The 63020-nt window shown below is 35.5% G+C and overlaps 2 protein-coding genes and 1 pseudogene across 4 annotated transcripts; 1 reads left to right on the forward strand and 2 right to left on the reverse strand.

Annotated features, from left to right (window-relative positions):
• Nucleotides 1-2697: 2697 nt before the first annotated feature.
• MMUT (methylmalonyl-CoA mutase) lies at nt 2698-38929 on the reverse strand. Its single transcript, XM_043591623.1, has 13 exons — nt 38758-38929; nt 34816-35240; nt 32684-33051; nt 28992-29149; nt 27063-27234; nt 25598-25846; nt 22481-22592; nt 21298-21413; nt 17725-17840; nt 14092-14223; nt 12770-12917; nt 8580-8747; nt 2698-2961 (listed from the first exon to the last, which is right to left on the reverse strand). Exons 2-13 carry the CDS (start codon nt 35198-35200, stop codon nt 2833-2835), a joined length of 2253 nt encoding a protein of 750 aa, XP_043447558.1. The 5' UTR covers nt 35201-35240; nt 38758-38929; the 3' UTR covers nt 2698-2832.
• Nucleotides 38910-55683, forward strand: CENPQ (centromere protein Q). 3 transcript variants are annotated; one of them, XM_043591626.1, is made up of 10 exons: nt 38910-39102; nt 42848-42875; nt 43871-44008; nt 44747-44795; nt 45845-45971; nt 46539-46607; nt 48185-48314; nt 53241-53360; nt 53496-53570; nt 54774-55683. In XM_043591626.1, exons 3-10 carry the CDS (start codon nt 43907-43909, stop codon nt 54903-54905), a joined length of 804 nt encoding a protein of 267 aa, XP_043447561.1. In that variant the 5' UTR covers nt 38910-39102; nt 42848-42875; nt 43871-43906; the 3' UTR covers nt 54906-55683. The 3 variants fall into 3 exon arrangements, with proteins under 3 accessions (XP_043447561.1, XP_043447559.1, XP_043447562.1); XM_043591624.1 differs by lacking the exon at nt 42848-42875 and having other exon boundaries at nt 43875-44008; XM_043591627.1 differs by lacking the exons at nt 42848-42875; nt 53241-53360 and having other exon boundaries at nt 43875-44008.
• Nucleotides 55684-58327: 2644 nt separating this feature from the next.
• Nucleotides 58328-58782, reverse strand: LOC122490618 (annotated as a pseudogene).
• Between the last annotated feature and the right edge of the window lie 4238 nt (nt 58783-63020).

Genomic DNA, 63020 nt, shown 5'->3' on the forward strand with positions numbered 1-63020 from the left:
CCAGTCTCGAAATCACTGCACATCAAAAATGGTCCACAAAAGAACCACCATAATAGGTGAGGGGATACAGCAGATTCCACACAGTGAATACCCAATGATCAAGAACCTTTTTTTTTTTTAAGATAGAAGACAGATTCTGTCAATTCAGTCTTCTAAAATAAGATCTTATCCTCTCCATGTTTGTCGTCTCCGAGCAGCACCTGAGCAGATAAGTTTAGATACCAAGAATATCTCTATTACATTATTCTAACAGTCTTCTCTCAACTCCAGTCTTGTCCCCATTAAAAGGCATCTTCCACACAGCTGTTGTGCTAAACACAAACCTCGTCAGATTAGTTCCTTAGTAAAAACCCTTATAGGATTCTGTGTCTTCAAGATAAAGTTCAAATCCCTTAACTTGCCTCTGTACACAATCTGGCTTCTGCCTACCTTCCCAGCTTCATGCCTTACCATTCTTTTTAACAATAGTAATACTACAATAACAATATTAATACCATTTATAAAATATGTAGCATATGGAAAGACTGTCCTAAATACTTTTATTGTGGTAGAATATACATAAAATTTACCTTCTTCACCATTTTTAAATGTACTGTGGCTTTAAGTTCACTCACATTGCTGTACAACCACTGCCACCATCCATCTCTAGAACTTTTCATCTTCCCCAACTAAAACTCTATAACCTTTCAATTCCCTAATGCCCCATTCCCTCTCCCCAGGCCCTAGAAACCACCATTCTACTTTCTGCCTGTGTGAGTTTGACTATTCTAGAAATCTCATATAAACAAAATCATTTGTCTTTTGTGACTGGCTGATTTCATTTAGCATAATGTCTTCAAGCTTTTTCTATGTTGTGGCATGTGTCAGGATTTCTTTCTTTCTTAAGGCTGACTAGTATTCTAAGTATACACTACATTTTGTTATCCACTTCTCTCTCAAGGACACTTGGGTTGCTTCCACCTCTGGGCTATTGTGAATAAAGCTGCTATGAACATGGGTACACAAGTATCTATTCAAGACCTCACTTTCAGTTCTTTTGCATATATACCTAGCAGTGGAATTGCTGGACTGTTTGGTAACTGTTCAGTGTTTTTGAGGAATTGTATCATTTTCTCCAGTAGCGACAACATTGTACACTCCCACCAGCAATGTACAAGGGCTCCGTGATAATTTTAGGTAATAGGTACTTACAACAGGTAATCAATTTGACTGGCCATGGGGTGCCCTGATTACATATTATTTCTGGGAGTGTCTGTTAGGGTGGTTCTGGATGAGATTAGCATTTGAATCAGTGGATTTAATAAAGTAGGTTGCCCTCCCTAATGTGTGCGAGCATCTTCCAATCTGTTGCGGACCCGAATAGAACAAAAGGGGCACCTGGGTAGCTCAGGTCAAGATCTTGTGATTTGGGAGTTCAAGTCCTACATCAGGTGAGCAAGACCTCTGCTTCAGGTAAAACACAAGACTTGGGTGTCTTGAACTTGGGACACTTGAACTTGGGAGTTCAAGTCCTACATCAGGTAAAGCAAGAGCTCTGCTTCAGGTAAAACACCCTGCTTTGGGTGAGTGCCACTTCTCTCTCTCTCTCTCTCTCTCTCCCTCTTTCTCTAAAAAAAAAAAGAAAGAAAGAAAGAAAGAAAGAAAGAAAGAAAGAAAGAAAGAAAGAAAGAAAGAAAGAAAGAAAGAAAGAAAAAGAAAACAGGTAAAAGGCAGAGGAGGGAGGAATTCACCCCTTTTATTTCCTGCCTCACTAACTGATTTGGGACACTTCATATCAGCTTCTCTTGCCCTTAGGCTGTGCTTTACACCATACACTCCCTTGGTTATCAAGTCTTAAGCCTTGGAATGTACCATTAGCTTCTATACTCCCAGCTTACAACATCATGCTGGAGAAAGTCATATATTAACAACCTAAGCACATTCATCTTAGGAAATATTTATAAGCATCCATTCTCCTGGTCTTGAGCCAAGCCCAGCAATAACAGAGTCACATGTTCACGCCCAAGAAGAAAGTAAAGTCAGATTTGAAGCAATATTCTGCCATTTCTCCCCTGTTCCAACTTTTGGGTCTAACTTAATATTCTTATTGAAATAATTCTGGTAGAGTTTGGTTGAGGACACAACCACAATATGTTTCTCTACATAAATATGCTTATTTTTTCCAAGATAGGTGTAATTATTTTATTCATATATCAATTTTATCATGCTCAAGTCAATATAATGCTAAACTGAAGAATGAGACTAATCAGAAACTTGGGGGAGGGTAAAGTTTAATTTTTTTTAAATAGGAAAATAGTTTTGTAAGAAATACTTCAGGGGCGCCTGGGTGGCGCAGTCGGTTAAGCGTCCGACTTCAGCCAGGTCACCATCTCGCGGTCCAGTGAGTTCGAGCCCCGCGTCAGGCTCTGGGCTGATGGCTCGGAGCCTGGAGCCTGTTTCTGATTCTGTGTCTCCCTCTCTCTCTGCCCCTCCCCCGTTCATGCTCTGTCTCTCTCTGTCCCAAAAATAAATAAACATTGAAAAAAAAATCTTTAAAAAAAAAAAAAAAAAGAAATACTTCAAATAAATATCATGACTTTCTGAAATAATACCACTGTCTAGAGTTTCTGATGAAGTACTGAGCATGTATTATAGAGTTTTTAAGTATATTTAATTTTTAAAGTGAAACTGTACATACACGCTTAAAACATCACAAAATTCTTAAGTCAGGTATTTTAATGTAGTTTTAAGAAAGTACGTATCAGGGGTTGAATTAAATTGAAGACACAGTTTTACTCTTTGACCATCATTGAAAGACTATTCTAGAAAAAAAGCTAACTCAAAAAGAGGATGTTACACAGATTTCTGCTTCTTTTCCAAACACTTCTCAATATCACCAAGCACTTGAACGGCAGCCTTTGGAATTCGAGTCCCAGGACCAAATACACTGGAAACTCCGACTTCAAACAGAAATTCATAATCCTGTTGAAAGAATTTGTTTAATTAATAAAAAGAGACAATATTTAATTTCAAGGAAATGAAACAAAAGGGCAATAAATGCTGCCCTTTCTTTGTCCCTGATGCCCCCAACTGTCTCAACTGGTACACTAATGGCTTCCGGGGTTGAAAAATTCTTCCTTCACTGGGATTGCTAATAATAGCTGCCAGCACCCTTTGTACTCGAAGTCATTAAAAGAACAAAGCATACTCTGCCCCTTTTCCAAATACCCCAGTGTGTGGTATGTGGTAGGAAGTTGTATGGCCCACTCATTGAGAACTTCTGAGCCCTAAGCCGTATAATTTTTCTCACCTAAATTTTTACTACTTGTCATTATTTGTGTTCAATTCAGTATCACATTATAGGTTTGAGCTTATAAGGCTATTTATTTCCTCTAAGGTATTTTGTCTGCAACTCGTGAATGGTGATACTCTTCTTTTGGGGAGTGTTTTATTTTGTTAATTTTTTTTTTTTTTTTTTGAGTATAGTTGACACACAATGTTATATTAGTTTCAGGTGTAAAAAAGTGGTGATTCACGTTTATACACTATGCTATGCTCACCACAAATGTAGCTATCATCTGTCCTATCACTATTATCATATTATTGACTATATTCCTTATGCTGTCTGTGTCTTTCATTACCTTGACTTATTCATTCCATAACTGGAAACCTGCATTTCCCATTCCTTTCACCCATTTAACCCAACCCCTACTCCCTCCCCTCTGGCAACCACCAGTTTGTTCTCTGTATTTATAGGTCTCATTCTGCTTTTTATTCACTCACATATTTTTTTTAGATTTCATATATAAGTGAAATCATATGGTATTTGCCCTTCTCAGTCTGACTTATTCCACTTAGCATAACACCCTCTAAGTCCATCTATGTTGTCATAAATGGCACAATCTTATCCTTTTTATGGCTGTGTAATATTCCATGTTTTTAACATACACATACATACACGCACACATATTCAATACAATTTGAATCTTTTTCAGTGAGACTACAGCCATATATTTGTATATAAAAATATTTAGGTGTCATAATGATTTCTTTTGAAAATGAAACCCTTCACACCCCACTGCTTCCATATCTTAGCTACTGCAAATAATACTTCAATAAACATAGCAGTGCATATATCTTTTCTAATTAGTCTTTTTGTTTTCTTTGGGTGAATGATGCTGCTTTGAATTTGGCTTTGTGAAGAAATCAGATTTTCTGTAAACAAAGATTAGCTCATTTAAAAACAAATTCTCCCATGTTGCTGTTGCTATTTGTTACTTTATTTTAAACAGTCTGAGTGAAAAGATTCCCAGGACACAAACACTGCTCCAGGCTGTAGTCTGTTTAAAAGTTGGAGTATCTGTAGCTATAATATTGAGTTTTAGGATATCCTCTAAATCCCTGATCCTTATCCACAAGGGTGATCACATATCCTAGGACATTCTGGTTTGTGCTTATTGTTGCAGTACCCTCTTTGTTTTTAGGAGTCCTTTTTCTATTGAGGTGTAATTGACATTTAATGTATTAGCTCTAGGTGTACCACATAATGATTCAGTATTTGTGTATATACTGAAAAACGATCAGCACAGTAAGTCCAGTTAACATCCATCACCACACATAGCTACAAAACTGTGCACGTGTATGTGTGTTGAGAACTTTTAAGATTTACTCTTAGTAAGTTTCAAACATGCCCTACAGCATTATTAACTATAGTCATCACGGTGTATGTTACATCCCTATCACTTATTTATTTTCATAACTAGAAATGTGTAGCTGTTGACTACCTCCACTCACTTTGCCCATCCCCTTTCCCCTTGCCTCTGGTAACCACCAATCTGTTCTTTGTATGTAAGAGCTTCGGTTTTTGCATTTTTTAAAGATTTGCATATAAATGAGATCATATGGTATTTATCTTTGTCTAACTTATCTCACTTAGCATAATGCCCTCTAGTTCCACCCATGTTTTCACAAGTGACAAGATCTCATTCTTTTTTTATGGCCAAATAATATTCCATGGTGTGTATATACCACTTCTTTATCCATTCATCTGTGGATGGACACTTAAGTTGTTTCCATATCTTGGCTATTGTAAATAATGCAGGAAAAACAGAGGGTACATATATCTCTTTGGGTGTTTTCTTTCTTTTTTTTTTAAATTTTTTTAATGTTTATTTATTTTTGTGAGAGAGAGAGAGAGAGAGAGAGAGAACGAGTCGGGGGAGGGGCAGAGAGAGAGGGAGACACAGAATCTGAAGCAGACTCCAGGCTCTGAGCTGTCAGCACAGAGCCTGACATGGGGCTCGAACTCACAAACTGAGAGATCATGACCTGAGTTGAAGTCTGATGCTTATCCGACTGAGACAGCCAGGTGCCCCAAGCTAGTGTTTTCATATTCTTTGGATAAATACCCAGAAGTAGAATTGGTGGATCCCATGGCAGTTCTATTTTTAATTTAAAGAATCTCTGTACTGATTTCCACAATGGCTGCATCAGTTTTGATCCACACCAACAACTCACAAAGGTATCCTTTTCCCACATCTTACCAACATTTGTTATTTCTTTCCTTCTAGAAAGAAGAATAGCCATTCTAACAGGTATGAGGTGATAACTCATTGTAGTTTTGATTTGCATTTCCCTGATGCATCTTTTCATGTACCTGGCTGGCTACCTGTATGTCTTCTTTGGAAAATGTCTATTTAGATCCTCTGCTCATTTTTTAATTAGACTGTTTTTACAGCACCCTTTTTAATAGCACCCATGTTTGTTCTCAAAAGTGGTCACATTTAGATGATAAATTAAATGGTCATGCTAATTATCCCCAATGACTTTTTTGCTGTTTCTTTTATTTCCTTGTAATACTCTTACAATATTATAATTCTTCAATGATACTTAACACATCTTATTTAACTTTTCTTCTTCTAAGTCTGAACTTCTAAGGGCAGAGAACATTTCTAATCATTCTTATAACCTCAACATTTGACACATTAAAGATACCTCAAACACATCATTATTCTTGGGCAGGCGCTATAGATTTAAGATTTCATAAAAAAACTTGACGAAACAATAACAATGATCTCCAAATTGGGGACGGCCAAATGGATAAGTTATTTCATTCTATCTTTCCTAGTAATGCTATGAACCATTTATTCTCTCACCTGACTTGTGGACTTGGAAGGTGAGCTCACCTGGAAGAGGACCGTGAAATATTGCAAATGGAGAAAGGCTTCTTGACTTACCTAAGCCTTAACACAGCCTTATAAAATATACTTTAGTGAGGGGATAAAATGTAAGAAACAAGTAGATCTGAGTAAAGGGTATACAGGTGTCCTTTGTACTATTTTTATTATCTATTAGTTTGGAATTATTTTCAAATAAAAAGTTGTTATTTTAGGGGCATCTGGGTAGTTCAGTCAGTTAAGTGTTGGACTTCGGCTCAGGTCATGATCTTATGGTTTGTGGGTTTGAGCGCCGTGTTGGGCCCTGTGCTAACATCTCAGAGCCTCAAGCCCGCTTTGGATTCTATCTCCCTCTCTCTCTGTCCCTCCCCTTGCTCACGCTCTGTCTCTGTCTCTGTCTCTCTCTCTCAAAAATGAATAAACATTTAAAAAAAAAAAAAAGTTGGTATTTTAAAACATCCTCCACTGAACTGGCCGGGAGTATCGTATTGCCTCCTTCATGAAAGAAGTAGGCATCACGAGGCTGCTAACCTTGCTGAAAATACTTGGAAGCCACTGCTTTTAAGAAGGTTAGAAAATCCAGACTATAGTAACACATACTGGTGAGGACAGACCATATTTATTTAATCAGGCTGCAGAAATGGTGAGCTCCACAGTGGCAGTGGCTAAGTCGGCTTGATTAGCTACTATATATTAGTGCTTCCTAATTTAAAATCTAAATGACTTTCAACTGAGTAAGTACATTACTTTATATATTTACTGAAAATAGTGAAAAAAATGTGTAAATGTTGATTGCTACAATTATATTATAAAGGATACTCATATTAACACACAAGTATGTCATTACAGAAAATAATCTTTAGTCTTTAAACTCATAGGGAAAAAAAAGTGTGTAAAATACCTACAAATGTTCTGAGTAATTCAAATATCCAGAGGGTTAACACAACTTGTGTGAAATATATTTCTTGAAAATGTCAGCTCACTTAGATAACAGGTTTCTGTTTTTTCTCAACTCATATTTCAATTTCAATATTTTGTGCAGCTTAACTATTTTGGTTCTTAAGTTTTAATATCATGTCTAAGAGCTTAGATATTATAGACTCTAAAACTGCAATACAGATATAAGTTTCCATACACAGACAATAAAGAATAAAAGTCCTTTATATTCCCAAATAGTCAACTATATTTGTGAAAATAATAGGCAATTAACAAAGTTTTGTGTTGACTATATCACTTTAGTATAGTGTTGTTAGAAAGAATAAATAACATAGCTTGCTTGCTAGTCCTATGTTATTATCAGTGTCACAACTTCATACATATATTTTCTGATTTCATAAGTAGTATATAAGTAACTATTGTATATTCTGAGTGGTATGGAGGAAAAAAAATAGTAGACCTCGACATAAGATCATATTTCACCAAGAATTTCTGCTACTGTCTTTGTAGCATCTATCAATTATTTACTTAGAGCAATCACATATATCTTCTACCTCTGTATGTTTTCTGTTCTCAATAAAAAAAGAAAACTTGACATAATGAAAAACTGGATTGGAAACAGACCAATTTAGATCTTAACTAATTATTTTAACTGATAGATAAGGTAATATGTGGAAAGTATCCCCCTACCCCATTAATAAATTAATTGGCATCATTGATTGTTACCTAGCATTCATTTCTCCTTTTCTAATAGGATCCACATTTTTGTTCAAGAATCCACCTCTTCCCCAATCAGCCAATAATTTTCAGAACAGGCTGATTCTATTTATTTCTGAATTAGGATATTTTTGGCTCTAAGAAAACTATACCCCAATCAAATTAGCTTTAATGAAAAAGAGGTTTTATAAGACCATGTAAATGATACAGCTCTGAGTTAAGGCAGTATGTATGTATAGAAACATGAAAAAAATGAACAAGGTAGCTACTCTAAGACAACAGAAGCAAGTGCTGCTGACTGGTTAACTAAAGGACTCACTTCATTACCAGGACAAAGAGTGCTCACTCTATCTGTGGCTAGGAGTTGATATATGCACTGTGTGTTTACCATTCTTCTCTATTCTAGCTGTGAAATTTTATTACTTTTATCCTATTCCTTTTCCATCATTCTATACCAAATATGAAGGAAGTACATCTCTATCTAGGTTACTAGTTTGCAAAGAGGTAATTCTCTCATAAAGAGAAGCTCTGCATACTGTTAAGTTAAATTATACATAATGAATTACAAGATAGTTTGAACAGAAAATACATTGGGCACTTTTGGACTCTTACTACAATTTACTTAGTAAAATCACCAGGAAATAATTTAGATCAAAATCTACAACAATTTTATCTTTAGCAAAAGTATACAGTAAATTGGAACTACATATAAACTAATATTACTCAGGATTCCCATCATAGCACTAGAAAAATACAGGCGATGAAAAATACCTGTGGTGGTATCACCCCTCCACACATGACAAGAATATCTGGCCGTCCAAGGGAGTTAAGTTCTCTGATGAGCTCAGGAACTAGGGTTTTATGACCAGCAGCGAGCGTGCTGACACCCACGGCATGCACATCTGCATCCACAGCCTGCTGGGCCACTTCTCGGGGAGTCTAAACAATTAGAAAGTAAAGAGACAAATCATCAAGTTATTCCAAAAAGTATTTTAAAACTGTTACCTAGTAAATTAGCATTCCAAGGTTTTCCTCATTAAAAGTCTTGAAGTGAGTATAACCTCATATTTCACCATTCTCAAATCATAAATACCAACTCATCCAATTGATGCAATAAACAGCAGGGCTGTATCGCTTCTAGCCCTAGAATTTATCAATTAGATTTGTTACATCAAAATATAGTTCCCCCCAAAACTTTTAAGACAAAGAATATAGGCGAAATACATTATCTATTCATTACAATTTTTGAAAAATACATCTGTTGTCTTCATTATCAACATTTATTGAGTAGTGATGCAGTACAAGACAACATGTGACAGTATCTATGAAGAGGTAAAAGACCAAACATACGATTCAATGTGAAAAGTGAATCTCAGGTTTTAAAGTAGAATGGGAAACAGGTATGTTAGCAAGATGGCACACTAAGAAGCTCCAGGACCTCCGTCTCCCACAGAGACACTGAACTGACAGCAACATATGAATCGAAATAACCTAAGAACGCTAGAAACTAGTTAAGGAGCTATAATACCCAGGCAAATGCATAAGCAAGAAAAGAGATGGTGTCAAGAAGGCTGCTTTTCACGCATTAACTGGATTTAACCAGTGTGGCATACACAGTCATAAAGAATATTTTCATGTATTCAATTATGAATTGAGTTACCCAGGACCATATTCATTCCCTGCAATGAGTCTGTAACATTTGCTCTTGATAATTTACATGCATTTAAATCACTTCATATAGGGGCACCTGGGTGGTGCAGTCGGTTAAGCGTCCGACTTCAGCCAGGTCACGATCTCGCGGTCTGTGAGTTCGAGCCCCGCGTCAGGCTCTGGGCTGATGGCTCAGAGCCTGGAGCCTGTTTCTGATTCTGTGTCTCCCTCTCTCTCTGCCCCACCCCCGTTCATGCTCTGTCTCTCTCTGTCCCAAAAATAAATAAATGTTGAAAAAAAATTTTAAAAAAATTAAAAATAAAAAAATAAATCACTTCATATAAAAGACACATACAAGTTTCTCATTGTAAATATACTGTAAACTGAGAAATTGGGGAAGGAGAAGGCTATCTCAGAAACCACTTGCACAATAAGCTCAAAAAAATTACCAAAATCTGAGAATTTTCTTAGTTTGGCAATATTTTAAGCCTCATAATTTCAGTGTGAAAACAAAAGATTCTACATTCTTGGTAATGAAGCCATATTCAAGAGTATCTCTAAGAAAATCACACAGCAGATTGGTAAAACCTAGTCTGTGAGAAATATAGCCTATGAAATTAAAACCATTGAGAAAATGTGCATATTGTTGATATTGAGTTGTTAAAAGTAAGAAACCTAATTGACTTACACATGATTGATCATTCATATCATCCATGTTACCAAAACGTATTAGATTAAAATTACACTTAATTCGTTTCCATGCTTTATGCTTAGATACACTAAACTGTATTTTATGTCAATAAATAGTGAACATTTTAAAACTTTAAATCTAATTTTTTTTTTTAACGTTTATTTATTTTTGAGACAGAGAGAGACAGAGCATGAACGGGGGAGGGTCAGAGAGAGGGAGACACAAAATCTGAAACAGGCTCCAGGCTCTGAGCCGTCAGCACAGAGCCCGACGCGGGGCTCGAACTCACGGACCGCGAGATCACGACCTGAGCTGAAGTCAGACGCTTAACCGACTGAGCCACCCAGGCGACCCAACTTTAAATCTAATTTTAATGAAATCAGACACAGAACTACAGGATTCTACCTTCATCCACAGATAAGTTTTTCTTTTTTTTAAATGATATAGTATTATATTAACAAATTTGTGGTACTAAAAGGCAAATTATATTTTTATAGATGGCATGCAATAGGGAAATAAACTTTTAGCTCTTTGAAAAGTTCTTTTAAATGCCAATTAATGACCATCATTTTTAATTACTTTCATTATATATATATATATATATATATATATATATATATATATATTTCCCAAAAGCTAATTTTTAAATATTGGAAATGTATTATATTTGGTCAATATTTAAAACAAACAAAAAGCTGAAGTAAAAGGGAAGTAGCATATAAATAAAAAACTAGAATGAGAAAGTAGTCAACTTAAAGGAAGAATGAAAGCAATCTCAATATATGTATTTACTTAATTTAAAATATATTTGAGATGCTTAACAAAACCTACCTTAAATGTATTTATAAACTTACCTACGAACACAGTTCAAGGACATATCTCCATAAGTTCAGGCTAACTGAATTTCTTCTAGACACTCTAGAGTATTATTTAAAAATTCAAAAGGGAAAACTCTTATGGGAGATTCTACAAAGGGCGCGCCTCTTCAGGAAGGTTATTTCTTTACTTGTAAAAATGTAATCAATTTTTTAGTCTTCATCTTAGCTGACTCATCCACAGCATGGAATAATAGTACCTCCTTTTCCTTGAAATTCTCCTTCCTCCTTAGTGTTCATCCCACTACTCACTCCATTTCCTTTTCCTCCTTTGCTGCCTCCTTCTCTTTTTCCTTTTATTTGTTCAAGTTTTCATATTGCTACCCACACTCTTCATGAGAAGTTAAATGAGTTCTCATGGTTTCAAGTACTATTTACATACTGAGAAGTCTCAAAATCTTATTTATAATAGAGGCCTCTCTTCTATGCTCCAGACATGTATATCCAATTTACATGGCTGTCTTCATCTGAAAGTTCCATAAGCTGATTCTCTTAAGCCTACCTCCATTCCCCATAAATAACATCTTTATTAAATTTTCTTCACAATCCTGGCCAACTTCTGCTAAGACCCTGACACTGCCTGTGGGTAAGGTCTGCATTGCTTCTCACTCATTACTGAACATCTTAAGTGGACTCCTTGCATCTAGGAAGCTCCTCTCAATCTGCTTAAGAAAGTGATTTTCCTGGAAAGTGAGCTTTCTAAAGTATAAATTTGATTGTCACTCTACCTAGACACCTTTGGGATAATGTTCAAACTCCGTAGAATGGCATACAATTGTAATCTACACACCACCCCAAGCACTGTATTCTAATGTTACTGAACGTCCTACAGTTACCTGAAGGTATCATGCTTTCTCACGGTTCTGTACCTTTGCACCTCTGCTCAAGCCAACGCTTTTCCTAGCATGCCTTTCCCTGCCTTGCTCTCTATGCTTCCAAAGGCACAGCTCAAACATAAGTTCCTAGGATACTTGGGTAAGTTCCTTGTCCAAATGTTAATTACAGTAATTATTACTCTGCTGTGTTTACTGATAAGTAAATCTTTCTCTGTTAGAAGCCTGTAACCTCCCTGAAGACAAAAATCATCGTATCTTATTCAACTCAGAACCTAGCATCTGGTAGATGATCAATAAGTATGTAGTGGATAAAACTTTTACTATGGAAGTTATTACAATGTACTCAACCAAAGATATTTTGTAGAGAAGATTAAAGTTGTATCATTCTATAGAGAATTTCAGCTTCATTTACTTCTAACAAATTATTATCCTGTTGGGTCAAAGATTCTGTGACTAAATAAAATACTACTAGAGAGTAACTAAAAAGAAAACCTACCTATGAATCAAGCTCTCACTCTGATGGTTGATTTCCCTTTTAAAACATTTTTCATCAATCTGATGTGGGCTACCTTTTCCACAAATTATCAGACAAATATCAATAAATAGTACAATAAGATCTTTGAAAGTAATCTTCAGTTTTAGAAACCTAATAACAGTTTAGTTACTGACACTGATTTTTACAAAGTATGAGAAACAAGTACATTAACACAAATTCTATTTCTTTCTTATTTCTGTCATAATTAACTGGATTATATGCATTCAAAAATAAATTAAGGAATTTGTGGAATTCATTTTCTTCTTTTACACCTTGAAAAACATCATCATGGTTTATCGTCTTTTTTACTATTTTTTTCTAAATATAAGTGATTTACTACATTCTTTTTGAAGTTATCCCAACATTTTAAGTACCTGAAAAAGAGGACCTATGTCCACATCAAAACCAAGATCGGCAAATCCTGTAGCAATAACTTTTGCTCCTCTGTCATGTCCATCTTGTCCCATTTTTGCCACAAGAAGACGAGGTCTGCGACCTTCACGCTCCATGAATTTATGAACCCTAAGAACATTTTAAAATATAATAGTTATTAAAAAAATAATAAAATAAAATAAAATACAACAGTTATATGTTAATTGTCCAAAAGTAAGATATAAAATCTATAATGTATTCACAGTAAATCTTTCAAGTTTATGTAAAAATACCTTTTTACATCCATTACTCACATTTTATGAATATCTCTATTTTACATTGAGAATTCCATTAAAGCCTGGATATGCTTACCACCTTCCCTCACAGAGGAAAGTCTGAAAGATGGCCCAGCCTGTAAGCCCATAATACTTGAGAACATCACAGTGAAGACGAGAAAATGACAATTTTTTCCTTCTTAAACCAGTCCCCAGCGTATAATATGCATAAATATTTAAAAAGAAGCTTAAAAGTGCCTTTCAGAGTCATTCATACAAATGTAACTCACTGGCTGCTTTGAGCTGTCCATATTTCACCTACCCATCACAAGTGTGAACCTCTTCAAGCTGACTGCAATGTGGTGATTTCTAATGACATATAATCAAAATACCTTCTAACTTAAACCAATAAATTTACAGCCCAGATGAAAAAATACATTTGCTTTTGTTAAAAGAAAAAAAAATCCATTTTGATGACTTTCACCTTGGATGTTTTGGTATTTATCCCATCTATAAGTAGTGACATAAAAAGTGGAAAATTTGTTATAAAAGTTGAGAAAAACAATAATCAGGAAGCTACATTTACACATGGAAAGCATTATCAATTTGTATTAATTTATAGTTCCTAATCATGCTTGACAATACTATTTATTGTCCATTCAGTGAGACTGATTTTAATTTACGCATAGATGGTTACCAAATTATTTATTTTCAAACGTGAAAATTATTTTATAACTATTTGAAAATTAAACAATTCGAATAAACTTAAGAATGTAAGTATACTATAATAAGGAGACTGAAATTTAAGTATCTGGGGGATATGAAGCAGTATCAACGCTAGTTGAACAAACATTTATTTTAATTAGAAACTCTTAAAGGGAACTATAGTGAAAATTGAAAATATTATTTTAGTAAACCTACAGACTAACGGGAAAGTCCATTCAAATGTTTTCCAAATGGTATGTGAGAAAATTAAGCCCGCAACTGATTCATTGGGATTATGTTCACAGAAAAGATGGCATTCTGGTTTAAGAAATCTCATTTATTACCTCTGGATAGCAAATGATATCTCTTTACTTTCTCCAAATTCCTGCCGATAGGCTCCACTGACCATACGATCATTAGCTTTATGTTCACCAAATACCTTTTTCATAGCATCTGTGATTTCTCCAACTGTACATCTAAAATATTAAAATAATAAAATAGAGGTCCTGTTAACATCATTATTTGAGATAAAAAATATTTACTTTAATATTCAATATAATAGGACACAATTTATTACCTAAAAAGTAGGCTATCAAAAACTATGGTATATGTCTTTCTCTCACTGATTTATTTTACTTAAATAAAAATGTTTTCTACTGCACTGATGAAAGCTTCTTTCCTCAGATTACTTATGAAAAATGATTCTGGATGCCTCTATACATAGTAATCTTTCTCCCTCTCTTTTTTTTTTTTTTTTTTTTTTTGGTACAAAAAGGTGATTTTATTAAAGCATGGGGACAGGACCCATGGGCAGGAAGAGCTGTCCTGGGATAGTAAGGAGAGACTGATTATATACTTGGGAGTTGGGGAGGTAAAGTCAAGGGGGAAGTTTCCAAAGGGATTTTCATATGCTAAAGAAGAATCACAGGGGGCCTAGCCATTGTCAACCTAAGGTTGTTTTTCCCTCTAGCAAAGCATTAACATTAGGACAGTAGGGAATTTAACATTTTTGAAACAAAAAATGGCTGACTTAAAAACTATAAATAGACAAGCATGTAAAGATTACTGAATAATTCACCAATTAACAATACAACTAGGGCAGGGGGTGGGGGGTTTGGGGAGGGCTGGGTGGCTCAGCTGGTTAAGCATCCAACTTTGGCTCAGGTCATGATCCCACAGTTTGTGGGTTCAGGCCTGCATCAGGATCTGTGCTGACAGCTCAGAGCCTGGAGCCTGCTACGGATTTTGTGTCTCCCTCTCTCTCTGTCCTTCCCCCACTCTCTCTCTCTCTCTCTCTCTCTCTCTCTCTCTCTCTTAAAAGTAAACATTAAAAAAAATCTTTTTTGGGGGCGCCTGGGTGGCGCAGTCGGTTAAGCGTCCGACTTCAGCCAGGTCACGATCTCGCGGTCCGTGAGTTCGAGCCCCGCGTCAGGCTCTGGGCTGATGGCTCAGAGCCTGGAGCCTGTTTCCGATTCTGTGTCTCCCTCTCTCTCTGCCCCCTCCCCCGTTCATGCTCTGTCTCTCTCTGTCCCAAAAATAAATAAATGTTGAAAAAAAATTTTTTTTAAATACTACAGGGCAAAGAGCAAGATTCCCATTGATACTTTTTGATAAAAAGTCTTTTAGCATATTCCATTCATTTATTAATTCATTCAACATTTATTGAGTGTCTAATATAGGGCAAGCATGGTAAGTGCCAGACATATGGTGACAAACAAGACTGGGGGAGGGGGAAAAGAAACCTGCTCTCACAGAGCTTACCATCTAGTCAGAGGATACAGACAATACATATGAACTCAAATCAATTAATATGGATTTCATATGATAATAACTACTATGAACACACTAAAAAGGTGAAATCTGGTGTCTGGAAAAGCTATTCTGAAGATAATGAAGATAAAGCTTTTGAACTAAGATCTAAATAATGAAAAGGAGAAACTGAAGGGAACATAAAGGAGAATGGAAAAGTGTTTGAAAAAGAAAATACTAAGTGCAAAGGTTCTCAGAGGTAAAAAAAGAAAACAAAACAAAAAAACAAAACATGTTCTATGTTTTAAAAATAGAAAGAAGGACACTGGGGACACAGCATAATGAAGGAAGCGGAATAAGGTTGGGTCAGAGAGAGAGGCCAGAGTCACATCTCACACAATCCTGCAGGCCATCGTAAGATTAGGTTTTAATTTAAAAGCATGAGAAACCTCTGGAGGATTTTAAGCACAGAAATCACCTTATTTAAGAAGTTAAAACTGAAAAACAAAAATAAAAACAAAAACCCAACCCACATACTAGTTATCCTACCTCTTAAGTACTTAAAACAACACGCTAAAAAAAAAAAAGTTCATAAATAACAAAAGCAAAAATAATTCACCAATGACATCATGTATGGAGAGAAAATTTTTTGTGGTTCACTTGCTTTTCTGCATGTCCTATGAGGCAAAGTACTGACTGACCTTTATTTTGGGGTATCCATTCAAAGGTATCTATGAATAGCTTTGGAAGCCTTGCCTACCTCTGGACAAAGAGTAGTTTTGTGTACTGTCAAAAATAAAAATGTCTATGCTCGAAAATGCATCAAACTTCTCAACCTGCAAATGAGTGACATGGATTCACTACAACAGCTTGAAATGTCCTGAGCCAGGGGAAATACACAGGATTAATACACTCTACCCATCCTGCAAGAGGTGGTGAAGGAGGCTTAGCTGCCTCTGAAGGGCTTCAGTGGGTTTTTCTGTTATCACTTGCTGAAATTCTTGAAAGGCTGGTTCATCCTTTATCATCTATGAATACTTTTAACCCTTTCCCAAACTTTGTTAGAAAGCTTCAGTAACTGGTCACTAAACAGAAAATTAAGTACTTATGCATTAATGAACTCTAAATCAAAGTCTGTTTGATTTTTAATACACCTTTAATAGCTCCACATGCTTCCAGAATAGGCCGGCGGGACACAACTGGACCCTGGAGTATCATGAATAATGAATGCTCTATCTGCTCAAACCCTGGTGCCATCCAAGTATTGTAAATGAATAAAATGTCTTCGGTGGCCCTGCTGTTGGGCTAGCTGGCCTACCAGCTGCACTGCATCCTGCACCACATCGTGGCACGCGAGTTCCTGGGGGTGGTGAGCCCACTACCTTTCATCCCATGAAGGAAAGGAGAGGGCTTACCCATGTCTCCTGCTCAGAGAAGTTTCATGATGCCCTTGATGAAGAACATATGTGAGTTCACTTATAATTCGTTACCATCTAACTGCTGAGATGACTGACCTCAGCTTTACTCTGGAGATGAGAAATGAGCACACACACCTGAACAGTTCTCACTACCTTACTTTGCCAGTAACTGAATTTGACAAAAATCAATCACTTCTGCTCTGTTTTGTTCATCTATCTGTAGAAATGTTTAGATCTATTTAGCTAGTTACTAGTAAGATGGACTTTCTCAAAATCTGACAAATGTGTGCTTGGTATTTTTTAAGTATTAATGTTTCATTTTTTAAATTTTATTTAGAAGGATTAAAGCCTCGTAATGTTTACATGTTTAAAAAAACATATGAATGTCGCAAGTGCACAGATATTTAAGAAAAACAAAAATTAACTTCATTTGCACTTCCAATATTTTCTTTTAGGCTCACAAGGTTTATAGAAGCAACCTTTTATTTAAGTACACTTTGAAAATCTCAACTGGTAAACTTTAAAAAATTTTTTTTATTTCAGAAAAACAGACAGAGAAAGAGAGAGAGACTGAGAGGGGGGCAGAGGCAAAGACAGAGAGAGAGAGACAGAGAGAGAGAGAGAGAGAGAGAGAGAGAGAGAGAGAGAGAATCTTAAACAGGCTCCACACACGAGGGGCTCAATCCCACTACCCTGAGATCATGACCTGAGCTTAAATCAAGTCAGATGCTTAACCAAGTGATCCACCCTGGCACCCCTAAACTGGTCAACTTCTGGTATTTGGAAATCTCCGAACTTAAATATCATCACCTTGCACGAGCTGCATCCACTGCAAGAGCCAAAATATTCCCGTCTCCACTGGCAGCACATGCAGTCAATGCAGCAAGACATCGTTCAGCCAAGGTTTCATCCCTGCTGGATTTGACCTTATGGAAAAGGTCAAGAAAAGGGTCAATTTACATGAAAAAAAGAACAAAACAGAGATCAGGAGATTAGACACTGATATACGTCATATGGAAATTGTTCCATAATCTTAACCACAAAAACAAAAGAAAAAAAAAAGGAGAGAATAATATGTATCCTAGGTCTGATATTCATTCAATTTGTTCACTTACTCATTCAATAAACATTTAAAACAATACTGAATTCTGCATAGCCCTGATAAATCAGAAATACACAGGGCAATGATAAGTAACACTGAAGCCTCTCCAAAGTAGTCAGTACATGCTACTTAGGCTTTACTAATATAACAAGACATCAAAAACAAGTAGGTCTTTTATATGGAAGGCACACTAAAGAATAATAGTGACAAGGAAGAAAAAATAATAACAGATTACAACATAGAGAATATTTGTTATACATTGTTTTCCCTAGCTAACAAACAATATATTGGTAATAATACATATGTATATTGTTTTTCTTCTTCTCAAAGAGAAAGAAAGAGACAGAGATGATGAGAAATACTGCAGCGGAGACAGAAAGACCATGAAAAGCACAGTCAAAACCTTTTCCCCTCAGATCCTAGCTCTACTCTGCTCCGCCAACAATCTGCCTAAACAAAGTTACCTAAAATCCAATTTTTTACAAGTTTGCACCACCTATAAAAGAGTCTAAATATGATACTACTCAAGATGCTACTAAAATCATATAATATCTATAAGCAGAAATGGATCAAAAATCTTACACTAAAGGCAAGGAAAAACCCAACTCCATTAACATTACCGAATTTCTCTCTTGCCTGAAATAAAGTTTAACACCATTTGTGGTAAATGGAACGCCTCAAGCTGTAAGGGTGCAGAGTTAATAAAAGTGTAAAGTATAAGAGGGGAGAAAAGGGCTTTTCCAAATATAATATATGTTGAGACTTTTGTGATGACTCAAAATAAAATGATATATCCTAAGGAGGACCTTTTAAAAAAGTGATAAAAATGTGAGAGAGGAGTTATCTTCTGCTGGAGGGTGAAAATGGAAATAATGCCATTAACTGTAATAGAAAAATGGAAAATGATAGTGGTGCATGCAGTCTAACTGAACAAACTCTTATATTCTTTTCTTTTTTTTTTTTTTTTTAGAGAGAGAGCACACTGGAGTGGGGGAGAAAGGCAGAGGGAGAGAGAGAGGGAGAGAAAGAGAGAGAGAGAGAGAGAGAGAGAGAGAGAGAGATTTTCAATCTTAAGAAGTTCCACGCTCAGTGTGGAGCCCGATGCAGGGTTCAATCCCACAATCCTAGGATCATGACCTGAGCTGAAATCAAGAGTCAGATGCTCAACCGACTGAGTCACCAATGTGCCCATTATTCTTAAAGAACATCTAAACAGAAGAGAGAAAAAAGTCGTATCTTAAACTATCACAGAGAAAGTAAACACAGAAAAAGCATTAATGATAACTAAAGAACTTCAAGTTTCTTGTGGACCCCTTTCTTGTACCATACACAAAAATAAATTCAAAATGGATAAAAGACCTAAATGTGAGACAGGAAGCCATCAAAATCCTAGAGGGACACAGGCAGCAACCTTTATCATGGCCACAGCAACTTTTATAAGACATGTCTCCGGAGGCAAGGGAAACAAAAGCAAAAATGAACTATTGGGACCTCATCAAGATAAAAAACTTTCTGCACAGTGAAGGAAACAATCAACAAAACTAAAAGGCAACCTACGGAATGGGAGAAGATATTTGCAAATGACATATTGGATAAAGGGCTAGTATCCAAAATCTATAAAGAACTTATTAAACTCAATACCCAAAAAATAAGTAATTGAGTTAGGAAATGAGAAGACATGAACAGACATTTCTCCAAAGAAGACATACAAATGGCTAACAGACACATGAAAACATGCTCAGTATCACTGAACATCAGGGAAATACAAATCAAAAACCACAATGAGATACCACATCACACCTGTCAGAATAACTAAAATTAACAACTTGTGAAACAGCAGATGATGGCGAGGATGCCAAGAAAAGGGAACCCTCTTACGCTATTGGTAGGAATGCAAACTGGTGCAGCCACTCTGGAAAACAGTATGGAGGTTCCTCAAAAAGTTAAAAATAGAACTACCCTATGACCCAGCAATTGCACTACTAGGTATTTATCCAAAGGATACAAAAATGCTGATTCAAAGGGACACATGCACTCCAATGTTTATAGCAGCACTATCAGTAATAGCCAAATTATGGAAAGAGCTCAAATGTCCATCGACTGATGAATGGATAAAGAAGATGTACATATTTACACACACACACACACACACACACACACACACACACAATGGAATATTATTCAGTCATCAAACAGAATGAAATCTTGCCATTTGCGACAACATGGATGGAACTGGAGTATATGATGCTAAGCAAAATAAATTAGAGAAAGATACCACATGACTTTACTCATATGTGGAATTTAAGAAATAAAACAGATGAACACAGAGGAAGGGAAGGAAAAATAAAGTAAGATAAAAAACAGAGGGGGAGGCACAGCATAAGAGATTCTTAACTATAGAGAACAAACTGAGGGTTGCTGGAGGGGAGGTGGGTGGGGGATGGGCTAAATGGGTGATGGGCATTAAGGAGGGCACTTGTTAGGATGAGCACTGGGTGTTGTATGTAAGTGATGAATCACTAAATTCTACTCCTGAAATGAATACTACACTATATGTTAACTAACTTGAATTTAAATAAAATCTAAGAAAAAAAATTCAATTTCTTGCTTTGGAAATAACAGTAATTATAAAAGCCAGAGATTAAAAGGCCACAGTAGCTTCATACAAAATAAATATATAGATTATAACTATAAGAATGTTTTATCTATTTTAGTATTTCATATATTTTGATTCAGCTCAGTGAGAAATTGGCAATAAAGCTAAGATAATAATCTAGTTTCAATTAAAATAAATATATCTCATTTACAAATGGTATCTTACTAAAGTACTATTAAAATATATTTGAATTTAAAAAAAGAAAAAAACAGAAAGCAAACGATTCTTTCATAGTGGTATCAGGAACCATGGGCTAATGGAAACAAATCAGTGACAAGCCCTGGGTTCATATACTCTGAACTTAATTTTTAGTTTTGAGTGAGTTATATAATCATTTAAGCCTTTGTTTTAATCTGTAATTTATGTGAGGTGTTATTACAGTGAGATTTTTGATAATAACATATAAGTTTCACAGAGGCAGCTGTCTTGGTTTAAAATGAATTTGAGTCTTAGCTGTTCAATTATTTATTCTGGGCAAGTTTCTCAATCTCCCTTATCTTTAGTTTCCTTAACTTTAAAATGTTGGGAAATCCCACCTCATGTGGTTGTTGTAAGGATTAAACAGGACAATTTAAGGGTTTACACAATGCCCAGAAAGCACTCAAAATATGATAGCTATCATTACCTTCTTGAGCTTTTCAATCTGCTTGTTACGCACTGATGTATTATCAATCGCCAGAACATCCACAGATTCTTCTTTTTCCAATTGGTACTTATTTACTCCAACAATCACTTCAGAACCTATCAATTTCCCAGAGGAAAATAATATGTAGATTCTATTCATAAATACTTCCCTAATAGTAATGCTCTGATCATCACATACTTTGCTTATAAGCTTAATATTTTTAAATAGTATTCTTAAATCTTAATGAAACTTCAATATAGATCAGCAAATCACAACAAAATGGGGGTGAGAGGGGAAAGAACTGGTATATATCAGATCTCTTTAAGGGAGGATTTTTATTATTCTCTCAAACTATATACTTTCTCAGAGTTTCTGACAAATCCTCTTCTACAACTACAAAATTAAAATAATAGCAGCAAATAAAGACTTATAAGTGAGAGAATTAACATCCAATAATGTTTTCAATATATTCTTGTATTTTCTTACAGCCAATAGCTTTTAACAAAAAGTACTTTTAAAATCTGTAAGTAATAAACCAGAATTATAAAGATATTTCCTTAACATAATAAGAATATATTTTGCCTCAAACTACCAGATTATTACCATTTAAAGACATCCTGCCACCCAACTCTTCTCCTTATTTCCTTTTCAGAACTCATCACAATCTATAATTATTTTTTATGTGTTCACTTGCCCATTTTCTGTCTCTTTGTTACTAAAATGTAAACTCTAAGGGTGAAGAGATCATGTCTTTCCTGTTCACAGTTGTATCCCAGACATAATACAGTGTCCCAAATGGTAAATACTAAAAAAAAAAGTGTTCACTGACTGAATGAATAAATACTCCAATGCAGAGCACAATGACTAATAATACCATCTTCAAAACGCTGGAGATACCCACTTATACACACACACACACACACACACACACACGGGCATACCTCAACACATACTCTGTACATATGCTTGCCCATATGCATACATGCATGCAAAAATACAAACAGGAAGACAGACAGATGATAGATAGATAGATAGATAGATAGATAGATAAAGAAACATCTAAGTTTCATTTTTCTATTATTTTTGTTTTATTAACTATGTATGTTATCTTTAAACAGAAATTAATATTTCTTTTTAAATACAGTACTGGATTTCACATATAAACATTTTCATTTTATCTTACCAGAATCTATTCTTGCTTGCCTTCGGGCAGCACATTCTTCAATTCGAAGTTTAGGTATTCCTTCTGCTACAGCTTTGGCCATTCCACCCATCTCTTCAATTTCATGAATAAGCTATTAAGAAAAATAGATTAATAAAACTGGAAAAGAATATAATGATATTTTTATAAACTATACAAATTTGTTACATTACATAATTACCAATATTACTAAAATCCTAAACTATTCTAGTGGTAAGTTTACTGTTTCATAAGAAAAGAATTAAGTTAACATCAAGAGCTTTTCTATAGTTAGGAGTGCCTGGCTGGCTCAGTCAGGGGGAGCATGCAACTCTTGATCTTGGGGTGAGTTTGAGCTCCATGTTGGGTGTAGACATAACTTAAATGAATAAAATAAATTTTTTTAAAAAAAAAAAAAGGAAAAATGGGGTGCCTGAGTAGCTCAGTTGGTTAAGTGTCTGACCTCGGCTCAGGTCATGATCTCGCAAATCATGAGTTTGAGCCCCACCTCGGGCTCTGGGCTGACAGGTCATAGTCTGGAGCCTGCTTTCACTTCTGTGTCTCCCTCTTTCTCTGCCTCTCCTCTGCTTGTGCTGTCTCTATTTCTCTCTCTCTCAAAAATAAAATAAACATTAATTTTTTTTTTTAAAGAGGAAAAAAGTTCCATAGAGATAACAATATTGTACTGTATATTTGAAAGTTGCTAAGACAGTAGATGTTAAAAGTTCTTATCACAAAAAAAAAGAAATTGTATAACTGTGTGGTATGGAAAGTGACTAAACTTACTCTGGTAATCACTTTACAATTCATGCATATATCAAACCATCATGTTTTATATCTTAAATTAATACAATGTTATATGTCCGTTATATTTCAAAAAAGATAGAAATTATATTTTTTTTTCAACGTTTATTTATTTTTTGGGGGACAGAGAGAGACAGAGCATGAACGGGGGAGGGGCAGAGAGAGAGGGAGACACAGAATCGGAAACAGGCTCCAGGCTCCGAGCCATCAGCCCAGAGCCTGATGCGGGGCTCGAACTCCCGGACCGCGAGATCGTGACCTGGCTGAAGTCGGACGCCCAACCGACTGCGCCACCCAGGCGCCCCAGAAATTATATATTTAAAGTTACTTCAAAAGACAACAGAAAAACTAAGATGTATATTCTGGAAGCACAAAACCTGTCACTCAAGTCTTAGGAGAAAACTAAAGATAACATCAATAGTCTTTATTTTTAGTTACTTAAGTTTTCATGGATACATAAATAAATACTCTTTAAGGAATGTATTTCAAAATGCAACTTCATTTTTTATTTGATCAGCACAATAATAACATAACTCTACTGCTACTGACACCAGCATACATCTAAACCTTCAATCACAGCCTTATTTATACATGAGGTGGTGGGAAAATGAATGGTGGAATGGTATATGACACAGCAGAAAGGAACAAAGTAAAACTTGGTTTTTTTCCAGAAGAATTCAAGAAATAAGAATTTGTGTTGAAGCCAAAGCTAAGATAGGAAGCTAAAAAGAGGAAGACTACTTGAGAATTTAGAACTATCCCTCTCCCATTCTGTCAGGACAACCAAAGCTTACATCTGCAAAAAACAGACCAAAGTTTATCTCTGTAGAAAAGCAATGGGCTATCAAACACCAAGTACATAGAGAGGCAAGGGTAAGATATCTTGATATAAAAACCTGTATTCTGAATAATAAGATTAAAGACAAAAGGCACACAGAGAAAAGAGACAATACAGGATAGAGAAGAAAACTTCAAAAAATATAATATCCTCAGAAAAAAAGATTATATTCTGTATTAATGAAACAAGTAACATAACACACAAAACATAGAAAACAAAATGAGCTTTTGGAAATTAAAAATATGATATATGAATTTTAAAGTGAGTAGAAATTTAAAGTTGACGACTCCCTAAGAAAACAAAACAGAATCTCAAAGATGAGTTATAGAACAGATAAGAACATCAGAGTATCATTCCAGGAGGTCCTTATCCAATAATTCAGAGTTCTAGAAAGAGAATGACAGAAAAAATGGCAGGGACAAAACTATCAAAAAAAATAACACAAGACAATTTTCCAGAGTTATGAGAACATGAAAAATAGGCCAGATAAAAAATGCTCACCAAAGGTCTAGTCCAATATAGGAAAAATATACACATCAATGTCCCCCAACTCAAAAATAGAGATCCTAAAACAGTTAGAAAGAAAGGCCTGAGAGTAGAAATAGCATCAGACTTCTAAACAGAAATATTAGAAGCTAGAATAAAAAGCAGATCAATGTTTACAAACTCTCAAATGAAAATAATTTCAAACACAGACTATCAACCAAATACCAGAGTAGAATAAAGACATTTTCAAACATCCAAAGTTTCATATAATTCATCCCCTATGTACAACTTCTGAGAGGTTCCTATGAGGTATCATTCAAAATAACAAGGGATAAATCAACAGAGATAGACACAGCATTCAGGATACAGATTCAACATAGCAGAGGTGAAAAGAATTCCCAGGATAATGACAAAGGTTAGTCAAAGGACTGCAATGGTCAGCAGGTCTAGAGAGAAACTAGTCTAAATCAAATGACAGCACTGGAGGGCTTCAGAAGGATGTATACTATTGAGATGTAATTATATTGGTAGTATTATGAGACAAAAGAAAGAAGAGGTGAGAATCAGCTAAAATACTAAACTACCATACTACAAAGCAATAGGTAATGACTAAAATTGATGGAATTAGAACTAGTGTATATGTATAATTTTTAAATATGGAGATAAAAACAAACAAAAAAGATGTATTTGATTCAAAGAAGCAGGAAAAAAAGCAAGTAGAAGACAAAGGACTGCTTTTTTATGTTACAGCCTTTTAATACTAATACTCTTTTTAACTCTTTGAATAAAATACTTTAATACAAACACAATTATATTTTTAAATTATGTTTCAGTTTTGTATACTAGAAGGTCAAACCTAAAATTCTCTTTTTCTCTCGAACATTTTATACATCTTGATATAAATCTATGATTTGATTTACATATCAAAATACCTAATAACCTTTATAAATCTGTAAATCTTAAAACCAAAATTTCAAAGAGGAGAAACTGACCTTCAAGGCAGCGTCATAAACATCATTCGTGAGAGATTCCATCATATAGGAACCTCCCCAAGGATCAGCCACTTTGGGAATCCCAGATTCTTCTTGAATAATGATTTGTGTATTCCTGGCAATTCGGGCACTTTTCACAGTTGGCAAACCCAAGGCTTCGTCAAAAGAATTTGTGTGCAAAGACTGAGTCCCTCCAAACACTGCCGCCATTGCTTCTACTGTAGTACGAATGATGTTATTATAAGGGTCCTAAAACATTCAGAGAAAAGCAAAAAGTCAAAACAAGGGGACAACTGATAAAGGATGCTATGATTAAGCAGTGGCTACTGTGTACTTACTTTGCCAATGCCTACATTAGGCTTCAGAATATCCAACAAATTAAGATGAATTAGTAAACAAGCCAGACCTAATAGGCACTCAATAAATGATTTGTTAATAAGTGATTAATAAACAGATGAACAATGAATCTAGATAAGAAATCTGGATTCATTCTGTTCCTGATTATGACTGGGGCAAGGCATTGGACCTTTCTGAACTTTAGCTGCCTTAGCTGTAAAAATGAGAAGGTTAAGACAAAAATGATTATTAAAATTCCTTCCAATCCTGAAATCTCTCCTTCTCCATTTATAAGGACCTGAAGCAATATTTAATAGATATATTAGTTTTTATTTACTTTTAGGTGTATAAAAGAAATGTAGCTTTAAAGTTATGAATTATTTTTAATATATCAAAATAATTTTATATGTAAAGAAAATGCATGAAAAAAGATCAGTTTTTTAATAGAATGAAATTAAATTATGCAAATGAAAATAACATTTAAATGGTATGTTTGCATGCATATTTATTTAAACTAAAATAAACTAAAATAAATAATATAGATGCACAAATTTTTAATTAGGTGATTTTATGTTAAGAATTTTAACTCTTGGGGTGCCTGGATGGCTCAGTCGGTTGAACATCCAACTCTTGATTTCGGCTCAGGTAATGATTTCACGGTTCGTGAGATTAAGCCCCACATTGGGTTCTGTGCTGTCAGTGGGGAGCCTGCTTGGGATGCTATCTCTCCCTCTCTGTCTGACCCTTCCTCGTTTGCATGCTCTCTTTCTCTCTGAATGAATAAATATTAAAAAAATAATTTAAACTCTTAAAATTATTTAAGGCGATATTAACTAAGTTGTGGTTTTTACTTCTTCCTCATCATATTTTTTCTTTACTTTTAAAAAGGTAAAACAGCACTGCATACAAGCTAACGTTTAAATGATTTTATATTATTAACCACTAGAGGGAGCCAACTTCATTTATTATAACATGCGTAAAAACTATCAATGTGCATTATGCTTTAGAATAATTATAATTTTTAAATATTAACAGATAGCTTTTTAAACCTACTTCCTGACTATGCTATCTTGCTTGTAAGACAATATATGATTTTACTAAAATTCTACACTTTAAATTATACACATACCTGCTCAGTAAGTGACCATCCTGATGTCTGACAATGCGCCCTTAGAAGAAGAGATTTAGAGTTTTTAGGCTGAAACATTTTCTCTATTAAGTGAGCCCAGAGTCTTCTCCCAGCTCTCATTTTTGCTATTTCCATATAAAAGTTCATCCCAATTCCCCAGAAGAAAGACAACCTAAAATAGTAATGTTAAGTCCATTATTTGATTATACTTAACAATCTAAAATGGAAAATAAAACTAATTGTACCACACACTAAACAAAACAGCATCCACATTTTAATTTCAAACAACTTAATCTGAATTAAAATCAAAGCATAAGCATATATACATAAGTAACTTTAAACCTAACAGATAAAAGTACAGTTTTAGGCACACAGAAGAAATAGCTGTGGTTATCTGCTTCAGGTAGAAATTATTCACTTCACAGTTGGTCTTCTATAGAGAAGAAGTTCCTCTTGTGTCTTTAAATATAGAATGAATCACTATCCAAAAATAAATACTTCAAGAATACCCAATATGTAAGTCAGGGGTAACCCATGAAGGGAATAAAACCACAAACTTGTGGTTTTGGATAGCAAGAAAGTTTTCCTGTTGTTTTGTTTTGTTTTGTTTTGTTTTGAAAGAATTATAGTATATTTGGTCTAGGAATGTATTTCTCCAATTGCCCCCAAACCCACTACTCCTTTTTATCTTATATTCTGTCACTGATTTACACATTTAGTTTACTTGCCCATGCCTAAAGGCAGAAAGGCTGTGTTTCTTCAAATAAAACAAGGTGAGCCTTAATTAAGCTAAAAACTAGTAAAATTTTTTGATATGCCCTTGGAAGAAATTGTTAACATTGCAGTCCTCAAATATTTTTCTCAGGATACTTTTTCACTCTTAAAAATACTAAAGATCCCAAAGAATTTTTATTTGGATAATATCTATCAACATTGTATATATTAATTCATTTAGAAACAGTAAACATACATGTTAACAAAAGTAACATTTTTATGAAAAGCAATTACTTTGCTAAAATAAAAAAACTGTAATAAAAAAGTCACTATTTTACATTTTTGCAAATCTAATCTGTGGCTTAAGGAAAGACAGTTAGAATAAGTATCTGCTTCTACATTCAATCTATTGCAACATCACATATCGTGTAGCTTCTGGAAAACAATGTACACTCTTGAAATAATGAAAGTGGTAAAGGCACATAAAGATTTAATACAATCATGAAAACAATTTGACCTGAAAGATCCCAGGAAGGGTTAGTTACCCTGAGGGGTCCTTAGACCACACTTTGAGAACTGCTGTCATAATATGTATGCAACAACCTCTGATATAGAGTCTATGAACTCGCTGAGGGCAAAAGTCATGTTTTTACAAATTTTATTCCCAGCACATAAGTTTGTGCTTGGCCCAGAGCAAAACTTAGCAGTTACTCATATGTCCAATTTTTAATCACCAAATTTAAACAATTCTTAAACTTCAATCAAGTATATTTTTATATAAATTTATTAATAAGCTGTTTTAAAACAGAAATGTTTAATAGCACTGTGAATTCCAAAACACTTAAATTACAAATGCAACAGAAAAAAATGTAATAGATGACTTCTCTTTAAAATGGAAAAATAAAGAATAAAAGTCAATATCATTTATATGTTTACAGTTTAATTGTCAAAATACGCCAGTTAATTGTGTTCTGTGAGCAACTGAAAAACAAGATTCCTCTCATTTACCAAGAAGTAGAGTAAAATTTAATTCTAATTTTTAATTGTAAGCAGTATTGGCTTATTCTCTTATTATTACTCCAATAAAACATAAGAGAATCTAGTATGACATTTATATACACAAATTCATTTTATCAATATATTTACTATATATTCATAAATTGGTCCTAAAAATTTTCCTAACACTGAAACAATCTCTGAGGTCAATTTACTCACCTTGGTGCAAATTCATCAATTGTCAGACCAGCTTGGAGTCCAGTTCTACAGTATTCCAACCCATCTGCTATAGTATAGGCCAGTTCCAGAATGGCATCAGCCCCTGCTTCCTGCATATGGTATCCACTAATTGAAATTGAATTAAATTTTGGCATGTGCTACATAAAATAATAAAAAATATAACAGTGAATAAAAAATTTTAAAGGTTCTCTATTAAACTCATTTTCTAAAAGACTATTATTTTCTAAATGATGTTCAACTCAGATACACTAAGTAGTCTTTAACATTAACTGAAAATATTTAATGCTTACTTTGTTATATTTAATTCACTCCTCAATTTAAGTGGTGATTCAATGAACCATTGTAAAATTTGCACCTGTTTTATTTTTCTGGTGAAAAAGAATCTGCACTAACCGTTCTTTAGAGTCAAAGTTTAAACTCTGAAATTAATTAGCTAAAAGTAGGAATGAACCTTTAGTCCGAAAACTGATTAAACATCTTTAATTCCAAACCAAGGACTGTGACCTCTTAAGAGATCCTAAGATCTCATAACTTTGGGCTAATCTTCTAAGGATAAATACATTTAAGTTTTACTAGTTATAAATTTTCTTGTTTGAAGTTCTTTTTGAAGTCACCGAAAATGACTACATACTGAAATAAAACAGGATTAAGATACATGGATTAGAAATCAAAGACTTCAATTGGATTTACTGTGATATTTAATGCTAAGCATATCCCAGACAGGTTCTTTCTTGCCAAATCACTAAAAAGATGGCATTTCTACCATTCCCCTAAAATATATTAGAGAGGGTACATAGCACAAATATACTGCCAAGCCCCAAAATTATCCTCCTTCCCAAGAATTGGCCAAATAAAATAATAAAAGCTAAATCACAGAAACTGAGTACGGTAGTTAAGAACATGGGCTCTAGAGTCAAAGTACTCAAAGTCTAGTTGATGGCTAGTGTCAGTTAACTAGTCATAAGGCTACAGGCAAGTTTCTCAATCTAGTTATTCCCTGGTTTCTTAAAATATAAAATAGAGGTACTTCCTCATGGAGTTGCTGTAGGATTAAATGAAATGACTCACCTAAACCACTTAGTATTATTCCAGTACGCAGGAAGCATTCAAAAAATGTTACTTGCTGTTGCTAATGTATGCTATGGACTATCTGTAATTTACATTTTTTAATACTTATAATTAACCAAAAGGTCTTGAAAAATGTTCCATCGCAAAAACAGTAAGGGGACTGAATTACATGGAATTGAGAGACAATTTGAGTGCATTTATTGCTTATAAATAAGAAGCAACGAAAGAAGCAGGTGCCTCTCTACAAAGAGGATTTTAGTAGCAGAATTTCTTTAAAAATAATAGAAATATTGGAATATTGGAATATTGGAATATTATTCAGCCTTAAAAAGGAGGTTAATTCTGATACATGGTACAACATGGATGAGTCTTGAAGACATTATGCTAAGTGAACTAAGCCAGTCACAAAAAGACAAATACTTTATCATTCCACTTATATGAGGTACCTAGAGTAGTCAAATTCACAGAGATAGAAAGTGGAACGACAGTTTCCAGGAGCTGGAGGGAGAGGAGGATAGGGAGTTATTATTTAACAGGCACAGAGTTTCAGGTTTGCGAGACGAAAAGAGTTTTGGAAATGGATGGTGGTGATGGTTGCACAACAGTGTGAATATACTTAATGCCACTGAACTGTACACTTCAAAAGAGTGAAGATGGTAAATTTTACATTGTATATTTTTCTACAATTAAAATTTTTTAAAAATAGAAAAGTTTACAGTTTACAAAGTACTTCAATGTAACATTATTTGACCAGTATGTGAAACCAGAACTTTTACACTTACGTAAGGATTATATAAAGCAATTTTGAACTTGCAGATGACATTAGGACCTTCCAAAAGGGGAAATGCCCAAGTACATAATAGCACAAACTAAGCAACCTGCTACCAACTATTCAATTCTCCCCTCTCTTCCCGTAATACCTGAACCGTAAATGCAGAGTGCCGATGTACAAGAACTGTACTTCCAATCTCCTCTCACTACTGTGTGTGTCCATTGAGATAGTGGAACTTTCATTTGTTCCTTCTGGAAATTCACCTTAAATCAGAGGAGCTGCCCCCCTCCCCATGCCAAACACATCCAGCCCACCTACTTCCTCAACCGTAAGGCAGCACAAGGTAAAAGGAGCCCTAATGACTGTGGAGCAACCCTACAACCAAGCTCTTGATAACCTACTTTCCAACTTCTTTCATATGAAAGAGAATCGACTCCTGTTTAGTTAAAGCTACTGCTATCTTTGTACGTGTGTTTGTCATATAAGTCAGTCAGAGAAAGACAGATATCGTATGTTTTCACTCATATGTAGAACTTGAGAAACAACAGACCATAGAGGAAGGGAAGGGGAAACAATAGTTTCAAATAGAGAGGGAGGTGAACCCATAAGAGACTCTTAAATACAGAGAACAAACTGAGGGTTGATGGGGGGAGGAGGGGAGGGGCAAATGTGATGGACACTGAGGATGCCATTTGTTGGGATGAGCACTGGGTGTTATATGTAAGCGATGAATCATGGGAATCTACCCCCGAAACCAAGAGCACACTGTATACACTGTTTGTTAGCTAACTTGACAATAAATTATATTAAATAAATAATAAATACATAAAAAACACACACACAAAACCATTCTTCTAACTTTTCTGTAAGGTTTAAAGTATTCAAAATAAAAAGTTTTGGGAAAACTGAAAAAATAAAAATAAAAAATAAATGTAATCCTGCACATAGGGTCTTGAAATTGAAAAGGGCGATAAAAATATACAATTCTATACAATATAGTTCACAGGGACAAATGAGATCTATGAAAAGACATAAAACTGCAAAGTGTAAAAGCTGAATATCAAATGAGAAGAGTAGGCAATGCTTGCAAGAGTTCTGAGGTAATAGCAATTACAAGAAATAAAAGAGATTTTTTTAAAAAAGGTTTCATGGTAGAGGAGAGACTGGCCTTTTGCCATGAAATAATACAGTCTAACTTTAAGGTAGGTAAAGAAACGGAGAGCATTGTCAGCAAGAAGCAGAGTGTAAATGATGAGGGAAAATACATATTAGTTACTCGGAGGAAAATGAAGTTTTATGTTTCCCAGTGGAGGGATTGTTGCTAAGATAGGAACACTGTAAGAACCTTCTTTTTCCACCACTCTCATTGGGGAAGATAAACCTAATACAGGAGTGAAATATCGGGACCACATTGTGGATGCAGATATAAATGACATCTTCTAATCTAGTTTCTAATAGAAATACAGCTGATATTTTGATCTCCAACTGTCAGACACAAGTGTGCACTTCAAAACTGAATCTGAACTCTGGCAAGAAACAAAGTATAAATTATGAGCCCTCCCTGATTCTGACAATTATCAGAGGATACAAACTTAAAAATAAGTAGAATACAGTAAATGTCTAATGCCAAGATTCCTATAGGTAACAACACACTATGAGTACATTGAAAGCAAAAAAATACAAACTAGCAACACACGTAAACATAAAACCCACACTCTGACTTTATACTATTATTCAGACTCACTTATCAAATTCAAATTAGGTTATGATATTTTATAAAAATTCCTGCATCTAGAGAAGGAAAGTAAAACCCACAAGAAGCAGAAAATACCTTTGCTGTATATTGGAAGATGTCAGCAATAATTTTCATGGATGGTTCTGGAGGAAAAATATAAGTATTTCTGACCATAAACTCCTTTAGTATATCATTTTGGATTGTACCAGTGAGTTTCTCTTTAGGTACACCTTGTTCTTCTCCAGTTACTATAAAAGTCGCAAGAACTGGAATAACTGCTCCATTCATGGTCATGGAAACTGACATTTTTTCTAAAGGAATTCCATCAAAAAGAATTTTGGTATCTTCCACAGTGTCAATAGCAACACCAGCCATTCCAACATCACCACGAACTCGAGGATTATCTGAATCATATCCACGATGTGTCGCCAGATCAAAGGCAACTGATAATCCCTGCTGACCAGCTAAACACACAAAGGAAAAACAATGTAGAATTAAAGAGTCTGGCATCAAAGTAAACTGATTTATGTTAACACTCCTAACGGTGTCGATTCAGCTCATCATAGGATACTTTTATAACAAACATTATTTTTATGCTTATACATGTCAAAACAAATTTAAATAAAGACATTTCATCTCCTAAACTGTTTTCCCATATGGCAAAATGTACAAACTGGGTTCCAGAACAAAAAGAACAAAACATCTCACTATCGTATGTCTATTTGAGGATTTTTTTAACCTTGTTTTTTTTAATAACTTCAACTTTGTATGTCTTAATCCCCTTTACCTATTTTGCCCTTATCTTAACAATTTTAGGTAAAAAAATATTTTTTTAAGTTTATTTGTTTTTAGAGAGAGAGCACATGTGCACATGAGCAGGGTAAGGGCAGAGAGAGAATCCCAAACAGACTCTGAGCTGTGACCACAGAGCCAGATTCAGGGCTCAACCTCAACAATCTGAGATCATGACGTGAGCCGAAATCAGAGTTGGATGCTTAACCAACTGAGTCACCCAGGCGCCCCTCAGTAAAAATACTTTTTTTTTTTTTAATTTTTTTTTTCAACGTTTATTTATTTTTGGGACAGAGAGAGACAGAGCATGAATGGGGGAGGGGCAGAGAGAGAGGGAGACACAGAATCAGAAACAGGCTCCAGGCTCTGAGCCATCAGCCCAGAGCCTGATGCGGGGCTCGAACTCACGGACCGCGAGATCGTGACCTGGCTGAAGTCGGACGCTTAACCGACTGCGCCACCCAGGCGCCCCTAAAAATACTTTTTAAGATTCATGAAAAGATCTGGCTGTTCACAAATAGTTAACATAACTTGGTATTTGTATGCTCACTTATTTTTATTCTTGTGTTTAATATGGTCATAACAAGATGTCTTGGCTATTCAAATATTCTGGAAAACAGAATTATGAACACCATGCAAAAAATAAAAATAGTTTACACTAAATATGAGATCCTCCATCTGCAATATAAATGTACAGATCCTCAAATTTAGCAAACAATATAATTTTAATATAGATCAGAAAGAAATAGTAGTTAATATGATTTTTAGAGACCTAAGTGCCAGATTGCACTAAATATATTTGTACATTACCATTTGTTTAAACCATTTAAACCATTAAACCATTTAAACCATTTCCTCTTTAATTCCTATCCTAACAACGTTAAGTAAAAACTCAAAGAGGGATGCCTGGGTGGTTCAGTTCATTGGGCATTTGACTGCTGATTTGGGCTCAGGTCACATTCTCATGGTTTGTGAGTTCAAGCCCCGCATTGGGCTCTGCACTAGCAGTGAGCGTGAAGCCTGCTTGGGATTCTCTCTTCCCCTTTCTCTGCCCCTCCCTTGCTCACACACATTCTCTATTTCTAAAAAAAAAAAAAATAAATTTAAAATAAAAAGAAATAAACTTTAATTTTAAAAAAGCTTCTCAAAGAAAAAGCCAATGTCTCTCATGTCATATGAGTTTAACTAATTCCTTTTTATGTAACATGTATGTAACTGTTATTGGCATTCAAGAATTTAGCACCCTATTCTGGATCACTCATTTTTTTGACCACGGAAGTTGAAAAACATTCATATTTCTCAGAGTATAGTCTTAACTACAAAATTATAAAGTGACTATCATTTTTACAGAGATCAACCAGTCTCCCTTCAAAAGAAGCCAGAAACAGGAAATGTATGGTTGATCATAAATATAATGTTTTGCATAAAAATCTCACCCTTAATATTGTCTTTATAGAACTTATTGCTTTCTTCCACAGTACTAAAACCAGCATACTGGCGGATGGTCCAGGGCCTAAAGGTGTACATGGTGGGATATGGTCCACGTGTGAATGGCTTCACTCCTGGAAGTTCTTCAGGTAAGTCATTGGTATCCCTGCTAGAATATAAGGGTTTTATGGAGATCCCTTCTGGAGTATGCCATATCAGGTCTTCCGGGTTTTTGCCTTTCAACTGCTTTTTGGCCAGGGCAGCCCATTCTGGATGAAGGGGTTGTTGCTGGTGCAGAAGTCTCCGCCATATAAGCCTGGATCCTGATGACTCTTTGAGCTGCTTCAGGTGATGAGGTGAAAGCAAAAGAAGCCAAGTCTTAGCCCTCAACATGATGGAGCATGGAAAACACCTAAAAGGAACACGAACTGGCCTAGAAAAAGAAGTACAGTATATATGTGTTTACAAAAGCCAAATGGGAACTATTGGTGAGAAGGGAAAAAAAGGCATTTTAGTATGATTTCATCTCTTCTTTCCTGCTTCCTATACCTGATAATTCGTAACATTGGATCTTCTTCTCCACAATTACTATCATTGTTCTAGTCTTCTAACTCAATACTTTGTTAGCTGGTTTTACTGGCCAGTCTTAGGGTCTCTAATCCATTCTACACACTGACACCAATGCAAATATGGTCATGTCACACTTCACTTAGGATTTTTCAAAGGTTCTGCATTATTTAGAGGATAACATACAGCCTCCTGATTTCTTCATTGAAAACATTTTTCACATCTACTTTATGACACTCATTGTGTTGGGTGCTGGAGATAATAATGGAGAACAAGAGAAATAGGCATTCAAGGTCTCTATGACCTGATCACTGCTTACTTGTCAGACTCATCACTGTTCCAGAAATACTGGATAACCTATAGCTCCCTGCATGTATCAAAGTTCCATGATTTGCTCTTGCTCTTCCATCTACCTAGAATGTTCTTCTCTGGCTAATCTGGCTAAGGCATCATCTCCAATACGCAGGGCTTTCTACATGCCAGGCACTGCTACAAGGGCTTTACACAGAATAGCGATTTTCATCCTCACAACACCACCAAGATAGGTACTAATGTTATTCCCATTTTACAGATGAGAAAACTGAGACACAGAAGAGCCAGCATTTAAACCTAGGCAGCACTAGGTTTCAAAGTCCTAGCATTTAAATAATATATTCAAAGGTTTTCCCTGAACTCACATGCTGGGCTAAATGACCTCCTCAGTATTCCATACCACAGCACTGTTTCTCTCTTTAGACATCTGTCATCTCCCACACTACAACATATTAAAATACTGTTTTTAACTTTTATATAAAATATATTAAGGTGTATAAAATTATACACATATATACATATTTCTCTGCTAATTTATTAACTGACCCAACATTAGAGCCGTATATTCCTAATAACTAGCACAGTCTTACACTAAGTGACTAAGTCTGATTTCACCATTTTACACATAGAAATTAAGATCCAGAGAAATAAATGCGTAAAGAAATTGGATCAAAATTCCACTGTTCATCTGAATTACGTAAATACTTGCTAGAGTCATACAGCTTCAACATATAGAGCCTAGTATTTTAAAAGGTTTGGGGATGCAAATTTTATTAATATATTCACCATGCTCTATAATGTATAAAGCAACAAGTAAAGTGAACTTAAAACTCTATTTTCTATACCATCTCTTACCTATCAATTTAATGAAACTTAAAGAAAAATAAGAATACTCAACATTTGTTAGAAGGTTCTGAAACAAAAGAGAAACCACTGGTGGGAATATAAACTGCTTTAATTACTTTGGAAAGCAAATTGGCAATATGCACAAAAAGTGTCAGGACTGATTATGTCATTCCACTGAGGAACAACACTCCTAGGAAAGTTACCATATAAAAATGCATGTTTCCTATAGTTTTATTTGTAATAAAGAAAATTTAGAAACATCTTCAATGTCTAACAATGTAGGAATAAGTGAATAATAGTATATACAAGTGATAGAATTTTACATAGCTATTAAAATATATTTAGAAAATGGACAAAACCAATTTTTAATGTCAGAAGTCAGAAGAGTGGTTACTTATGGCAGCTAGTACAGAAAGCGAACAAAAGAGGTGTTTTGGGGCGATGGTCTTGATCTGAATGCTGATTATATGGATGTATTCGGTTTGTGGAAATTCATCAAATTGTACAATTATATGCACTTATATATATGTAATATACTATCATACATAAGTCAAATTTAAAATATGTTATGCAGTTTCTTTAAAAAGGAGACAGGCTCAAAAAGTATTAAGTGAGGGGTGCCTGGATGGCTCAGTTGGTTAAGCGTCTGACTTGGCTCAGGTCATGATCTCACGGTTCATGAGTTCGAGCCCTGCATGGGGTTCTGTGCTGACAGCTCAGAGTCTGGATGGAGCCTGCTTTGGATTCTGTGTCTCCCTCTCTCTCTGCTCCTCCCCCACTCACGTTCTGTCTCCCAAAAATAAATAAACGTCAAAAAAAATCTTTAAAAAAAAGTATTAAGTGAAAGAATCAGGATAAAACATTGTAAATGCAGTATGTTCAACTGGGTACAAAGTACACAGAACAAAATGTAAAAAGAAATACAACAAAACAATGCCCTTTATTCTTTTAAAGCTACTATGATTTTTACTCTATTATATCCATGGGGTCCTTGTCATCCATCTTCTTGCAAGCATAATGCAAGCATAAACTACATGTACTAGCTTAAAAATAGGTGAGAGAAATAATTTATAACTGAAACATTACAGCAATGACATAAAAGGTAATTTGAAAACTGCCTGATATGAGATTGTAGACAGAATATATCACACTCATTTGCATAAAATACTGGCTCCCCAAACCTGGACAAATGATAGGAAAGAGCCCTCTATTTAGTGACTTCCAGAAAATCACATGGCAAATTCCAGAAAATCAAAGGCTGGAAACAGACATCACAACTACTACTGATGGCAACAGGACTTCTGACCTTTTCTCGCCATAAAGAGGCTTCGAGGATCCAAAGAAAAAACATGTAAAACAAATATAAGTTACGATGATTACAATATGTTAAAGAGTAATCATGAAGCCCATCCCTACAGACCCTCCCAAAATATGGGTAAAATACCTACCGTTCTGAATCAAATAACTCTCAAGTTCTGTTAATATGTGGTTCCACATTAATACTTTAGGAAAGGCTAACCACCTTCAATCCATGTTCAAACAATTTGGGTTGGAGATGACAAGACACAGCATGCAAATTGTATTTAATATTAGCATAAGTGTATCATTAAATATTAGAAAATGATGGGAGAAAAATCAAGTGATTTAAAACTTTACACACATACACACACTATCCAAGGTTTCCAGCGTCTCAAAGATTGCTCTTTCAAGATAAAACAGAACAAGTTAGTAAATTATAATTTTATGTTAATTTAGACCTCTCTTTCCTATTTCTCCTCTTACCCTTCACTCCACAAGTATAGACAAAGTCATTTTCAGTCCTCCACCTTTTACAAACAACCTCACAGTAACAAGAGCTGCAGCCTAGAAGAGAGACAGCTGTGGCGCCCGCGCACCCCTCTGCAATCTTGCAAGCGCCCTCTGCCGAGCGGCATCTCGGGGTTTCGGGGTACCCGGGGGAAGATGGCGACATGGCCCCCGAGGCGAACTAACACCTTCTTTCCAGAAGTACCTCCGAATTCCCACTGATCACGCTGAAGAGAAGTCGGTCGAGACTTTAAACCCAAGATAGGGGAGAGCGGGATGCCGTCACAGTGGGAAGGTAAATAAGGAAGTCGGGAGGAGAAAAAGGACAGGCTCAGAGGACAAGGATAAATGGGGAGAGAGGAGTCAGAAGAATAGAGGGCAGTGAAAGGTGACATCCCTAAATACACAGTCTTACTCACGGCCTGCCTGTCTCAGACCTCGGCTGTGAGAGACGGCGGCTGGGCTTCGGAAGACCCAGCCCTAGAAGTCAGAGATCCACACAGCTGAGCCCCTCACGGAGCTTGCGCAAAAGTCAGCTGGAGGAGTCAGGGGGTGTAGGCGGACACCGCCCTCCCTGCAGCCAATCTCGTCGCGCTCCCGTGGGCGCGCCTCTGATGACGTTAGTGGGGGGGCTAGAATGCTCGCCTCTCTACTCCCGGGTTTCCGGTTTCTACCCGCCCACTTCCGGGCCTTGTTGACTTTCAACGGTTTTGGCGCCAATTGCTCAGAGTTTGGCCTCCTGGAGCATTCAATAGGCACCTTTGGTGAGTAATGAACGCTTTTTTATCGGCGGGTGCGTCCAGCTTGCGGAATGAGTTTTGTGGCCAGTGCGATTATGGCAGTCTCCGCGGCTTGTATTTCGGGAGCGTGAGATGATTTTCCAGTGAGAGGGAAATCACTTTTGGGGCCAAGGATTGAACTGTTTGACTTGCGAGGCCGGAGTGAAGCCACGCCTGGCTCCTCAGTTCCTCCTTTCCCCAATTCATCCGCCTCCTCGTTCGTTTTCCATAATATCCTGCGGCCCATCTTGGGACGAAGTGCAGCTCTAGAGATTAGTATCTTTGGGTACTAAGGTAACTTCGGTCGGCAGAGTTGCTATCCCGAGGCATTTGTCAGGAGGTAAACAGTATTTTTCTGTTTGCCAGACTTGGCGCTCGCCCTGTGTGCCTGTATAGAGCCCTAGGCTGAGAGAGTTGGTTTCCACGAATTTCAGGAAACCGATAAGGAAAACAGGACAGCGTAGGAGGCCTCCCTGTTTCCTACAGAGTGAGGGTAAATTCTTTACTGCAGTATAGTGTCTGGCCGCAAACCACCGTTCCAGTCTTATTTCTGTCCATTACTCCCATACACATTAAAATATCGCTGAATTTTCCCTGTCCCTGAACAGACCAGTTTCTTTTAAACTGTTCTGCCATCAGGCTTTTGCTGTTTTCTCTCAAATACTTCATTCTTGGTCCTTCTGGCTAAATATTTCAAAATGTAATTCACATGTTACTTTTTTTTTTCTGCATAGCATGTAGCATTCTTCCCCCACCCCCACACACATCAATTCGAGTCATTCACTTATTTGTCTTTTCTAGCTTTTTCACATGGTATGTAATTTTATATAGCAATTGTTTTCATATCTGTCTCTACCCACTACCGCTAGGCTGTGGTTTCCTGTGGACCTAAAACGGCAAAATTTCTATTCCTTTTACATTTATATTAAAATTTCTATTCTAGTTCCTTTACAATTAGCCCAAAAGTGATAGAAAATTATGACAGTTCTTTATTGAATTCTTACTATATTCTACGCATTTTACGTATTCTGTACAAAATTTTGGCTTCACAAAAACCTTTAATGTTGGTGCTTTTTAACCTTAACCCATTTTACCAGTGGGGATATTGAACAACTTTACTTGCCTAAAATTGTACAGCTAGTTAAATGGCAGAGTCAAGATTGGGAACTAGGCCATTTATCCTTATCCCTGACTTGCTCTTGGGAGTGGTTCTCAATCTGATGTCCATTCCCACCAGGGGACAGTTTTAGTTGTCACAACTTGAGGGGCTGCAAAGAGAGGGTGCTTGCAGCTAGAGACCATAACTGCTGCTAAACATCTTAACAATGCATCCCCCACAACAAAGAATTACCCCATCCAAAATGTTGATAGTGCGGAGGTTGAGAAACTTTTTGCGCTATGGTTTAGTGCCTCAAATAGGTATCGATGAAAATGGTGCATCTCCTCTTGCCAGTAGTCAAAGACCAACTTTTATTTATTTATTTATTTACTTTTAATCTGTCACAACTGATTCTTTTGTACAGTACAACCCAAAATTAATTACTAGTCAAACCCATAGAGTATATAACACCAAGAATGAACGCTAGCGTAAACTTTGGGTGATCTGATATATCAGTGGAAGTTCATGAATTGTAGCAAATGTACCACTCAGGTGTGGGATGTTGGTAGTGGAAGAGGCTGGGGGTAGTGAGTGGTTACTGGTTACAGAGGGTATATGGGTACTCTATAAACTTGCTGCTTAATTTTGCTGTGAACCTAAAACGTCTCTAAAAAAGAAAGTGGTGTTTGTTTGTTTGTTTGTTTGTTTGTTTTTAATAAATTACTGGGAAAATGACATTTAAAAAGAAAAAACAGCGAATTATTTTATAATCAAGTTCAGTATACATAAAATTGTTGCCAAATTGCAATAAAAGTTTCTAAAGGGATACTGTCAGTTTCTATATTTAAAAGGACTGTCACAGTTTGTGAGTTAAATTTGGAGTAGCAGTAAATTATATGTTCTTGAATAAAGAATATCAAGAAAAATCGATAAACAGAACCAAACTATACGTAAGTGTGAGCTGAAAGTTAGAGACCATAAGAGCCCACAGACTTTTAGAGTGGAGTGGTGTGGTTAGGAGGCATGGAGAACAGGTGGTTCATGCTCTGGGAGGGTGGACGGAGGCAAGCGAGCAGCTCAGGTAGAGGGCATAGTGCATGCATACTCAAAGTGTGTTCAGGAAATCCTCAAATGTACTAGAGAGAGAGAGAGTCTTACAAGGAGTAGTGGGAGAAAAATATGGAGCTAGGCAGGGCTAGATTGTTCAGGACTGTAAATGGCATGGTAAAGAGTTTGGGTGTTGTATGCTAGGTATTGGGGAAGGATTTTTTTTTTTTTTTAACTTGAGAAAATAATTTATTTTGTTCCAGAATTTGGGATCAGAAACAACTTGGTAGGACTGACTCATATCTTTTCCATACAGGATCAGCTGCGGCATATTGATTGGCTCAGGTACATGCCAGGCTGGCAAGTTGGTGCTGGCTGCTTGTTGGGAGTTCAGCTGGGGATTTTGCCTGGGCTTCAGTTCTTCTCCACGTTAGCCTTCCTTATAGCATGGTAGCTGGGTTCCTAGACCAAATATCCTAAACATGACGAAGTTGAAGCTGCGATTCTTTCTGTGTTTAGGCCAGGAAACTGGTACAGAATCATTTCCACCGTATGCTACTGTTCAAACAGTTGAATGCCAGGATTTAAGATAAGGGAACATAGACTCCATCTCTCGATAATTGGAGTGAGAGGAATTTGCACCATTTTTAATCTATCGGATGAAGTGAGTACTAAATTTCAGCCCTCTCTTGCTCCCTCGCCCAGATACTCTTCAGTGAACAACGTGTACTGCTGTATATATGGCAGCCTTCCAGGAGAGGTCCACAAGTGAAACTCTCATGTGGTTTGGCTTTTTTAAGTAGGGGAAGTATAAGGGCACGGATGACAAGTTGAGAAAATTGGGCGTCTCAGGAATATAACACGAGAGACTAGGTGTAAAGCACCACATTGTTCAAGAGCAGGGTAAAGTGTATTTTAACTTCCACGGCTTTTTGTCAACGATCTTACAAGTAGTCCTTAAGTGTAGTTCGTGATTGTTCAGTTAATTATGTCTCACTATTTGTGTTAATCTTACTGAAAAAATCTTGAAACTTCACCTTTTAAAATTTGAAGAAATAGATTTATCCGAAGTACCTCCTTTATTATCTCTCAATCTCCGTATATATTTAAACTCTAAAATTTTAAATGGTGACTGATACATATCTAACTGTATATGCCTAGAAAACATATATATGTAATGTATACACACACATATATGTATACCTCATTTTATCATACTTCACAGATACTGTGTTCTTTACAGATTGAAGGTTTGTGGCAATCCTGCATCAGCAAGTCTTTTGACTCCATTTTTCCAACAACATTTGCTCACTTCCTGTCTCTGTTACATTTTGGGAATTCTTGGAATATTTCAAACTTTTCCACTATTATGATATTTGTTATGGTGATCAGTGATTGACTTGCTGAATGTTCAGATGATGGTTAGCATTTTTCAGCCATAAAGTATGTTTTAATTAAGGTATGTACATTGGTTGTTTTTTTAGACATAATGTTATTGCACACTTACTAGACTACAGTATAATGTAAACATAACTTTTACATGCAAATGAAACCAAAAATTTCATTTGACTCACTTTATTGCAGTGGTCTAGAACAGAACCTGCAATATCTCCCAGCCATGTCTGCAAACACATTAACACACCCCTCCATGTATACTGTACCTAACTTCTAAGCTACCTACTCCTTATGGTCTAATACAAGAATAAACATCCTATTCCTCTGTTCCTTTTAACAGTGAAAAGTTTGGTGACTTACTAGTTAGTAGATAGGGAAAAGGAGTCATTCTAAATGTTGCCATTGACATCTTCATCCACTTCTGTGCCTGTTTGTAATTTGTGGGAGGACAGGGTAATCAGTATACTTCTGTGCTTTTTTAAAATGCAAGTAGCCCAGGCAGAGTTAGAGCTTAAATCCTTATGAGTGAATTTTCCACCTGAATTTCCACAACATAGATTCATAATATGATCCTAAAGATTATCTCCTTTCATAAGGAGAATGGAGAATATCTGTGACTAGAGTAAGACAATTTAATACCTTATATTTCCATTTTCTTGGATCTAAACATGGAGATAATGTTACTGTATTGAGGAAGTATAAAGTAATAAATGCAAAAGCATTTTCACATAATTTTGTAAAGCCATAAAAATGGAAGATATTTTTAAGAATGAAGTTGAATTAGACACACTTACTTTAATAATAACTGATGTTTGGGGCGCCTGGGTGGCGCAGTCGGTTAAGCGTCCGACTTCAGCCAGGTCACGATCTTGCGGTCCGTGAGTTCGAGCCCCGCGTCAAGCTCTGGGCTGATGGCTCAGAGCCTGGAGCCTGTTTCCAATTCTGTGTCTCCCTCTCTCTCTGCCCCTCCCCCGTTCATGCTCTGTCTCTCTCTGTCCCAAAAATAAATAAACGTTGAAAAAAAAATTAAAAAAATAATAATAATAATAATAACTGATGTTTGTTTTGAAATATGTTTAAATGTTCTAAAAACAATACTGTCCCAAAACTTTCATTACGATTTTTTTAAAGCAAATTTGGAACATGTATAGGTAGCTCTTTTTAACAAAATTTGTTATGCAGGCTTAAGCTTTTCTGTGTCCTTTTATCTTTCCAGACTTTTTGTTATGATTGTTCTGTTTAATCAAGATGTCTAACAAACCAGGGGCTTCCAAGAAAAGACCTCAACAGTTAAAAAAAAACCCAAAACGAAAAACTGATGATGAAGAAGTGGAGTTACCAGAGAGAAAGGTAAAGAAAATACTGAGTTTATCATTTAGAACTTTGAGATTGAAAATATCATCTGTTCTATGTGAAGAAATATGTGAAGACTAAAGGGCAGTTTTACTACAAATTGTAGTAATTCATATTATGTGGGAGCTGTTGCAATATGATTTGTAAAAGTTCTCAGATGAAAATTATGTATTTCAATTTCCAAAGATATTGATCAGAGAATTATTTTCAGGAAGGGGTAATGGGGCATTGCTAAGGTTTAAATGTGAAGACTAGGAATAAAGTGTATAGAGATTCTATGTTAAAAGGAAAATCTGTGAGTTAGGAGAAGATATATTTATTATCATAGAGAAAAATTACTTTGGGAGAAATTAGCTTCTGTCTACCATCATTGTGCCCCTCTCTTCCAAAATTTTTATTATAAAATAATTTTTAAAATGTGTTTTTCCCTATGTTTTTTTGTAGGTGAAGTATATAACACTATTTCACAGGCAAAATGACTCACAATTTCTTTAAAACATTCTTTGACATTGTATGGAATTCTGCTGTACATTATCACCATTGTCCAGGAATTGCTTTAGTATATCTGCTGCCTGTGATAAATACACACTCTTGTTCTGCAGAAGTGGCAATCTACTTTTTTCCTTCTTGTCGGAAGATATATGGATACTCTTCGACATACATGACAAATATATATCAAAAACGCTATCTTTTTACCTGATGATTAATTATGTGTGCATGTGTTTTTTCCTTTAGGTTAGAAACACAGCAAAAAATAAAAATCCAAAGCATCTGCCTTCTGAAGGTATTTATTTTCTCTAGCTTATTTAACTTGTCTGTCGGTCTCAATACTATCTGTATTCATGAAAAAATTCTCAGCATCTTGTTTATGAGTTCTGGAAAAGATAGTGATAAACAGCTGCATTCTCATTTTTGCAAGAAAAAGTAGTACTTGTTAGTCAGTTATTTTCTTCAACTGAAATTTTACTTACCACCTCTAGCAAAATATTGTGTAGGATTCTAAATTGATAGGAACTAGAAAAAACCAGTGTCCCATAGTCTGAATTATTACTGATTTGTGACATGGAGACACATGATTTCTCTACTGATTTCTCTTTAAAACAGATATGCTTCTGTCCTACCACTATTGTATAGATTAGTTTGGAGCTACTGTCCAATTTTGTTTGGAGTAAATTAGTTTGGAGCAGTCATCTTTACTTAAGCATCACTTCTTTGAAGAATTCCCTCCGTCTTCTCACCAAGACCAAGCTAGGTCCTCTGGTTTTATATTACTGTAGTGCACATAGTACATAGAACTTTTTCTTTTGTAATGCTTTGCATACTTCTAATTATAATTATTTTATCTCCCTTCTCTCCAGAACTAATCTTCAGAGGAGCCAGTAGCATATCTCCTTTGTTTATCCCTTATAAGTAGAACAACATCAACAACCTAGGAGACCCTGAATATTTTGTTCCAGTTGCCATTCAGCATTTGGTAGAAATAGCTTTCTAGTCTTCTCAATGAAGCTCTTTAATTTATATCATTTCTGGGAACCAGACTTTTATATTGAATCCTAATAAGTGTAGCCTGGTTCTTCATTTAGAATTGTCTTGGGTTTGTATCTGCAATGTCAGCTACTAATATTTTTAGCTAACATAATAATAGACAGCATATTCATATTTGACACTTGACATATTATGGCTGTGCAATAAAAAAGAAGTTAAACGATTCCTGCAGTTTTATATTTTGGTTCTTGTAATTCTATTAGCTTTTTAAAGTAAATTTATACTTGAAACTCTTCCTAAGTAAAAACATAAAACTTTGAGATTGACCAGAGTCTCTTCTCTCACCAGTAACAGGGCAAACAGAGCATACTAATCTAAAACGGGTAAAGGTAGCATTCAACAAGAGAAAAACCTGGCAGCCTCTTTCAAAGAGGAGCAGAGAGCATTTACAAGCTATGATGGAATCAGTAATAATGTAAGTATGAAATTTTTTCACTCCTGATTTGTACTCACATGTTTCCTACAAACGGTATCCTTTTAACTGTCATTATTTGTTTTATGGTGGTAGGGTATTTTTCTCTTTCAGAAGAAGATACACGTAATGTCTTGTGATGCTATTAGCCTTAAGCAAGAAGTCTTTATTAATTTCAGAAGCTTATCATTCCATCAAAGAAAGAAAAACAAAGCCTATGTGGCATAACTTGCTATTTGTAAACTTTAAAGTTGTTCCCTCACTAGGGATATTTAGGAAGAAGTTGAGTTGAATTGGCACTATACATAAGCTACCATCATGCTAAAGGGGATGTAAAGATGGATTCTGCCATCAAGAAACTGAACTCATCTAAATTAATTACAATAATAAAATGTAATGAAAAGAATTTTGATTCTATCTCTGCTTAAAATGTATTTAACATAAAATAAAAAGTGATTGATTCTTCCTGGCTAGTAAGAGACACATGAAAGAAATCAGAGAGAAAAAAGTAAACATTGTATTAGTTGTATTTCAAACTACTACTTATTCAATATCTTTTTTCTTTTCCAGAACAATTTTGAGTGACAATATTAGAGAACATGAACAAGTTCAGTATCATCTTAACTATCTAAAGAAAAGGTAATATAGTTATGCAATAGAAAATTGTTAGAACATAATTAGTAAAAATCTGATCTGTTCCTATGTTATCAGAACAGACATTTGTGGGATATAAAGTTTTTCTTTCATACTGGGTTTTCGTTGTTGTTGCTTCTGTTGTTTTAAGAAGATGAGCAATTTGGAAATGTATATTCTAAACTGCTGCTGCATGCAATTCTGAAGTTAAGAGAATTTATTAAGAAAAGAGTCTGAAAATCACAAAATGCCTACTTCTACAGTTCATTGTTTTGTATTGGGATTTGAAAAAATATTTTGTCAATTTTAACTCCCTTCATGTTGAGCAATTCGAAGTTAACAGTTTACCGTTCTTATCTGGTATTTTTTGGAAGATGAGTTTTGGTTTCCACTCTTGTTAAAACCCTACAAATCTTAAGTTGTAGGGTTTTGGAGAATGCCAAAATGCTGCTGCTAGGTAAAAGCAACCAAATTTAGATTTTCCTCCTTGATTTCTTCTCGAATTCAAGAATCAAATCTAGGAAAGCTGTATTGCTCCCTGCTACAAGTGAGGGTAGTAATAGGTTAGTTTCTATTGGTGATCTAATCAACCTGGTTTGAAGGAGGCTTTCTTACCCTTGTTTTGTTAATTTTTTTCTGTTTTTAATTTGTTTTTTTATCTTTTTGTTTTTAATTTGTTCTTTAATTTTTTTCCTTTATATATTTAGAAAGGATTTCTTAACTTTAATATTGAATAGTATTTATGATGATAGTACTTTTGACAAAGCACTCTATTTTTTGAATGTTTATTTATTTTTGAGAGACAGAGCGGGAGAGGGTCAGAGAGAAGGAGACACAGAATCCAGAGCAGGCTCCAGGCTCTGAGCTGTCAGCACAGAGTGTAACACTGGGCTCGAACTCATGAAACACAAGATCATGACCTGAGCCAAAGTCAGACACTTAACCAATTGAACCACCCAGGCGCCTCTGAACAAAGCACTTTAATCTTCATGTTTTATTTGCCTTAAACTCTATGGCACTCACTTATCTTCAAAGCCATTGTTAGAGTAACTGATATAGAAGTTCTTTTTCATTGGTCACATTGTCTGAGACAACTGAAATATAGCATCCAGGGTCATAATTATGACTTACAGAGTAGTGTTCCATCTTTTATCCAACAATCACAATAACCAATAGAATTATGTGCTATAATAGTCCAGGAAACACTTTCAGAAGATACAAGGAAAGTTTTACTTTAAAATATGTATAAATGAAATTGTATAAAAATTAAATTGTATAAATAAATGTATATAATACAATTAATTGTTAAATATGTAAAATAGAATTTTTTCCTTTCATGAAGCAGCTTAAGTGCCCTATGATTTGAGATAAATCTTAATAAATTGAAAGGTTTAAAGATGATGTGTCATGGCTTTTTATGGGTGACTCACTGCTAATGTTAGCCACTGTTAATAAAAGAATATTATAGCCCTTGGGAATATGAGGTCAGAGAAGAGATGGCAACAGTACTTCAAACAGAACAAAAAACAAAAATAATGGTACTAAAAAAGTAAATATAATTATGTTTTTATTTTATCCCTAAGATTGCTACAACTGTGTGAAAATCTTAAAGTCCCTCCCAAAAAGCTGAAAGATTTAACTAATGTGTCAAGTCTACTGAAAATGGAAAGGGCAGAGCACAGAGCTAATGAAGAAGGTCTGGCATTATTACAGGTATGATATTTGAACAGGGAGTCCGTAATTAGAGAGTTAGGAAAAAGGGGAAGAAAACAAGAAATTTTTTTGAATTATCATGATATTCTCTGAGTAATGAATACTGATATTAGAACAAGTAATTCATTAAATTATTATTATTATTATTATTATTATCATTATTATTATTATTAGTCAAAGCAAAAACTTTGCCTAAACCTTGGGCCTCTAAAGTTAAAAGTACTTCTAATATATTAATGATTAGCAATTCTATTTTTTTATCTGACTTTAACTGGACTACTATTTTGGATTATCAAATTACAGGAGGTCATCACTAAATGCTATAGAATTTCAAAACATTATATTAGTTTTTCCATTCTGTATATGGTACTTATTGACAAGAAGAGCATGGTCATCATTATTATTGTTGTTTATTATCATTATAGCTAACATGTAATGAGGGCTCTCTATGTTCTAGGCACTACTCTAGGCACTTATAGTTATATCCCTTAATTCTAAAAATGACTTAAAGAGGTCTATGCCATGTGATCTCATTTTACAAATGTGAAAAAAGAGACATCCAATACTTTTAGCTAAAACTAAAAGCACATACTGCTTCAAGTTATGATGTAGACCTTAGCCCAACTTCAAATTCTGATTCTTGATCATTTTCTTGTAGAAGGTAATGGGAGATAACATTGGGTATCGTGATTAACTTCAGACTTTTATTAATTAGTCGATATTTGAACATTTAAGAAAAGCAAACTTAGGGGGTTTATTAAATACTTAGACGTTATATCCCTTAGCCACTTCAGAGCAGTTTGTGGGTAATGGCACATAGGTCTTTGTTAGCAATTCAGAAAATACAGTTTGGGTGGTAGTTTATGCAAGGAATGTGTATGCCCAAGGATTTCTAATAATTCAGAATTCACATTTTATTCTGGTTTTTCCATACAATCAACATTGGATGGATTTGATTCTGAGCAACAAATTTACATATATTATAAATTAATGAAATGTATATAATTTACACATATTATAAATTAATGAATTATATACGTTTTAAATAGAAACTCCACTTCCTTCGTGTTGTGAGATGATAGCCAAGTTTTTATCCCACTGTTACTACTTTTTAAGAGTATATTTTAACTACTGATATAGTTCCACCATGTAATGAGCACCTAGATGACATTAATACAGGTTATTTTTTTTATTTCAGCTTTATTGGCCTATAATCTTAAGATATTTGAAGCGTACATTGTAGTGACTTGATATATGTACACTTTGTGAAAGCATTCCCTCATCTGGTAAATTCACACATCATCACCTCACATGATTTTTTTATTTTGTGTGTGGTAAGAACATTTAAGTTCTCTCAGCAAATTTTAAGTGTACAGTACAGTGTTGTCAGTTATAATCACCTTGTTTCACACTAGGTCGTCACACCTCATTCATCTTATAGCTGAAAATTTGTACCCTTTCCTAACCTCTCCCCATTTCCTCCATCCCCCAGGCCCTGGTAACCACTTTGTTACTCTTTTTTGTGAGTTTAACTTTTTTTTTTTAAGGTGATTTTAAAGTAAATGATGGCAAATGTTATCTTAACATTTAATATTTGCATAAACCACTTGAAAGTGATCAAACATCGTAAATGATACTGTGATTTTTATAATACTTGGAAGCATTTCTGTTTTACAGCAAAAACTGGACCTCCATATGCCAAAAGGGTAAATAGAGTTAAATGGAAAAAACTGTTTTCTCTGTACTCAGCACCCCTGACACCAAATGTGTGGGTTTCCCACGAAGCACTTTTCCAGTTCTCTGCAGACACCAACCAGGTGTCCTACAATTTCATTCAATTCTGACACTACCTGAAATTAGTACAGACCCCACAGGTTAAGGGCTCAGTCTCACAAGACTGCCCCCCACTTCAGATGACAGTTGCCATCCACTCCTGTACTTCTGACCAACCAAGTACAAATCAGGGATTGCCATGACCCTCTCCTCACTTTCAGTAATTTGCTAGAACAGCTTACAGAATTCAGGAAGTCACTTTACTTACTATTACCCGTTCATTATAAAGGATACATTCAAGAACAGCTAAGTGGAAGAGATACATAGGGCAGGATATAGGGGAAGGGTGTTGCCCTCCCAGCACCCCAACGTGTTCGCTAACCTAGAAGCTCTCTGAACCCATTGTTTATAGTTTTTATGGAAGCTTCATCACGTGAGCATAACTGAATCTCCAGCCCCTTTCCCCTTCTCAGGAGATCGAGGAGTGGGGCTAAAAGTTCCAACCCTGTACTGACATGGTGGGTTGCTCTGGCAACCAGACTCTGTCCTCTCTAAATCATTCATTATTAGCATAAACTCAGGTAAGGTTGAAAGGGGCTTATTATGAATAGAAAAGATGCTGCTGTCACCCCAATCACTCAGCAGATTACAAGGATTTTAGAGGCTCTGTGCCAGAAACCAGGGATGAAGACCAAATACGTATTTTTTATATCACAACATTACAACAGTCTTGGTTTTGCTTGCTTAATATTCAGTTACTCAATGGAAGCACTGTTGGCATTTTGGGTATAAGAGTTCTTCATTGATATAATAGAGCCTTTGAACTAGGAGTTTGTAGGTTTTGTCTGTATCCATCAGTTTTCCGCTGTGTGTCTTAGAACCGCTGTTTTGCCCCATTGTAGCCTAGAGTTATTCTTGATGGTGACTTTCCAAAACCTGTATCAGCTAATGAGTAACAAGTTGTATTCATGCAACAACAGTGTGTTCATTGAGCTCTCTCACTCCGTGATGATACTAGGGAAAAGGCAGTCAGCAAAGTCTTGGAGTGACTCTGAGAAGGTGGTAAAAGATTTGCTGGGCCTTAGTGTTTTAATCTCTGTGGATTAAGATAAGAACAGAACCATAGAATTTCACAACCTAAGTTAACATAAGAAAATATACAAATAAGGACAAAAAATAATCCACAGGTAACAAAAGCATACCAAAAACATGTGTTCACAAAACAGATGAACACTAACCTAATTGTCAAGCAAACAAAGAAATTCAGAAAAACTATAGAGGGTATGGAAAAAATCATTAATCAGGATTAGAGATACCAAAAACTGCAGCTACAGAATTCAGTGAAGAATTAAAAGTAAAAGAAAGAAACCTTTCAGGTGTACAGACTAAATTAGAAGGAGAATTAAACACAACAGATAATACTTACAAGAAACAAAATAAAGAGAAAATTTTAAGAATCAAAAAGAAACATGGAAATTTTTAAAGGTATTGAGAAAAAGTGACAAATGTAAGAGCTCAGCAAAGAAGAAATGGCATAGGTAGGGTAGGAATACCCAAAGAAGATAACCAAAGCGATGCAACAAAATAATTTTTTAATTACAATGGAAATTTGTAGTCCTATTAATACTGTTTTCTGCATTCAGTGCTGTTATTCATTCCCTCTGGGTTGGGTCATATGGTGGCCCCCAAAATAAGATGCCCAAGTCCTAACCCTGGAACCTGCGAATGTGACCTTATTTGGAAAGAGTCTTCCCAGATATAATTAAGGATCTCGAGATCATCCTGGTTTATCTTGGGTGGGCCCTCAATCCAAAGACAGTTGTCTAGTAAAAAGACAAAAGTGGCCTTATGCGGAGACATGGAGGAAAAGTCTGTGTGGAAAAAAAAAAAAAAATGCAGAAATTGGAGTGCTGTAGCCATAGAAGCCAGAAGAACCAAGAGAGGATTCTCCCTTAGATATTCCAGAGGGATCTGGAATCTGCCCTGCCAACACCTTGCTTTGGACATCTGCCTTCAAGAACTGTGAGAGAATAAATTTCTGTTTTAAGCCACCAAGTTTGTGTTTGTTATGGCAGGAAGGGAATACATGCACCTTACATATAGTGGTATTGGACAGCACTCTTCAAAATCCAAAAGCCAAGTCACAGGAAATTCAGGGCTGGGGAACAGGTGAAACTTGATCAGCAAATGCTAGACCAAACTCTCTAGTTTCTAGTACAAGTAAACTGGAAGTAACCAAACAAATTGGAGTGGAAAACAAGAGATGAAAAGAGACTTTATATGCACTTATTATAATGACCAGAATCTAGAACATGGAAAACAATAAATGCAGACAAGGATGTGGAGCAACAGAACTCTAGCTGGTGGGAATGCTGAATGGTACAGCACTTGGGAATACGGTTTGGCAGCGTCTTAAACAAAATGAAACATACTCTTACCACACAATCCAGCAATCACGCTCCTTGGTATATTGCATATGGGTGTTTGTGGTAGCTTTTATTCATAATTGCCAAAAGTTGGAAAAGTCCAAGATGTCCTTCAGTAGGCAAATGGATAAATAAACTGTGGCACATCAGACAATATTATTCACCACTAAAAAGAAATGAGCTATTAAGCCCTAATGAGACATGGAGGAACCTTAAATGCATATTATAAAGGAAACCAAACTGAAAAGGCTACACATACTGTATTATTGCAACTATATAACATGACAGTGCTCCAGAAGTGGGAAAACTGGAGAATAGAAAGATGAGTGATTGCCAGGTTTGTGTGGTGGGGATAGAGATGAACAGGCAAAGCACAGATTTTTAGGCCATCAGTCCTGGAGCTCTGCCACATTTGCACGGATCTTTCAGGATCTCTGATTGTAGCAGTTTTGCCTAGTTTTTGAGGAAATACTCTTGTACATGGGGTATATAGATCTCCTTGCTCCAGGGAAATTAAGTTTCCTTACAATGCATTATTGTATTGGTAAATTAGTTTCTAGGAAGTCTACATTTTGAAAGAAAAAAAAAGAAATATACCGGTTTCTTCCAAAAGTGTTTCACTGTATGAGATATTTTTTAAAAATATGTATATGTATATTAATACCTATTTGGGTTTCAATTAATAATATATTCAGTTTAAAATATTAACTTTTTATTTCGGACTCAGGAGGAAATAGATAAAATACTAGAGACCATAGAGTCAATGACTGGGAATATTCACAGCCTAAAGAACAAAATTCAAATTCTGACAAGTGAGGTGGAAGAAGAGGAAGAGAAAGTAAAACAGGTAATTGCTTAATAATGTATTGCTAGAGTGTGGATAAAAGTTTTAATGCTTACTTTCCACCAAGACAACTTTTGAATGTAAGAAGAGAGAAATCAGCCTTTTGAAATAATCTGTAGCTTTCTTTTTCAACTTTAGATGTTTCAGATAGATAGTGGGGTACTCTGTCTTCCAGAACTTTCTCAGAAGAGTCTCAAAGCTCCCACACTTCAGGTAAATGCCAATTTACCATGTCAACTATATCACCAGTTATGAATTGCATATATAAAACCATAATATCCTTTTCTTTTTTTTAAACAAATGAAATACATGTTTTTAGTAAACATTATTTTTCTCATTTGACAAAATGGTTTGAACATATTTCTTTGTGAGCATCTTGTAGATCTGTCTCATTCTTGTCAATAGCTTTATAACATCCCATTATATGAATATACCATTCCATAATTTGTGAATTACTAAAATGAAGACTATTTGCAATTATTTGCTCAGTACACCCTTATACATAATACATCTTTACATATTTGTGTGGTCATAAGTGTAGGATAGATTTCTGGAAGTAAATTCCAATAGTTGAGTTTGTGCTTCTAAAAATGGCCTATAACTCTTCATAAAATAGTGCTGTGTTATTTGTAGCCGACTATACGCTGGTATCTGCCTTCACAGGTTCCCAGTAGGTATTATAGTGTAAATGTTTATAATAGGGCACCTGGGTGACTCAGTCACCGGTTAAGCATCCAATTCTTGATTTCAGCTCGGGTCATGATCTCATGATTTGTGAGATCAAGCCCCCTGTCAGTGCGGAGCCTGCTTGGGACTCTCTCTCCCTCTTTCTCTGCCCTCCCCACTCATGCTCATTCCCTCTCTCTCTCTCAAAATAAATAAACTTTAGAAAATAACAATTTAAAATAGGCTTATATATAATCCATTTAGGGTGAAAGGAGAGGAAATGGGCAGAGGGAAAACAGAATAATACAAATTTGAAAGAGTAGAAATAAGTTGATGAGTACTGAAGTTTGGATGATGGATATATGAGGCTTTGTACCATTTTCTCTAACATACATTTGACATTTTTTATAATAAAAGGTTAAAAACTAATTATATGGGTGAATATGGTCAAAAAGTATAAACTTCCAGTTATGAAATCAATGTGAGGATATAATGTAGAACACAGTAACTAGTCAATAATACTGTACTGTATATTTGAAAGTTCCTAAGAGAGTAAATCTTAGAAGTTCACATCACAGGAAGAATTTGTAGCTATGTATGGTGATAATTGTTAACTAGACTCATTGTGGTGATCGTTTTGCAGAATATACAAATACTACATCATTGTGTTGTATACCTGAAATTAATGTTCTATGTCAATTAATCTCAATTTTTTTTTTTAATTTTAAACTAATTCTGTTACACCCACAGAAAGAAATTCTGACGTTAATTCCAAACCATAATGCTCTTCTGAAGGACTTGGATGTTCTCCATAATTCACCCCAGATGAAGAATATGTTAACTTTCATTGAAGAAGCCTATAAGAGACTGGGTGCCTCTTAATGAGGTTTTTTTTTTTTTTTTTAGACTATTCCATATTAATTTAATGTCTATGAATTTATAAAACTGTTACTTGTGATGATATTGCAGAGGGTGAGTCTTCTTCAGGATGTATTACCAATACACACTTAAAATTAGCCTTATAGATCTGTTAGCATCTAATGTCCTAAAAACTATTTTGAGTAGTTGCCAAAACTGGGAACTCACATTTCTGTTGCTGTATCTCTGGTTATTTGCCTGAAGCCATGAAACAAGGAACAGTCACAATCTAATGATTTACAGTGACTGAATTGAACTCATTTATTGGCTAGTGCAGTGGAAATGTGGTACTATCATATATAAAGTGTGTGTAGTAGCTGGTACATAGAAACATAATTGTTTGCTAGCATTATTATCCTTTAGCTCATGACTTGCATTTTCTGTGTGGTTATCTGGAACTTGAGAAATCCCCAAATGCCTTAATTCTTTTACATAACCCCCTGGATTTTTGTGGCATAATTAAGATTTGCCAGGTGTCTTTGCCTTTGGAGGTAGCATGACCATATTTCTTTGGTTGGTTATTGACTAGATGTTGAATATTTTCCACTATCATCAAAGCATACTTTATCTAAAAGAAACCTAAGCACATTTATCCCTTAAAAGAAAAATCAAACAAAAACCCCTTTCTATAAACCTTTTCTCATTGTAGTAATAAGTATATGTGTATATATATATATATATATATATATAATATGAGTAAATTATCATTTGAATATATTAAAAGTCTTTTCTGTATACTACAGTATATTGTCTTATTTGCTTTTATTTATTTGTAAAATAAAATAACAAATAAATGTAATTTCTTGGGGCACCTGGATGGCTCAGTTGTTTCAGTGTCCGACTTTGGCTCAGGTCATAATCTCACAGCTCATGACTTTGAGCCCCCACATCGGGCTCTGTGCTGACAGTTCAGAGCCTGGAGCCTGCTTCACATTCTGTGTCTCCCTCTCTCTCTGACCCTTTCCCACTCATGCTCTGTTTTTTTCTCTTTGTCGAAAATAAATAAACAGTAAATTTTTTTTTAAAAACAACTGCAATTTCTCATTAATTTTCTTTCTAGCCTAGACGATCTTGTCAGTTAAGGTAGAAGTCCCATAATTGTGTTTATACCCTCCAGGCAGAAACACAACCTTAGTTAAACAAGTTCCAACTAAAGCTCATTGCAGTAAGGGAGACCACACTGTCATGTGGAACCCTAGGGAGCTTTAATGAAAGAGTCAAAAGCAATATCCTTTTAGGAAATAATGGTCAAGGAGAACATTAATAGATCTTAGAGGAAGTCTTCAAGAAAGGAAACCTGCGGTGCAGAATTTAAAGAAAACATTTTGCTATACTTGGGACTGCCTGCTAAGTGCCAGGCAAAGGAACTAAAAGTACAAGGTAATACAAAATCTGTAAAGCCCCTCACTTGGAAACTTGGAACTTTTGTTTTTAGAGTGACAAACAGAGCCCCAACTTACAGATCTTTCTCATTAATCATGATGTTTATAATAGCTTTTGATGGGAAAGACGAGTTAATTAAATGTCTGCTATTTCTCTCAGAGCATCCATTCAAGGTTATTGCATGTCTGCTGGAATTTTTATTTACCATTTTTACTGAGTAACCAGTTCTTCACCATGCATGAACCGGTCATATTACCCTCTTACAGCTTTGAAAAGTATGTGATCTAATTTTGAGAGGTCTACAGTATCTTCTGGCACGTGGCAGGCAATCGAAAACATACACAATATTTTCTTCGAAGACTAAATTTTGGTATACCCTTTGTGACGAATTCAAGAGTTAATCACAGACCCAAATAAAAGTAAAATTTAACTGTGTGGGGTCCCAATAATTCAGATGACTGTCCTATGGAGTATCCTCACTCACCTAAGTTTTCATATGCACAGACCATGACAGCTATGGAACACTTCCTCTCCACAAGTGGAGAGTGCCACCTGCCACAAACTTTCAAGGCTAAAACATATATATTTTGGAATGGCAGATAGTGTTCATATATAGCATAAAAGAAGCAAGGTAAACTATGATTTGGAAGGTGAATGGGTAGCCTATACAGATATGTGGCAGAACTTAGTGCACTGTCATTTAAAATTCCTATCTTATAGGAGCCCTTCTATTTTCCTCAACTTTCAGTTGGGCATATGTTTAACAAACAAGTTTTGTTTAAATATGACTCACCTGCACTGGAACCTAAAATTAGAGGATTTACTTTCTTTATTTGGTTGGATAGAATTTCCTGGCATTCTCAACCAAAAGATAAATGCAGGTGCACCTGTGAAAATTAGTATGTGAATCGTTCAGGTTGGCTTAGTTTTCAAACAAAAGTCTTCTAAATCCTCTGATGTTTCACTCATTGTCAAGAAATACTCAACTTTGAGGAAGGGAGAGGAAAGAAGGAAAACGAGCAGAGAGAAGTTCAGATTTCCCATTTGGGCTTCATCATGTACAAAGTAACTTGAGCCATTTTTGTGTTCTAACCAGCTTTTCCTAAGAGTTGCTGCCATTGAATGTATTTCGTTGCTAGTAGACCAACATACAACCACTTTATCTTGGCTTAGATGTTTGCTCTCATTAAAGTGACCTGCTGTTATGCAGGCTATGAAATTGTGTATCAACTATATCCAAAGATGGGTTGATAGCTGCTAAAATTGGACAAAGAGGAAGATGAAGAGATGACATTTTCAAAATTCAATAAAACTACTACAGACAATTTCATTTTTTTCTTTCATAATTCAGTTTTTATTGGTTGTTCTGAGGATCAGTACCGACAATTCAACTTGTATACACTTCTCAATGTATGTACCGAAAATCTAAAAAATCATGTACTTGTGATTCTTTTCTAAGTTATGCCAGTGACCCTCCAGCTTAAAATTTGGAGCCAAACTTTCCTTAACAGTATATCAAGTACCAATATCTTCAAATATTGATATGTTGTTACATTAGGTCCCATTAATTCACAATTTGATATACTACATACTCAAATTTTTAATCTTGCACAGCACATTAACAAAGTTACTAGGAAACTGGACTACCGTGACCAAGAATGTTACAGAATTCACAAAATTCTGACAGGGAGAGCCAAGATCAAGGAGTGGTTTTCTTTAGGAAACAATTCTACCAAAAACATCATGGTAATAGAAGTATAATTTAAAATGTTCAAGACATATTAAATGCATGACTGACTCCAAATTGCCATTTAGGATGCTTGTTTTTAAGGTATATAAAAACTACCCCATCTATGGAATGTTAAGCTGAAACCCAAGACAATCAGAGCCTCCCATATTCAATATCCCACTATTTCCTGGTTGTACCAAAAAATAAACAACCAGCAAATGACTTCACTGCTAAAAAAAAAAAAAAAAAAAAAAAAAAAAAAAAAAAAAAAAAAAAGCATTTACACTTAAAAAATGAGCTAAGTTGGGATTCCCTCCTTCTTAAAATGTTTCTAGAGCTACTAAAAAACTTGGATTTACAAAATAGCTGATAAAAGTATTCCTGTGATCTGTACAGGAAGGGAGACAGTGGCCACTGATAAGACATGGGATCTGATAATCAGACTTGGCTTTTTTCTCTCCTCCCTCATCAGAGGCTGGACTCTCATTTTTAGTTTCTCCGTTTTCTGCAGGTAAGTCATTTTGTTTCTTGCTGAGCCACTTTAACCTGTTTTCCCTTTGCTCCCCTTTTCCTCTTTGCACTTTTTTGTCTCAAGATTTATCCTTTCCCGCCGCCTTTTTTGGCTTCGACTCTTGCAGCCCTAGGTTTTGCAACTGACAACCGTGCCGACCTCCTCTTGGGCTCCTCCTTCCCCGCCCCCTCGGGGGAATTGACCTTCCTCCTGGGCATCCTGGTGGCGCGGCCCGTGCGTGCAGGTGCCTGTGGGCCGCCGCACGCCCAGAGCCTTCGCGAAGCTGGGCTGCCTGGCCGCTGTCGCTCCTGCCGCCTCCCGAGCTGCTGCGACCCGGCCAACAATTTCATTTTTTAATAGAAGTAAATGTGCCTTCGTCAATTTCATCCCATTTCCAGCCCTAAAGAAGACCTTAAAATTAAGGTAGGTTTTTCAAATGGGGAAATAGGGCTATATAACGATAATAGCAATGACAAAAATGGCGTTTATTGATGTGTCCTGTGTGCCAGGCACTCTTCTAAACCAATTGGATGTATACGTGCATTTATACCAATGTTTAATCCTAGTAACACTAGGGATTAAACCCTATAATGGCAACTATTACCCCATCCTGCAATGAAAAATCTGGGGCTCAGGGAGGCTAAATACCTGCCTCAAATACTCTTGCTCAAATAGTAAGTGACAGAACTAAGAAGTGAAAAATAGTAATTTTGACTTAGGGATTTTCTGATAAGCTACAAATAGAAGAGGCTCCTGAGGCTGATGAGCACATCCTGTTTACAACAACGTAAAAATCCCTCTATTTTCCTAGGTATAATGATACTATGTGTTATAATGATAATATGTATGAATGTGGGTTTGCAGAAGAAAATCTCTTTAAATTTATCTTATGTTAGTAAGCAAGCTTCCTCCTCCCTTCTTTTTCCTTTTAGTCTCAGGTTAACAATTCACTTTAGCTTGATGGACACATTTCAAATTTAATTACCTTCAACCAATGTAGTTTTCCTGGAAAGGTAATATGCTGTGGATATTTTTACTTATGGCAAAAAACAAAAACAAAAACAAAAAACACCTATTCTGCTTAGTTTTTTATTTTATTTTATTTTTTCTTTGAAAAAAGAATAGAAGTTTCTATTTCAGATACACTTGAGAACAGGATGAGGTCTAAATCTGGGAAGACATTTATATGTCTCTCAGAGGCTATAAATCACTTGATCCTTTTTAAGGTTTTTTTTTTCCTGACATTGTACATCACATCTAAAACAGTTTCCGTTAGACAAATAACAGTATCTGTTCCTTTTTTTAAATTGATTTTCCTCAGATAATATTTAGAAGAGATTAGACTTATATAGTATCCTTACAGCCATGAACAGATATATTGCCATCAGTCAATATCTTAAAAGAAAAAAAGTTATCAATATAGCCAGATCAAAAACAGTCTGATTTTGACATCCAGTAATTGTCATCTAATACAACTTCTCCAGTCATTTTCAAGTACCAGCTAACCATTGTGTTACTTAAATAAGCATCTTTAAGTAAAGAATGCCCTGATTTTCCCCTCATTTAATCTTGACTTTATAAGACATAAGTTGGTAACCAGTATCTTCCCATGTGACCACATTCAGATTGAAACATTCTTCATATACCACTGAGACATTCTTACTATTTATTATCCCAAAGCTCAGGAATTGTGCTGTGGGAAGACATGCCCGTGTAAGTTTTATATGGCGCTTGAAATTGCAGCCATTTGAGAGAAGGGAGTAAACTCTGACTTTTCATTTAAAAGAATAGGGTAAAAGTATCAAAATTTCCAAAAGTACTCTCAATTCCACAAGTATGCTTTTTAGACACTACCCCTTTGTCAGCCTTGGAAGTTTAGGAAAGCAAAATCATTTTCTTCAAAACGGATAAAAAGATATAAGGGGTCAGTGCCTCTCTGTCATTTACGTACTGTACCCCCTTCACCTGGGTCCCATTCCTTTTTATTCTGTTTCACAGGATCTTAACAGATAGATTTTGTGTCTAGAAAATGTCCATCTCTAAATCAAGATAAGTATCCACTGGTTTCTACACTGTAAGTCTAAATTTGATAGAAAAAAGAGACGGAGTAAAAATACTCATGCTGTATGTGTGATGATTTTCACCTGACACCATAAGCTTCTCCCCTTCTACGGGTGTGGACACTTTTTTTCCACTACCTCCTTTTTCCACTAAGGACTAATTAGGGAAGTAGGCTTGAAGAATAAACTCACCAATTACGGAAAAGAAACCACTACCCTGAAGCAAACTGAACTCTCCATAGCAGGTAAGCATCTGTTCGTTAAAATTATAAGTTTCCAAATCATTAATTATAATTGAAAGAAGAAATGGGAGAAATAGAGGGGGAAGGTGAAATTCAGCATTATATAGGAGGAATAAATCATAATCAAGTTTACAGGAAAAGATGTTTTTGTTTTTTGGTGTTTTTTTTTTGTTTTACTGTTGTAAATTTTGATATGTGGAAAACAAGCATTGCAAAATATTAAATTACTTGCACTGATAGGGGCACTACTACAGAAACAGATAAGAGAGGAATCTCTAAACAAAAAACCTATCATCTGAAAAATAATTACTATCATTGGATCACAAGTGCTTTAAAAAAATCTCTTTCTTCATTAACAAATATAGTGCCCTCTCTGTGTGCACCCAAAGGAGAAATGTCTCTCTGATTTTAATATCACCAGTATTTGTCACCCTGCAAAATTTGTGGATTGAAAGAGTTTCTTAGCCTAGAAAGGTAGATTGAAGCCGGATCAAGGAGGGTTTTGATAATGTAGAACTTAGAGAAATTAATTTCGAGATATTACAAGTGAAAAGTCAAGCAAATGCTATGGTAAAGAGCATATAGATAATTTTATGGACAAACTGAATCACGTAACTACTCACATTTGTTTCTCTTGTGTTAGCTGCTCGAAAGATTACAGTACAAATCACCTACTGCGAGTACACTTGATTCTCATTATTTGTGGTAGCTATGTTTAATAAACACAGGGAACACTGTCTTAGTGAGTTCTGAACCATCGCTTCCAGGGAAAATAAAAGATTAGGTTTCCTGAAAGCCTCTGGTCACAATATTTTCATCAGCAGATCAACACATAACATGGTTTTTATGTATTTCTGTTTAAAGACATTAATATGTATTGTTGATTTATTACCATTGAATTCACAGTCAAAAACATTAGAATTCATGCCTGAAGAAAGCATATGTAAAGCATGTATTTTCTTGGTAAGACACATCACAGTCTTTTTGCACTTAGGAACACAGACAGCACCTAAGTACAGTAGAACCTTGGATTGTGAGTAACTTGGATTGTGAGTAACTGTGAGCATTCCACAAGACAAGCAAACATTTGTAATAAATTTTAATTTGATAAACAAGTGATGTCTTGCAACACAAGTAGTACAGGATCCTGAATGTCACATGATCACCACTGAGCCAATGGTTCTTCTCTCTCTCGCTCACTGTGGGGTTGTGTGATCGTCTCCCATGGCTTGGATGCTTGGTCTCTGGCCATGGTGTTTGGCAGAAATCAGTGATTTTTCAGAACATTGGAAGGTGCCCCCAACTGGTACTAGTATACTTTTTGTTACTTCAAAGCCCCTATGGACAGTCCTTTACTTTTCCATATAAGAAGCTTATGAATTCTTTGCTTCATTCTAGGTCAGGCTGCCTGCAGATATAGACCCTTTCCTCTGCTGCCTTATTGCCAGTTACATTAAATACAGTATATGACAAGTTTATTAATACTGTATTGTAGTCAACATCTGTTAGTGATAGTGAAAGTTGTCGTACACAATAACCCTCCACTCTCTTATCTCCTTCACACCAGCCACAAAGGTTTGCAAAGTAAGTGGATGTTAATGTATTTATTTTTCTTTATATTTTGTATCTTCTTTATTGTTTTGTATTATATTACAGTATTTTAATCATTTTTGTATGAATATTTTGGGGTTGTGGAATGAATCATCTGAGTTTCTATTCTTTCTTATGGGGAAATTCACTTTGATATACAAGTGCTTTGGATTACAATCATGTCTCCAGAATGAATTATGCTCACAAACCAAGGTCTTACTGTACTCTGCTTGGGGCCATTTTAAACAGTGAACTCCCAAAACAAAAAGCACAACCTGCAAAAGAATGTGGAACAAAGAGATCACATAAAGGACATGTTTAGTGTATGAGAGTTGGAACAGAAAGTCAGTTTCTGCAACTTCAGCTGACAACGTGGGCATTGGAAATTCAAATTTTTCACTATTCTGGGCATAACCAAAAATGACTGTGAAAGCACTGTCAATATTGATTTTGGGGTTTACAGATAAATTTTAGCAAGTAGGTAAACTCATAAATATGGAATCCACAAATAAAGAGGATCAACTCTATATGGAGAACTGTACTCCATATGCTTTGCCTACTGGC

This window comes from Prionailurus bengalensis, chromosome B2 (assembly GCF_016509475.1).
Source record: "Prionailurus bengalensis isolate Pbe53 chromosome B2, Fcat_Pben_1.1_paternal_pri, whole genome shotgun sequence".
NCBI classification, from domain to species: domain Eukaryota; kingdom Metazoa; phylum Chordata; class Mammalia; order Carnivora; family Felidae; genus Prionailurus; species Prionailurus bengalensis.

Bases quoted from the DNA above. Each gene is read 5' to 3' on its own strand.
- MMUT (XM_043591623.1), bottom strand. From the start codon at position 35,200: ATGTTGAGGGCTAAGACTTGGCTTCTTTTGCTTTCACCTCATCACCTG. The intron at 12,918-14,091 runs GTAATAAATGAG...AAATGTTCTTAG, and splicing joins ATATCATTTGCTATCCAGAG to GGTTCATAAATTCATGGAGC. The intron at 8,748-12,769 runs GTACTTAAAATG...CTAATTGTTTAG, and splicing joins ACATAGGTCCTCTTTTTCAG to ACTCCCCGAGAAGTGGCCCA.
- CENPQ (XM_043591626.1), top strand. From the start codon at position 43,907: ATGTCTAACAAACCAGGGGCTTCCAAGAAAAGACCTCAACAGTTAAAA. The intron at 44,009-44,746 runs GTAAAGAAAATA...TTTTTCCTTTAG, and splicing joins TGGAGTTACCAGAGAGAAAG to GTTAGAAACACAGCAAAAAA. The intron at 53,571-54,773 runs GTAAATGCCAAT...TTACACCCACAG, and splicing joins TCAAAGCTCCCACACTTCAG to AAAGAAATTCTGACGTTAAT.